Raw genomic sequence first — 62,340 nt, forward strand, 5'->3', positions numbered from 1 at the left:
AGGCTGAGGTGGAGGATTGTTTGAGCCCAGGATTTCAAGATAAGCCTGGACAACATAGTGAGACCCCATTTCTACACATACACACAAAAGAAAAAAATCAGCTGGGTGTGGTGGCATATACCTGTAGTCCTAGCTACTCTGAAGGTTGAGATAGGAGGATCACTTGAACTGGGAGATCAAGGCCACAGTGAGCCATGATTACATGGCTGCACTCTAGTCTGGGCTACAGATTTTGAGACTCTGTCTCAAAAGTCAATATCAGTCTGTAAATAAATAAAAAGCCAGACTTCCTGGATGGATACCAGTGACCACAGGGGTCTTTGATAAAGCCTTTTATTTTTATTTTTTTGCCAGTAGTAACAGCTGTATGTGTTAAACAGCTGCTGTGTTCCAAGAAAAGTAATAGTCACTCTGTGTACATTTTCTGTTTTGATTTTACACTAACCCTATATGTTAAATATTATATCTCCAGTTTTGGGGAAAGAACACCAGAGATTGAAATAACTCAGCCAAGTTGGCCAATATGTGGCAAAACGGGAGCTCAGACATACTCTACATTGTAGTTATTTCATCCTTACCACGGGCCGGTGAATCTTTGTTTCACCACTTACAAGCTGTGTGGCCTTGGAGAGTCACTGATTCTCTCTGGCCTTCGGCTTCCACACCTGGGCAATGGGGAGTCACTATGGATGTCTCTGGGGCAGATGGGAAGCCTGAGACAGGACATGCTTCAATTTCTTCCCTATGCCTCCATCCCCGGTTTTTTCACAATTGCTTATTGTTATTAATGGTAGAAATGCTTGGCTGGAACAAATTAAATCCAGCAGACATTTGGTGAGTCCCTACCATGGACAAGAAACCATGCTGGATATTGAATGCAATCAGAGGAAGAATCCAAATTCTAGGGACCTGAGTGTTTTCTCTTTTGCTAAAATGTATTGTGAGTTGACTACGGCTCCTCTGTTCTAAATGCTTTACACGTATAACCCATTTAATCTTCATCCTAACACTTTGAAGGAGGGACTATTCCCATTACACAGTCAAGGAAACTGAGCTACAAAGGAGAGGGGTTATCAGTCAAATCTTAAAACAAACACAAACTTGTGAATGCTGGAGCTGGGTCTCCAATGCAGCCAAGTTGGCTCCAAAGTCCACACTTTTAATTCACCCTGAGACTCTGAGGGCCCCCATCCTCGTCTTTGCTGGTGAATGTGAGAAAATCACCCTGGAGAGGACAAAGAAACATCCACCACAGGTGCTGTAATAAGCCCTGGGCACTGTCTGGTTACAAAGTGTGCTGCTAGGTGCAAGGGGATACAAAGATGTGTGGGAATCTGGACTGCATCAAAAAGTGTGGTATGTGCATGATTAAGTACAGAGCAGGGAGGGAGTGGTGAGTATTAAATTGCTGAGAAGACGACCTGTCTATGGGAGTCACAGACAGATCAGTTCTGGTTGGGTTATTCAGAAAACTTGCTGATGGGGAAGCTTGAACTGGGACTTGAAAGAAGGAAAAGATTTCAGTGGCTGAAGAGCCTGGCAGACGAGAATGTTGCTGGCAGAGGCAGAGATATGGACCACAGGGTGGAGGTGAGCGGACAAGGTGCTTCTCTGACAGTGATCAGGAGCCTCCCTTTCCAGGACGTTTCCGTATCCATGGAGACCAGTAGGACACTGGTCCTTGAAGCCTTGTGAGGTGGAAGGGGTGCTGGCTCTGGGTCCAAATTCCAGCACAGCCCCTTGGGTGCAAATTTCCTCACCTGTGGCCACAGAGTAGAGAGGCACTATCGCGAGCATCTTCAGTGCGGAGGGGAAAGAGCATAGGCTCTTCCAGTGGGCAGGTGCAGCACTGAGGCAGTATGAGGATCAGAGTGACCTCAGCCACAGTGGAGAGCTGGAGAGAAAAGAAGCAAGGAAAAGAGCTGGAGACCCAGCTGTCTGAGCATAAATTGAGAAGGCAGGAGCAGTGATCAGGGGAAACAAGACACAAAAACTGGGCAGAGGATGAAGGAGAGCAGAAAGTCAAAGGCAAATCCATGGTTTAAAACCTCAGTGGACCAACTATTAATACTGGGAAAGATGGAGTAGGGGTCCCTTCTAGAATACCCCCTCCCCAATCTCCTTGGACACTGCTATCACTGCCAGGGGAATGGGTAAGTTCACCAAAAGGTGGATTGTGAAGAGATGACGAAGACCACCAGCAGAACCTTGAGAATGACCACTCTAGTGGGCGGGACAAGAGGACCCCAGGGGCCTCCCCAAGGCTCATAAGAGAGGAGGGGAGGAAAACACGTGTCTCAAAAGTAATTGAAGGAGGAGCCTTGAGAATGGTGAAGGGTCACAAGCGCAAATGGCACCAAGGCTTCTAGAAAGGTGGCTGAAAACAAGATTTTGGCAACAGTATTTAGGACCAGATGAGTGTTCTTCAAGAGGGGTGTTTCAGGAGTAAAGCAAGTCTGCTGGTGGGCCAGAGTGAGGGTGCTGGTGGGCCAAGGAGTGGGAAGCGGATGTGTTACCTGCAAAGGGGTGGGAGGGAGTGGCCCACCCTGATGTGCAGGGAGCACAGATAGGAAGATAAGGATGGGGCAAGAACAGAGACAGGGGGCCTTCAGTCACCAGAAGGTAGTTTAAAATATGCAAAGCCTCCAAGGTGTAGGCTGGAGAGGAAAAACGAAGTGGCTGAAGGTAGGCACCGGAAGGCGAAGGTATCCTGAGGGCCGGGGGTAAAGCCCTGACAGGTGGGAAAGCCAAGTGGGTCATGTCCACCCATCCTTGTGCAGGGCAACCCAGACACTGTGGTGCCACCCACGGGGCAATGCTCTGCTCCTATCTGTTGTTGCTCTGGTTTCTTTTTAATATAGAAACATCCAACGTCTGCACCTCCTCATATAGGGTTGATCCAAGTTTCACAGGCATCACTGAGTTCTTAGTGGACTCAGTTACTGGGGCTGTTTTCACACTGTTTTTTTTTTTTTTTCTTTCCAAGAATGTGTAATGGGCGCAAGTGGACCTGTATAGGACGTCCAGTGAAACACTGTGGTGGTGAATCAGCTAGAGTCCATCCAAGAATGCAACCAGCCTGGTGTGCGGTGAGATTGATCCTTCAGTGTCCCTCAGTCCCTTTTAGGGCTGGCAGGTTCAGAAGGGCCCTGCTCATCACCCCCCAGGGCCCCACTCCTTGTTTAACGCTTTGCTATCACAGTCTTGAAATCCTTGTAATTGAACAAGGGACCCCACATTTTCACTTTGCACTGGTCTCTGATTCTGTAACTGATTCTGTCCCCTCTCTTGTCTCATTCACTCTGGGAATTGTCCCCACATTCTGAGACCTTTCGGCAGTGCCTCAACGAGGTTCCTGCCCCTGAGGCTCCACCCTTACCCTCATGGCGGCACCCCAGGCAGCCCTGCTTTTGCGTCCTGCTAGGCAAGCTGTGCCCCGGAGTGCACCCCCTGATTCAGCTCAGGCAGCCACCGCTTGCCTGCTCCCGCCGGGGACAGCCTTACTGTCCTATCTGCTGCTCTTCCCTTCCTCTTCCCAGGGAGTCCGCGTCAGGGGAGGTGCAGCTGTGTGCATTCCGGGAGCTTCAGAACCCAGTGTCCAGCAGCTCCTTGGTTTCTGGGACCTGGGGCGCCCTTCCCAGCGCAGAGCTCAGCTCAGCGGGATGTTTTGAGGCTCTCTGCCCCAAGGCGCTGGGGAGTATGGGGCGGGATAGTGGTGCTAGCCCCTTTCACTTTCAGAGTGTCCACGCCCCACCCGTTTGGTCACTGCGAGTCAGTCCAGTCCAGCCGGGTCCACCCCACCGGTGCGTGTCTGTCACACGTGCAGACGCCATACTCTCTGTTCTTGTTTAAAGTCCAGGATCTACGGGGCCCTGGAGGCAAGAGGTGACCGCCGCGGAATCCACGCGGAACTGCCCGGGAACGGAGCTTCCAACCCCAGAGGGAGGCCTATGTGCTCCTACACCTTAACCCTTTTTAGACCTAAACTTCTCCGACTTCGTTGGCTTTGTTTAGAGCTCGACAGCGCCGCCCCCTGGCGCTCGTTGTGAGGACAGTAGAGGAGAGAGGCAAGGGTGTTTTTAAACCGTTTGTCTCTGACCATTATGGGGGCGACCCGAGGGGCAAACACACTCTTCCGTTTTCCCGGTAAGTGTACTACCGGATGAGGTCGAAAGTGACAGATTCCCATCTCCTCCTCCAGGCCTCCCCATCCTGCCCATCCACAGGACCGTGGCTCTTCAGTGCCCTTTGCCGAGCAAGTGGCATTTCTATGCACCTCGGTATCAATTCGGCCTCTGGACAAAATGGAAACCTGCTTAGCTGACCCGGGTGGGATCCGCTGGGATCCCGCAGCGCCACCCCTGGGGCACTGCCAGCCACTGTGCTGAGGTGAGAGAAGCACGTCCCTCGGAAGCTGGACCGAAACCGTCCAGGATGACTTGCTCCCACGCGCCTGCTCCTAGCCGGCGCTGCAGCAATCCACCTGCCACGGCCTCTGAGCGGGGTCCGGACCTCGGCGCCCTGACAGTATCCCCGCGGCTTCCCCACCCGACGAAATGGAGTCTGGCGTTGACTTGTGCGTGCCCAGGGACTCGCGGGTCCCTGGCCAGCCATAGGGCAGAGGGCGTTGGTGTTAGGCCAGTCTTCCCCGCCCTGCCCCGTCACCCCAGCCACACCCACTCTCCTGTGAGGCCAAGCGCTCCGCTGGTTTCCTGAGCCAGGCACCCAGGCCGGGGATGGGGTCCAGCTGCTTCTCCTCGGGATCCTGTCTTTGGGGAAGTCCACGTCCTAGGCAGTTCCTGCCAAATTTCCCTTGGTGCCGATCACCCCTCCCAGCGTCCTGCAGGTCCTGTGCACCATCTCCCCCACGCTCCATTCAAAGCCCTCTTCTCTGAAGTCTCTGGTTCCCAGAGCTCTGCAATCCAGGCTTTCCTTGGAAGTGGCCGTAACATGTATGAAAAGAAAGAAAGGAGGACCAAGAGACGAAAGAGGGTTGCACGCGTGGGGGCCCGAGTGGTGGGGGCGGGGACAGTCGTCTCGCTACGAGGGTGCTGGCCTTCCCTGGCGCCTGCCCCTACCGGCCCCGCCCGAGAACTTCCCTGCGCCAGGGCAGAGTTTACTCATCCCCGCGAGGTGATCCCACGCGCGAGGGCGGGCGCAGGGCGGCCAGAGAACCCAGCAATCCGAGTATGCGGCATCAGCCCTTCCCACTAGGCACTTCCTTCCTTTTCCCGAACGTCCAGGAGGGAGGGCCGCGCACTTATAAACTCGTGCCCCGGCGGATCCTCATGTCAGAGGCTGCCTCGCAGGGGCTGCGCGCCGCGGCCAGAAGTGTCTGGGCTGGGATGGACAGAAGCGGCTGTCGCCATCTGCGTCCTGCGCCCGTCTGCTCCGGCACGGCCCAGTCTCAGTGCCAGCGCTTTCCCCGGCGCCTGCATGCTGCGCGCCTGGGTAACATGCTCGGGGTCCTGCTCCTTGGCGTGCTGACCCTGGCCGGCCTGGGGTTCCCCGCACCCGTAGAACAGCAGCCCGGTGGCAGCCAGTGCGTCGAGCACGACTGCTTCGCGCTCTACCCGGGCCCCGCGACCTTCCTCGATGCCAGTCAGATCTGCGATAGACTGCAGGGCCACCTAATGACAGTGCGCTCCTCAGTGGCTGCCGATGTCATTTCCTTGCTACTGAGCGGCGACCGCGGCGGTAGCCGGCGCCTCTGGATCGGCCTTCAGCTGCCACCCGGCTGCGGCGACCCCAAGCGCCTCGGGCCACTGCGCGGCTTCCAGTGGGTTACGGGAGACAACTGCACCAGCTACAGCAGGTGGGCGCGGCTCGACCTCAATGGGGCTCCCCTCTGCGGCCCGTTGTGCGTCGCTGTCTCAGCTGCTGGGGCCACTGCGCCCGGCGAGCCGGTCTGGGAGGAGCAGCAGTGCGATGTGAAGGCCGATGGCTTCCTCTGCGAGTTCCACTTCCCAGCTACCTGCAGGCCCCTGGCTGTGGAGCCCGGCGCCGCGACTGCTGCCCTCTCGATCACTTACGGCACCCCGTTCGCGGCCCGCGGAGCGGACTTCCAGGCGCTGCCGGTGGGCAGCTCCGCCGCTGTGGCGCCCCTCGGCTTAGAGCTGATGTGCGCCGCGCCGCCTGGAGTGGTTCAGGGGCACTGGGCTAGGGAGGCGCCGGGCGCTTGGGACTGCAGCGTGGAGAACGGCGGGTGCGAGCACGCGTGCAATACAATCGCAGGGGCTCCCCGTTGCCTGTGCCCAGCCGGCGCCGCCCTGCAGGCAGACGGCCGCTCCTGCACGCACTCCTGCAACGACCTCTGTGAGCACTTTTGCGTTCCCAACCCCGACAAGCCGGACTCCTACTCGTGCATGTGCGAGACCGGCTACCGGCTGGCGGCCGACCAACACCGGTGCGAGGACGTGGATGACTGCTTGCTGGTGCCCAGTCCGTGCCCGCAGCGCTGTGTCAACACAGAGGGTGGCTTCGAGTGCCACTGCAAACCTGGCTACGACCTGGTGGACGGCGAGTGTGTGGAGCCCGTGGACCCGTGCTTCGGAGCCAACTGCGAGTACCAGTGCCAGCCCTTGAACCAAACAAGCTACCTCTGTGTCTGCGCGGAGGGCTTCGCGCCCATTCCCCACGAGCCGCACAGGTGCCAGATGTTTTGCAACCAGACTGCCTGTCCAGCCGACTGCGACCCCAACACCTGGGCTAATTGTGAGTGCCCTGACGGCTATATTCTGGACGACGGTTTCATGTGCTCGGACATCGACGAGTGCGAAAACGGCGGCTTCTGCTCCGGGGTGTGCCGCAATCTCCCTGGTACCTTCGAGTGCATCTGCGGGCCCGACTCGGCCCTTGTCCGCCGGATTGGCACTGACTGTGACTCCGGCAAGATGGATGGTGGTGACGACGGCTCTGGGGAGCCCCCCCCAGGCCCGACGCCCGGCTGCACCTCGAGTCCCCCGGTCGTGGGGCGCGTGCATTCGGGCGTGCTCATAGGCATCTCCATCGCGAGCCTGTGCCTGGTGGTGGCGCTTTTGGCGCTCCTCTGCCACCTGCGGAAGAAGCAGGGCGCCGCCAGGGCCAAGATGGAGTACAAGTGCGCGGCCCCTTCCAAGGAGGTAGTGCTGCAGCCCGTGCGGACCGAGCGGAAGCCGCAGAGACTCTGAGCGGCCTCCGTCCAGAAGCCCGGCTTTGGCGTGGCCTTTCTCTCCCTCCTGGGCCTCCTCACCCCCAGCTTTGCTACCCAAAGCACCTTAGTTGGCATTACAGCTGGAGAAGACCCTCCTCGCACCCCCAAGCTGTTTTCTTCGATTCCATGGCTAACTGGGGAGGGAGTGATTAGAGAGAGGAGAATGAGCCTCGGCCTCTTCCTTGACGTCACTGGACCACTGGGCAGAGATGGCAATTTTGCAACGAAGACACAGACTGCGATGTGTCCCAGGTCCTCATCACTGGGCACAGGAGGGTGAGCGTTATTGGTCGAGAGCCTTTTGGGCAGACCTTGACCTCGTGGGCTAGGGATGACCAAAATATTTATTTATTTTTAAGTATCTAGGTTTTTGTTTGTATCCTTTGTTCCTACCTGTATGTCTCCAGTATCCACTTTGCACAGCTCTCCGGTCTCTCTCTCTCTCTCTACAGACTCCCACTTGTCATGTGACAGCTAAACTATCTTGGTGAATTTTTTTTTTTCCTAGCCCTCTCACATTTATGAAGCAAGACCCATTTATTCCCCATTCTTCTTAGTTTTCTCATCCCAGGAACTGGGCCAACTCACCTGAGTCACCCTACCTGTGCCTGACCCTACTTCTTTTGCTCTTAGCTATCTGCTCCGACAGAACCCCTACATGAAACAAACACGAAAACACTAAAAGTAAAAATAGCCATTTGCTTTTTCACCAGATTTGCTAATTTATCCTGAAATTTCAGGTTCCCAGAGCAAAATAATTTTAAACAAAGGTTGAGATGTAAAAGGTATTAAATTGATGTTGCTGGACTGTCATAGAAATTACACCCAAAGAGGTTTTATCTTTATTTTTAAACAGTAAGCCTGAATTTTGTTGCTGTTTTGATTTGTATTGAAAAATGGTCATTGTTGCTAATCTTCTTATGCAGTTTCCTTTTTTGTTATTATTACTTATATTTGACAGTGTTGAAAATGTTGAGAAGGTTGCTCTAGATTGAGAAAAGAGACAAGCACCTCCCAGGAAACAGTTTAAGAAAGTTTTGAACTGCAAGATTCATGTCAGTTAGCAATTGACTCTCACTGTTCTTGTCACTGGTAGACCAAAATAAAACCAGCTCTACTGGTCTTGTGGAATTGGGAGCTTGGGAATGGATACTGGAGGATGCCCAATTAGGGCCTAGCCTTAATCAGGTCCTCAGAGAATTTCTACCATTTCAGAGAGGCCTTTTGGAATGTGGCCCCTGAACAAGAATTGGAAGCTGCCCATGGGAGCTGGTTAGAAATGCAGAATCCTAGGCTCCACCCCATCTAGTTCATGAGAATCTATATTTAACAAGATCAGCAGGGGGTGTGTCTGCTCAGTAATTTGAGGACAACAATTCCAGACTGCTTCCAATTTTTCTGGAACACATTAAATATGGATCAGTTATAAGTAGCAGGCCAAGTCAGGCCCTTATTGTCAAGAAACTGAGGAATTTTCATTGTGTAGCTTTGCTCTTTGGTAGAAAAGACTAGGTACACAGCTCTAGACACTGCCACACAGGATCTGCAAGGTCTTTGGTTCAACTAAGCCAGGAATGAAATCCTGCTTCAGTACATGGAAATAAATGTATCATAGAAATGTATCTTTTGTAAGACAAAGGTTTTCCTTTTCTATTTTGTAAACTCAATATATTTGTACATAGTTATTTATTTATTGGAGAGAAACTAGAACACAGGCAAAATCCTTGCTTATGACATCACTTGTGCAAAATAAACAAATGACAGTGTGCTCTCGGGTTGTGTGTCTGTTCACTTTTCCTCCCCCCAGTGCCCTCATTGTATGTCATTCAATGGGACTCAAAAACCATGCAAATGCTGTGAGAAGCATGGAGGACTGCCCTGCACCCCAGCACTTGTGTTGTCTGGTGATGGCACCATCTCTGATTTTCAAAGCTTTTTCTAGAGGCTATGATTTTCACTGTAGAATGATTTCATGCTATCTCTGTGTGCACAGATATTTATTTATTGTCCTTCTGTAACCATAACAACTTCATATATGAGGACTTGTGTCTCTGTGCTTTTAAATACATTACAGGATCATTTGTTGGAATGAATTAAATAAACCCTTCCTGGGGCATCTGGAGAATCCCAGCTGTGTGTCCTGTGTATGGTTTGGCGTTATCTCCTCTGCGAGATATCCAAATTCACTGTAGTCATGAAGGGTCTCAGTTTGTGGCTCTAATTCAAGTATTCATTTCTAAACGTCTCATCCAGTATGAAATCATTCTCGTCTCTGTTGGAGATTAAAAACTTTGCCTTTTCAATGCACGCATTTCTTGGGCTCGCTTTTCTAGGATGGTAGGGCTGGCCGAATGCAATATGCAGGGCCCAGAAAGATTTTTTTAAAGAAGAAATTAAAAGAAAGTAGAGTCCAGGCAAATATTCAAATGCTTTATATATCTGAATAATGCCAAACTCGTGAGTTTTAGTTTGAGTGGTTATTGTGAAGGCAGGGTTGGAGATTTTGGCATCCATCGCAGATGAATTGATGGCTGTAGTGTGTGTGCTGGGGCAGCTGCCATGCACGGTGCCCTATGGAGATAACAAGCTGAGCCATGCTCTCCCTAAGGAGTAGACTAAATCTTTGTGAAGGAAGAGCTACACAAGTGGGGGCAGGACAGGTGCAGATAAATGGGGCTGGGAGACCAGAGAAGACAGTGATACCTTACAGTTTGCCCCTGTTACCCAGCCTTCTGTTTTTCAAAAGGGTCTGCTCCCAGTCACTGTTAAATCAACTTGTAGGACCTCATTGCGTTAGGATTTCTTGTTATTCCAGAAGAAGGGCATTTTCTTAAGGAACACTGGAAGACCAAAACACACTTTCAAAACCCAGAGGCAAAAACCTTCACGCGGCATCTTGGGCCCCAGGACATTAGTTGTGTGGGGCCCTGAGCTTCCCTGTCCTCCTCACTTCCTGCTGCCCAGGGGATCAGCAGTTCTGTTGACCAGTCTCATCTGAACTTGAGATTCTCAAAACACTAAATAGCCACAGTGCCTCTCAGGGAAAGACACCAGGACCACATAAACAAATCAGTTAGCTTTAAAAACTGTCCCTGAGCATTTAAAATCAGGACAGACCTTATGAAACCAGTGCCATGGGTCAACCTGTGTGGTCTCTGCTTTCTGTTCACATCATTGGACATCCAGGTTGGACAGAGACTCCCAGGGACCAGATGCTGGTGGTATTTCACAGCATGAAAGGCCGGGGCAAGAAAGCCAAGGTGGTATTTCTGGATAAGCCAGCATTCAATTTTTTTTTTCTTAGCCTGCTGTTATAAAGCCAACAGAATTCATTTTTTAAGTCAAATGACTTCGTTATCTTTTTTTCCCCCAGTTCCCACCTCGTTTCTTAGATTAGTTCAGCAATTACCCACTGAGCACTTACTCTGTGCCTTTCATGGTGATAGGTACAATGACTAGTCCCTGCCATATAAGCTAGACTCTGGCAGGGGAGAAAAATATGAAACAACTGATCATCCCCAAATTGTACTTAACTTAGAAACAGTGATAAGTGCAGGGGAAGAAAAGCACAGCACACTCTGAAAAGGCACACAAGGGAGGCAGGATTTAGAGTGGAGAACTAGAGGGAGCATCCTGGACAAGTTGACACTTAACACCAGACCTGAAGGGGAAGGAGGGGCTTGTCAAATGCAAACTGGAGGGGGAGGCAGTCCAGGTGGGAAGAATCACACCACGAAGGCCCTGCACCAGTAAGAGACCTGGTGGAGCCCACTGAGCATAGTGAATGAGGTGAGACGGGCTGCAAGGGAGCTGAAGAGGTGCAAAGAGAGATACAAGCAGCAGGAGATGACTGTAGAGGCTGTAGGTCAAAGACACTGAAAGAAAGACTGAAAGAATGACATTGAAAAATGTTCTAGGTGCAAGTGGGTGTACTCAAGCAGTTTTGATAAGAGTGCACTGGGATTCAATTTATGTACTGCATTGTTTGGGAAGATAACAACTACTTCTAGATGTATTTACATGTCCCCCTTGGGCAGGAACCTGCACAATTTCCACTGTAAGCACCCCGCAGGGCTAATATATGGTGTGAGCAGCATACGCACCTGGGTGTGATCCCAGCCTGACACCTGCTGGTCACATGGCCACGGGCACCACATCACCCTTCAAAGGCTGTAAGACGGGTGCAAGCAGTGCCATCTCACAAGGTTTCCAAGAAGATTAGGTGAGGCAATAAGCTCAGTTTCTGGCCCACCGTAGATGTCCAATAACTGTTTACTTGTGTGCCAGTGAACTGGTAGATGCATAAATGAGTACAGAAAAAAGCTGTGTTGGAATCATGAGTGTCTTAGGTGCAAACTCAAGGTTGCACAAAGTGGAGACTGTTCCATCAAGGGAAGATGCAGTTGCTTGGAGTGATGTTATTAATGCCAGAGGAAGTGTAATGTTGGATTTGCAGGCATCTATCATGGCTTAAACAGGAAGACTTTTGTGCCAGGTAAGAAGTGAGCTCCGACACTCAGTCACTTTAAAATCTAGCTTTGAAGGCTTCAACTTATTTTCCCTTCTCACAAGGCCTAGTCAAGTACAGGGGGCAGAGACTCCCTCTGCTGTTCTCTCAGGGAGGCTCAGAGGATGAAGAACATGCTCCAGAGTGCTCTTCTCCATTTCTCAGGGCCCAAAGGAGAAAGAGACACACAGATTTGGCCCTGGCAGAGCCAGGCCTCCTATCAGAGGTACGGAGGGAGGTTCCTGCAGGTGACATTCCTTCGAGAGACATTATGGTTGTGGATGGGGCCAGGGGACAGCAGATCCCCCACCTCCTACCTTCTGGAGATGCTTGCCGTTCTCTGTTGAATGCAATTCCTTATTATATCATCTATTCAAGGAAAACTGAGGTTGCAAATAATGCATGAAAACACATTTTCTTCATGGTTATAGCTCAGTGGGGGTACCCAAAATACATTGCCTGACCTTTAGAGGCATTTCTTCATAAAACAATGCAGGCAATGCCCAGTTCTTTCTTTCTTTCTTTTCCAGAAAGAATGCCCTGGGTTCAGCGTTATCTCTTTTGTTTTGAGTGTTCCCTTCCTCCTTTTTTTTTTTTTTTTTGGTTAGCAGGTTTAGATGGGGGCAAACAACTTATTTTCTTCTTACAAGAGAAACTAAATATTTTTTTAACATCAGATTCTAATAGAATCGAAATCCTTTTCAGGGTATTTTGAAAGTGTGATTGCAAAAGACAAAAGAACCCTGGGGATGGGTCAACTCAAGGTCACGCCCACTGGGGATGGGGAGCAGACAGCAGAGGGTTCCAGGGATCCAATGAGAAACACCAAGAGTCAAAGCTAGGGTCTGTGACAATTATGCGACCTGGGCCACAGGCCAGATATTTCCTTGAATCTCTGCCTGAAGGAAATCTTCTGTTAAAATAGCAAATTTTATACGGATATTATCCTGAGACAAAACCCACTTATCTTCTGCATATTCAACACTTGGCAATATAACCTCTGTACTTGCCCATCTCAAATCTTCTTTCTGGCTTCTCACCAATGCCGTCCCTAAATGCTAAGTTACCCCACTGTTGTCCAGCAACGCTTTGCTCTACTTGGCAAAGAGGAGAGGGGCTTTTCAACATTCTCCTAATTCCTCCCCTTTTCCCTCTGCCTCCTGCCTTATTTTGATTTAATTCCTTTGAGAACATGGATCCCACCTTCCACAAACTCTTTGGAGATCCTACGCCTTGTTCATTGTCCCCCTCTTTTGATAAATTTGTTCTGAAATGCTCATATAATCCCAAATCACCATTTTCAGTGAGCCGTTGCCAGGGTTTGACTACAGTCTTTCTTCATGTATTTTCCCCTCCTCCAAAAGGTAGTACTGCAGAAACCCAATGGTAGTGCCAAGAGAATGGAAAGTCTGAGAAGGGCATGGGGCAAGTCCCAGTTTCACTGTTTAATTTGTCTATGACTCTCCAGAGCACAGGATACAGCCATGATAAACATGAACTAAAACGAAGAGCAAACTTAACAGCAAGCTGCCTGGAGGCCTGCGACAAATGGAAATGGTGGTTTTTGGATGGGGCTGGGTCTTGAGGAACACTCTGCTCTGTTTGGCTGGAAGGGAGCTTGGAGTGGAATCCATACCCTCTCTCCAGTGCTTGGAGTAAAGGATCACGAAGTCATTACGGAATTAGCAGCTTGCCCAGGGACATATTCAACCCTCTAGTTTCTCCAGGTGGTGTCTGGAGTCCAGGACACTTCTTTTCAGATCCATAAGGTCAAGAGGGCTGTAGCTTCCTATGTAAATTAGTTGAGGTCTCCTAGTCTGGGGGAAGGAGCTTGGGAAATGGTATAACCAGGTGGCCTTCCTGGATTTGGGGATAGCACCATCTCCAATTCTGTACCTCCTCAGATCCTCCCCATGCTATCTGTGTCCTGCTTCCTTGACCACAAATCACAGCCACTAAGAGGGAAGTAGATGTTGACCAAAACAGTCCCAATCTTGACTGGGGCAATAGTTAGTCAAATGTAAAAATTTGCATGTCAAAATTCATAGAACTGTACAACTAAAAAGAGAACACTCTACCATATGTAAATTATACTTCAATTAAAATAGATTAAAAGAAATTACAGCCTCCTCAGAACACTAATGAAAGTCTGATTTTTAAAAAAAATGAAAAAAAAAAAGACACCCAACTCTGCACCAACTCCCTCTTCCTCCTTCTGTGTCATGAAGCAGTCACCATTTGAATGGTAAACCTTCCTCCCCTGGGCCAGGAACACGGACTTTGCGTGTCACTGTGCACCTGCAGGTGGATACTGTCGCTCTGTCCTCTCCACACAGGAATGCAACCTTCCCTGGGCCACTGTGGGCTGGAAGCGGGAGAGCTGGGACTAGGCCCTGGTCTGCATGCCTCTCAATCTGTCCTCTCTCCCCATCTACCACACGTCCGCACTGGGCGAGTTCTGACCTTTGGCAGCCCCACTCTCTAGGCAGATAGAGCCCCAGGAATCCAGTCATTTCAAGTGCTATGTTGCAGCAGGTGGATGCTCATGGTGTCTTTTGACAATAGGAAGCCACATGTTTTTATTTGTAGAAAGTCAATACTCCCATTCTAGGCATTTTTTTACACAAGTTCTCCCTCATTTCAGAAAGTGCCCCCATTGTTAAGCACTAAAGTCCATTCCTTCACAGGATTGAGGACCCTGCCTTTCAGTTGATACAAAGTTGATGAAAGTTGGAAAGAAGGACATGATCAACCCCTCCCTGAAGAGCAGAGGCGTGTGAGCCTCAAATTCACAAGGACCCCAGAGCTTGTGATAGGCTTCTTTTACTAGGCAGAGCCAAGCCCCTCATTAGAGCTTGCCACCACTGACCCCTGGCTCTTAGGGCAAAGTCCTCATCCTTGAGGTGGCATAGAAGGCGTTGGTCTCCTGCTCATGTGCCTGCCAGTGCCTCACATGCCCCTGTGGTCTGTAGGTCACATTGAGCCCTTCAGTGCCTTCCACTGCAGGCCCTTTGCACATGCTGTTCCCTTTGCTTAGTGCTTACAGGAACACCCTGTGTCCCGCCGCTTCCTTTCCTAGTTAATGCCCAGGTACCCTTCAGAGGAGGTCATCTCCAGCCATTTTCCTGGGGGAAGCCTGCTCTGAGTCAAGGGCAGCCTCTTTTGTCATCTCTTAGAAAGCATATTCCTTTTCTGTAGAGTGCTTATTTAGGTTTAGAACTATACTCTCATTTCTGTGCTTATTTGATTAACGCATATCTTTTGCCACTAAACCTCCAAGCTCCATGAAGGCAGAAGCTGCCTTTGTAGACTCATTATTTTGTCTCAAAACCTGTTGTACTGCCTGAAAGAAGCACTCAGCGAACAGTCCGCATGTATACCCCCCTGCATGCTAGTCAGCAAGACAGTTTCCAGGGTGTGCTGCTGGTTGACGGTGTACACCATGGAGGAGCTGTCTCAGAAAACACAGCCCTAGGATTCTAACATTTGTCCTTAAGGAATCTGAGGCTATGCTGTCATCTACTTATGGAATCAGAATGTGGGAGATGGCGGTGATTCACTACCTCCATCTTCTCAGAGAAAAGTGTCAATGCCCACATCTGACAGGATTCATGTCTGGTTTCTGAGGCAGTGCGGCCAGAACATGCTGCATTTAGTTAATCCTTTTCATCCACCTCTAGCACCTAAGGAATGCTAGCTATGACGCCTTTAATGAAAGTGAAGCTAATACTTCACAGACGAGTGTGAAAGTCATATGCATCTTTGCTCACAGATCAGAGCTGACAAACTGGGCAAGTATCCTGTTGAGTGAGAGACTGTTATGTTCAAATACCATCTTCCCTGACCATCTGGGAAAATGGAACACCTGACTTGTCACGGAACGGTAAATTAAAGACAATTTTTAAAAGAAAAAGCAAGATCTCTGATGGATGGAGGGATGAGAAAAGGCTTTTTCCACCTGTGGCAGAAAATGTTTTTATTCACAACGATGTCAATAGCTGTGACTCCTGGCCTTAGCAGGCAGAACAAGATGACCATCGAAGCAAGTCTCCCAGGCAGGTGACGTATGTCAATGGCTTTCAGGATCCTGGCTGTATGACTCATGACTTCAATTCATTGCAATCTTCTGTACACAGACTACAAGGGAGGGTTCATGCAACCAGTTGTTACAAAAGCCTGGGGTTGATGGAACTAAAGCTGGCAGCACTGTTGATGGGCTCTAAACACAGCCCCGACAAGTGTTCAGGGTGCCTTGCTGCTGCCAGGGAATTGAAAAGGACCTGAAGCTGAAGAAGAGAGCAGTGAGTAGGCTCACCCCCCACCTCCACCCCGCCGCCATCCTCATGACTTATGACTGCAGAGTCAAGGGCAGTGTTCACATTCATTTTCCAGTGGTGATGGAAAGAGGACTAAGCAGAGAAGTGTGCTATCTCCCACCCTCCCACCATCCGATTCGCGTGTCTCCCCGGTGTCTCTGCCAGCAGAGTTTACAGCTGGGAAGAGCTCAAAACTCGAAACCTCCCTTGGCGCATATTTCAAGTGGGAAACTGAGGCTTAGAGAAGTTAAATCACTGCTCACGGGGTAGCTGAGGCTGAGGTGTCCTGCCTCTCAGAGACTTTTCTTTCTATCACCTGAAGCTGCCTTTCCTTCAGCCTTCATCAACTAAGTTAAAACATTGACGTTTCTAAATAGAATGTGTCTTATTCCATGCTAATCTGGGCAGCCACACACTAGTGTTGCCAAGACTCCCGATAGGTGCCACGCCTTGCTTATCAGAGAGTTTGCCCAGTCTGATCACTGGGAGACTAAAGAAAGGACTCCTCAACCCCACATACAAGTTGGGAAGAAGCTCTGGTGACCACTGCCAGTGCTGTGAACCCCTCACCTTACTGCTATCAACCTGGATGGTCCTCGGAGTTCCGTTCAACCACATTTATCATGTGCCCATCCTGGCAGGCATTGTCAGACACTGAGGAACAAATAAATAGTGCAGTTTAAAAAACCTCCAAGTAGTTATGGTTACACGAGACCCACAGACATGGAGACTGACTTACTCCAGATGCCCGAGGTATCCCTGGTGGGTACTGACAAATTAGGGATGGTTGATATCTTTGTGTGTGTGCATGTGTGTTTGCAGGATCAGAGGGTTCTGTGACTTAGTTTTGAAACTTCCATTCCACAGTCATGTCTCTAGTATGTAGTACAGACATGGCTACTCATTCTCTCAGAGTGGTCTGTGAGGCTGACCACTCTGAAGGGCACAGGGTGTTGCCCTTTGGCTGTCTCTCCCCCTCCCCACACCATCTTACCCATAGCACCAGAATGATTGTCCAGAATCAGGCTGGCTAAACCCAGAGGTAGTCTCTGAATGCTAAGCCAGGTGGGGCCCCCCAAACTTCATACATGTTCCTATGTTGTCACACCAGATGCTAACATAACTGTTCCAAGTTCTCCTTTGTCCCCTCCCCTGCTTTTATCAGAAAGCAGAATTAAAGCTCCTCTTGAGCTCTTTCCCTGTGGGAAAGATAATTTATCCTTTGGTTAACACATCAGGCAACAAAGATACGGCCTTTTATTGTGTTCAACTTACATGTTAATATCTAATGTGGCTGATGTTTTACTGAACGATGATATTCTAAAATAGGGGGTGATGAAGCTGCCTCCTCTATCCAAAACCTGGGCTGGTTCCCATCCCTCACTGCTCTCTGCTCGGCTTTCCCGCCCATGGCTCCTCTCCCACTCACCACCACAGTATAAATTGCTGCCTTAATGAGTTCTTATGTTCCCTTATCAAAGGATCAGGGACAAAAAATTGACATCATAGGAGCTAGACGAGGTTTTTATCATCTCTGCTTTGTTATTACTGACCTGGCTTTTTGTCTTGCAATAAACCCCATGTCATGTCTCTCCAAACCTTTTCTACTTACAGGAAGACTGCTCCAGGCTCGGAGCAATCCAGGGAGACAGCTGTGACAGCAAGCAGGTATTCCCAAGTGACGGGTAAGGGGGGAGGGAAGCAAGTGCCCCTGGCTGTTAACGTAAGTCTCACTTAACAAGAGCCCAGGAAGAGATATAGAGGGCAGGTGCTTGGGGGCATCTTCCTTCCTCTTCTCTCCTGTACAAGCTGTACTCCCACCACAAGGCAGAGTGTCTGCAGAGAGGAAGGGTGCTACCTTCCTCTACCCTCTTGAGTCCTCTCCCAAGCAGTGGTTGTAACGAGTCACACACAGGGGCCATTCATTTCTCATCACCTCCTGCTTCCCAGTCCTTGAAGAACAGCCAGAGATTCAGGAATGATTAATATCCTAGCCCAGTTCCCATATGGAAGCATCCTTCTGAAAGCCAGAGTGCAGGGGAGAGGAGAGCAGCAGAAGAGTTCTGACACTCTCTGGCAGGTACATGGGCTGCTGGAAGGAACAGGTGGTGGAGCTTAGGTGAGCATCCAGGAGATGCAGTCTTCAGGCTGTAGGAATGGTGCCCATCCCTTGGGAGGTGGCTACCCAGGGCGGGTAGGGGAAGGGCTCTTCAGAAGGTGGTGGTCCTGGTGAGGGGGATGCACTTGCGGCTGGGCTCTGGTTGCAGGGGTTCCTGCTGGCAGGGGAGCGGGGGGCACATCCACCCTGCCCCACCTCTGCTCTTGAGAGCAGTGGCATAGTAGTCCAGGGGCTCCTCCTCAGCACCGCCAGCACCTTCCAGGAGGCAGCAGCGCAGGCAGAGAACCCGCTGGAAGGATCGGCGGAAGTTGTCGGAGAGGAAGCCATAGAGTACCGGGTTGGCGCAGCTGTTGGCATAGCTGAGGATGAGGGACACATGGTTGACGGTGGCATCAAGGCTGGTCACAAAGAGGTTCAGCAGCTGCACTACGTAGAAAGGCATCCAGCAGAGCACAAAGACGGCCACGACCATCAGCACCAGCCTGGTGATTTTCTTCTCCGAGCGCCTGCGCTGCTGCCAGCCAGCGCGCAGGGCCACGGCCCGCATCTTGCCCACGATGAGCAGATAGCACAGGCCGATGGCCAGCACCGGCAGCAGGAAGCCCAGCAGGAAAGTGTAGACCACGAAGACTGCCGACCAGGCCGGGTGTGGCCAGTGCAGGTTGCAGGCCACGGCCTGGCCGCCGCGAGCCGGTCTGGTGTCTGCGAAGATGGCGATGGGGAGAGTGACCAGCAATGACGCTAGCCACACGCCCAAGTTGATGAGCTTGGCCACGCTGGGCCGCCGGTAGGTAGCCGCGCGCAGAGGGTGCACCACCGCCACGTAGCGGTCCACGCTGAGCACGGTGAGGCAGAAGACGCTGGTGAACATGTTGAGGCCGTCGACGCTTAGCACCGCGCGGCATAGCACTGAGCCGAAAGGCCAGTGGTGCAGGGCGGCCGACGAGGCCACGAAGGGCACGCTCAGCATGAAGAGCTCATCGGCGACGGCCAGGTTGAGCAGGTAGATGTTGGTAGCCGTCTTCATCTTGGCGTAGCGAAGGATCACGAAGATGACCAGGGCGTTGCCCACCAGCCCCACCAGGCACACCAGTGCGTAGATACACTGGATGGCGACCATGCCCGCCGCCCCCGCGTCCCAGCGCCCCGCCTCCTCCTCCTCCGCAGTAGCGTTGCTGGCATTGGCTGCGGGTGGCCAGGCCGTCTCTAGCCCTTCTTCGTCCCCGGGGGGCAGCGTCGAGGGGTCGTTCATGCCCAGGGGTGCCGGCGCCGGACGGCGGGGTGCAGCGGAGCTAGCGCTGCGAGAGAGCGCGGGAGCCGGACCCGGGGCGGGGGCTGGCGCGCAGACTCGCGGCTCTTCCCGGCTCCGCTGAAGAGCCGCAGGCACCGCAGAGCGCCCGCCAATCCCCGCACCCCGCGCCCCATGGCTGCGGGCGCCCGCCTGGCTCGCACCGCTGTGGCCAGAGCCCCTAGGCACCCAGCTCCTGGGCGCCTGGCCTCACACAGCGCTGGAGTCCTCTCCGGCCCGGCTCCGTTTTCCCACCTTCGCGGCCCCTTCCCTGCTGCGTACTCTGCCCCAGGTTCCCGGGTATCCAGTCTGGCTCCAGGGCCAATAGTAACCCCCGCCCCGTACGGCCCTCCCGGGGTCCCCCGCCTGGCCTCTTTTCTTCACACCTCTATTCAGATCCCGTCTTCCCCAGCAGCCCTTTGAGGTTCAGTTCCCTGCTTTGTTACACGGGGTCTGCAGCAGCGGGGCTGGGGGTCCCGGAGTCCTCCCTTTGGGTAAAGATGTGTCCGGAATTGGCCAGGGACCACCTGGAACCTCGGAGACACTTGCCTTGCGCTTGACATCCCCTCACCCTGCCCTTTAATCCTCGCGACGACCCATCCTGGCCCATGGCTGGGTCCATTTTACAGAGGCGGAACTTGAGGCTTCCACTGGCGTCTTGGTGAATTTCAGGTCTGTCAGGATGTCGTTTTCCCCACCGCTCACCATTCCTTTCCCTGCTCCCCAACCCACCCCGGACAACTGCAGATGCCGGACCTTTTAACTTCTGTCTCCGAGCAGTTGAGGTGGGGTGGGCACAGGGAATGGAGACAGACAGGTGGAGGCAGAGATGCCACTAAAGAAGGCCAAGCCTGTGCTAGCTCCCTCAGGAACTGGCAGAAGCTACGGGAGCCGGACATCTCGGAAACTTCACCCTGTGACTGGGTCTCCATCCCTGGCCTCTGAAATGTGCCTGGGGAGGACTGTGGTTGAGAGGTCGGGAAAGAAAGGGGTTCCGGCCTGGAATTCCCCTTCTCCAGCTAAGCTCCAGAGATAGTGAGTTCACTCACCCCTGGGCTGGACACCCAGGAGCAGCCGCCAGCTCCAGCCCTAGTCCCTCTAGCTGGCACAGGGCGCAGCCATGTTCCTGAACTGGGGATTGGCCTGGGAAAGTTATTCTTAAAGTAGCGCTGACTTTTAGGAGGCTGGCTGTCTTTGGCCCCATCTCTGTGGGATGGTGGCCCCCTTTAGTCCCCAGCACAGCCCAGAAGGGCTTTTGGTGGGTCTAGAATTGGCTACCTGGGGGATGGGGCCTCAGCTTTCCGCTGGGTAGCTGGCACAGTGATGGAGAGGAGAGAATCGGGATGCAACTGGAGGAGCCCTTTCCAAGGCTGCGGGGGCAGAAGAGCTGCTGTTTGTCCAGGCGTGGGATGGGAGCATGGGCTGATCAGCGACAGTGCAGCTCCATGGTTGACCTCAATCACTGTCCCCGTTCTCTGTCACTCAAATAGATGTATTGGGAGGATTTGGTCTAGCACTCCTCCACTCTGTAGGTTGGTCTGTCCTTTCCTCTTTGTCCCTAAGAGAGAGACTCTTCACATCTTTGTCCTTAAGAGAGAGACCCTTCCCTCAGAAAGAGGAAGGAGATGGCACCTTTGTCATTCTACTTGGCAACATCCTTTGGTGGAAGGGAACAAGGGCAACCTCAGATTTGGGAGGGAAGAAGAGTTTAGGGGCTTTTCCCTTTAACCCTGGTCTTGGGAAAACCCTTATGTGGCTCCTCTGCAGATAGCCTTTCCAGGGCTTAGTGTGGAAGTGCTGGGGGCTATCTTGTCCTCCTGGTCTCCTCTCTTCTGCTGTCCTCTAGGCCCATTGAACACCTGGCCCCTTCCCTTTCCTGAGAAAGTATTTCTTCTTGTCCTGCCTCATGTCTGAGCCCCTGAAATCCTTCCCATGTCTACTTTAGGTTTTTCTCCTAATGCTTCCTGATTCTGCCCTCGTCTCCCCATACACATGTGTATACCTCCAAGCATAGTAAGCTAGCATCTAAGAAGAGAAGCATGCACAACTGTCCCCAGGGTTATTAGCCTTATGTGGCAAAAAACTAGTGCTTCCAGGAATTTACTTCGCTGTGCTCTAGGCTCCCTCTGCAGCATGAGGGCCTCAACCTCAATACAGAGTTTTCCAGTACATGCTGCATGCTGGAATTATCTGAAAGCCTCACACATGCATGCCTGGGCCCTGTCTTCAGAGACTGTAACTGAATTATCTGGAGTGGCGTCCAGGCATCCATATATTTTGAAGGTTCCCTGGTACTTCTAAAGTGCACAGATGCAACATTAGATGGAGAGACAGAGCGGCAACAGCTTGGGGACCAGCTGCGATGTACAGATATTACTGTGCATTTAGGAAGGCTAGCGGAAGAGGTCAGGAGAAATGTCAGGAAAGCCAAAAAGAGAGGCCCCTGCTCACAGGAGTGGGAAGCTGGAGACTGCTGAGGGGCAACCTGGGGGCCCTGGGACAGGAAGAGGCTGGGGAAGCTGGGTGTCCATAGCTGTTCTCTCTCAGGACACTAAAGCAGCACCGGAACAGGAAATAAGCCACTACCTTTCTCCCCCAGGAGAGGACACCTAGAGAAACTTTCACACTGAGTTAAAACACGGGAAAACAAAGTCTGTTTGTGAGATGCTTTTCAGCACACCCATCCCGTCCTTTTGCCCAGTATACACTGGGGCCTGTTCCTTGTCTGTTGATTAAATTCCAACATCAGGCCCAAGTGGCTTCCCTGTACATTGTGAGAGTGGCATGGAACCAAAGATAGGCTGCGTCTAAGGGACTTTCTCCTCCAAGTGCTGAAAGCATGGCCCACAGGCCTAACTGATTCCTGTGGAGCTTCCAGCCCAGTGATAAGACAGTGAATCAGGGGACTCTCAGCCCCTCCTAAAGCCAGAAGCAGCAGCTCCTTTGTTAGAGATGTGAATAACTCTCGTCCCATCTCCATACTTGAAAACTGCTGCTCAAGCTTGGAGGTACCTGCAACCTCAAGCAACCTTCAGAATCTCTGGCCCACAGGTTAGAGAGACACAGCTTTCCCTGCAAGTCACAGTGTACCAAGAGAAGTCTTGGCTGTCAGCAGCAATGACAGCAGGTCCTGAAAGCCACTTCTATCGCCTGCTATTGTGGAAAATAATCTGAAGTGCTCTCAGCAGCTCAGAGTGGCTTTGACCAGTTCTGCCACTGAGCATATTAGAAGCATGATTTACCCATGGCTAAGTGCAGGACATTGTCTGAAGTCACCTGTGTGGAACAGAAAAATGTCTTCAGCTTCCCACCTGAACTCCAGGGACACCCTAGACATTGCAATGATAGAGCCCTCAGCTCTACCCCAAAAACTCAACTGTTACACCAGATATAAAGGTGAGGGCTTCCTTAAGATTTCATTAAATGATTTCCTTTAAAGAAATTGAAACCACAGTCACATGAGATAAAAGAAAAGTCAGCCAGAGAAAGGCACAAGACTGGGATAGGTCACATTGGTCCAATGTTTACAAAGTATCCAAATGAGGTCACTCTGGTGTCACTGACTGGAGGACAGGGGCTGCAGCACATTGGGGTAACTATGAGCAGCACCTTTTTTCTTTGGTAGTTGTTTTCAGACTGTCTTAGCAACCTGGCTTCATGGCTGTGCATATAAAGAGAATGAGATGTAAGATGGAAAGCAAGGATTTCAATTCTGAGCCATCTACTTACTGGGGTGTGAGTGTGGGTGGGGCCCTTGGAGCAATGCTTCTCAAAATGTGACCCCAGACTGGCAGCATCAGCCTCTCCTGTTAGGAATCCACATCCTGGCGCCCGCCCAGACCTGCTGGATGTCAAATGCAGAGGGCAGGGCCCAGTCGTCTGTGAGTTAACCTGCCCTCCAGGGACGCGATGACTCTGGAGTCTGAGAACCACTGGCTGAGCCTTCTGGGCCTTGCTTCCTTATCTGGCCACTTCCCAAGGTAGTGAATGAGGATCAGGCAAGATAATTTTCCATGAATGCTTTCTGAAATCTCTAAACCATGGCCACATGGGCTATGGGGCACTCACAATGTGGTGAGTTCAAAGTCAGGTGCTGTGTCAGATGCACATGGGATCTCAAACACTTATGATGAACAAAGGAATGTAAAATATCTCAATACTTCTTATATTTCTTACATGTTGAGATGACAATATTTTGGAAATAGAGATAAAATAAAGCATATTATGAAATGAATTTTACTTGTTTCTCTCTCTTTTTTTTTTTTTTCTGTGGCTACTTAAAATGTTAAGTTCCATTCGCACCACACATTCTATTTCTACAGCATTATAGACCTACAGGATATGGCTATTCCCATAGCAATGCTGCCCAGGGTGATAAATGATGCCACTAACAAGATAGCCCTGTGCTGTCAATACAGGAGCCGCTAGACCCCTGTGGCTCTTTGAATTTAAGTAAATTGAAATTAAAAATTTAAATGGGCTTTCTTAGCATATTAACTGTATTTCAAGTGCTCAGTGGTCATGTGAGGCTGTGGCTGCCAAGCTGGGCAGTGCAGACCTGAAATGCTTTCATCACAATGGAAAGTGGAACCTTTGAGGTTAAAGGTAGAACCTTTAAAGCCTGGAGTTCCGGCCGGGCGCGGTGGCTCAAGCCTGTAATCCCAGCACTTTGGGAGGCCGAGACGGGCGGATCACGAGGTCAGGAGATCGAGACCATCCTGGCTAACACGGTGAAACCCCGTCTCTACTAAAAAATACAAAAACTAGCCGGGCGCGGTGGCGGGCACCTGTAGTCCCAGCTACTCGGGAGGCTCAGGCGGGAGAATGGCGTGAACCCAGGAGGCAAAGCTTGCAGTGAGCTGAGATCCGGCCACTGCACTCCAGCCTAGGCGACAGAGCGAGACTCCGTCTCAAAAAAAAAAAAAAAAAAAAAAAGCCTGGAGTTCCACCGTGGCTCCTGCAGTCTCAGCCATGGTTGCATACCTTCCAAGCTCCACTGCCTCTTCTTCCTTGTGGACTGATCTCCGATTTTGTTTAAGACTGCACTTCAAATGTACCTGTGTGCTCACATTGGTTTCCTCTCCGGAACCTCGGATCACTTCAGGGCTGGGCACATGGCCCAACCATGACTGATGAGACATGCAGGGAAATTTGCAGAGGCAGCTTCTAGGAAAGGCTGGGCTCTTGCAGCCACCCTGTGACTATGAGGTGAGAAGCTTGTCCAGTGTGATAACCGATCCACTGAAGATGACAGGGAAGACAGCAGAAAGGAACCAGGCTACATGAGCATAGTGAGAGCTGATAAGGCAGCCAACCTGAACTTCTTTCTGCGTAAAACAATTAACATTAGTGTTTTGTTGCATTTTCTATTACTTGCAGCCTAAAATATTCTAACCGCTGTCCTTGGGCAAATTACTGACCTCTTTAAGCCTTGATTTTCTCATCTCTGAGAGATGAACACAAGAGTTTGTATTTCATTGAAGGAGATAATGTAATTATAAGAATAGCAAGCATTTATGCTGCACTTACTATGTGCTCAACTCTGTTCAAAACAGTTTATTCATTTAACATACATAACATGCTTAGCCTAGGATCCTGAACCTTTTACATTCTCAGACTTATCCTTATAATCATTGTGATTGTGGGAATGAGGCTATTAATTCAGACCTTCTGTTTCTAGACATTTTACTAACAGGGAAAGCAACCTTTCACTCCTCCCACCACCCCACAAGGAAAATTACAGGGGCATTTGAAAACATTTTTGAAACCCAAATGCTCTCATAATTGAATGACACAGGAATCAATACTTAGAAAACTGCCTTTTCAGTGTTCAGAGTATAATGCATAGTTTTAAAAATACACTTAATACAAGTTCTTGCAAATACCTGGAAGCTAAACGAGCTTATAAGAATGGTTCTAAATGGATTAGAAACTTCTCAGTTTAGAAATGGATTTTTGTTTTGTTAGTACACCATGCTCTTTACCTGTTATTTCCTGCATAGTTTGAGTCACTCACTAAATAGTCAATTTCTTAATGCTTTGTCAAGGACTATGAAGGGCTGAAGATTTACTTGAGAATGAACCAGGTAGCCTCCCACAATTTCATGGATGCTGGCAAAAGACAGGACACTCCTCGGTTAGAGACCTAGGGCTTCATTACTTAGGGCCCAGCAGTCAGTGTGGGCACCATTTCCCCTTACCCCTCTTCCCACTCCCACAGCTCATGGTACGGGGGTGGGTCCACGTGGACACTGCACAGCACTGAGGAACCCAGCATTTAAGAAGTCTTAATCTTACAAGAGGCTAATAGCAAACTTTCCCAACCCTTATCCCAGAGAAAAATACCGTCTTTATCACCCTGATCTGAATACTAATCTTCTGCTGCAGAAGGAGACAGTATCTCTGTTTCCTGAGGTTCTTGCTGGACAAACATCTTTGAAAGGATAGTTCAGAGGAGATGCTGTCAGTCTCAGCTCACAAGATGTGCAGAAATGGAGAGGCCATGGAGAATTGTCTCCCAACACTGGGAAACCACCCAGTCTCACTCACCTCTACCATGCTTTTTTAGCGTACCCTATTTTTTTTTTCTCAGCAGAGCTGCTTGCTATATTTGCATTTGGCTCTGAGCTGACCCCAACCTCAAGTGTCACCTCTTGGTCTTCCACTACTTTCTGAATAAATTATATTCAGTGTTCCAAGTTCAGATTACCAGGGAAGGGAATCTGATTGATCCAGCTTGGGTCCAGTATCCAGGCCTGGTTCAATTAGTGTCCCCAGGGGTCAGTGTCATTTAACACACTTTGCCAACCCTCTGTGGGTGGGCAGGAGTGAGTCGAGTCCTGTAGGGTAAGGACAGGAAGACAACCTTAGTAAAGGCTCATTTAACAAGCATGGATTGCATAACTGGTTTCATCATTGTTAGTAGCAGTAGTCCTTTTATAAATCTCATAAATCACTTATATTGAAAAAAGTCATCAAGCATGATTCAAATAACTTCAACAGAAAGCAGTCACCCGAATAAATTCATTTAATTATAAACGTCTATGTATTGTGAATATTCAGGGAAGCAGATTATGCCAACCAGCTGAGTGTATCCAGAGTGATGCTTGACAGCTCCTTTGATTGCTAATGGCTCACAGGATTTATGCCCTTTAGGTCGTGCCAGAATCATTAGCACTATCACTGAAATATGCTGTTGATGTAAATTCTACTCAGAAAAATGGAACAGCAAATGCAACACCAGCAACCCGAGAAAGGGCAGCCCAGTGAAGAAAGATCAATGGGAGAAGGGCTTGTTCCTTTCTCCCATTTTCTAGAAATTCGTGACTTTCTAGAAAACGAAGCCTGTCTCAACAGTGCCTCCAAGGACCTGAAGCTTCTCCCAGTGCTGTTTTGAATGGGAATGGAGGAGTCAGAACTGGCCATCCAGGACTGTCTACATGGCCTCTCTCTCTTCTCATCTTCCAAAAAATCCCTCCAGTTTTTCAATCTTGACCTCTCAGAAAAAAGAGGTTCTGGGCCGGGCGCAGTGGCTCAAGCCTGTAATCCCAGCACTCTGGGAGGCCGAGACGGGTGGATCACGAGGTCAGGAGATCGAGACCATCCTGGCTAACATGGTGAAATCCCGTCTCTACTAAAAAATACAAAAAACTAGCCGGCGAGGTGGCGGGCACCTGTAGTCCCAGCTACTCGGGAGGCTGAGGCAGGAGAATGGCGTGAACCCGAGAGGCAGAGCTTGCAGTGAGCTGAGATCTGGCCACTGCACTCCAGCCTGGGCGACAGAGTGAGACTCCATCTCAAAAAAAAAAGAGGTTCTGATCTTGTGAATTGATGCTGCATGTTGAATGAGTTTTCATCCTGCATGATACTTCATGGATTTATTTGCATTTTAGTTATTCTTTTATACAAAAGAGCCATAGAAAAGAAAAGCCTGACCCAAGTTTTGTCAAGATAAAGCAGAGGATGGGAAGTGGGCAACTGTGAGAGCTTGGTCAGAGCCAGCCTCTAGTTTAGTATTTAATGTGGAAGTTTGGGGTTGTGGGAAGTGGGACCTATTTCCTTTGCTCTTGAGGTTATGTTGAGCCATCTGGCTCCCTGCCCTGCAGTTCCCATAACTGAAGAGTTATATATCCAATAACCCCTGCCCACTAGTGAACCTCTTCCTCAGCTCTGGGACTGATTGTCCTCAAGTCCAGCACATACTGAGCACTGCCTTCTTCCTAACACAGGCGACTTCTTGCTTCGTTCTTTAACTTGAATCCCCACCCCACACCCCTGACATGTGGCTTTTCTCTCTCTCCTGCCGTGCTGCTCCTGGGCTGGCACCTTGGCTCCCCGTAGATCTCTGCCTTGGAGAAAAACTCCTTGGAGATTTCTGCCTTGTAATCCCACTGGCTTTCTAGGGCTGGAGTTCATTTATTCATTAATTCATTCATCCATTTAGGTTTTTGCAAGCTCCAGACATTGGATAAAGCATTTTGAGGGATAGGTGAAAACAAAATCCTGTTCTTTACTCTTGAGAACTCAGTCTGCTGTGGGAGGAGAGAAAGGCAGGTAAACAAAGAGCTCTCCCAATGCGATGATAGCTAGACCTGAGCCTGGGTCGGTGACTCAGGGAGCAAGGAAGATGAACCTCCTTCAGCTTGGGGCCTGGGACAGACTTATGATGGGAGAGAATTCGGATAATTACTCAGCCTTCTCCTCTAGATCAGAGAATTCGGGCAGCATGGAACCATGTGCATGGGTGGGTGGGAGACAATCTAAGGACCCATTTTTTTTTTTCTGTGAGGTTGGAGCAGAGGGCCCCTTGCCTTTGCTTCTCTTGACCTCCCCACTCCTGCCTGTTCTGGCTTCCAGTAGTGTCACTTGGAAATAAGAGTTGGATTCTGGGTGGGTGCCTGGATGGGAGAATCTTTGACTGTTGACACTGTTCAAGCAGTTCAATATGACTGGAAAAGTGTGAATGGAGCTATGTTCAGAGTAAAAGAAGGTGTGTTTAAGGTTTACATGTATGTGCTCTCTGCAAACCCCTTGGAAGCTTGGCTACAGGATGGCGAGGGGTTGGCAATCAAAGACAGAATCTGGAGTAGCTCTGGGAGATGTGTTTTCACAGCATTAGATGCAATTACAAGAGCAGGTTTCAACTCTTTTGTTTTAGTAACAAAATTCATGCTAAAAATAAATATTTGCTGAGTGACTGATTTGACACTCACCTTGCAGAGGCCCAAGAATGGCCCAGGTGTTGTTCTTTTAGGCTTCTGTTTCTCAAATTGGGATCCTTAGACCAGGAGCCTCAGCATTCTCTTGAGTCTGCCTAGAAATGCACATTCTGGGCCCTACCCTCCGTGCTCTGAATTATATACTCTTGGGGTACAGGAATCTGCGTCTAGCAAGCCTTCCAGAGGATTCTGCTGGTGCTCCAATTTGAGAACCAGTGCTCCTGACTTCGGTTGGCAGTTGGTGTCTGTCTGAAGAGGGTCTCCACTGCCCCCAGGCATGTTCCTTCTCTCACTGCTGCCCCCTGGGATGGAAACTCGACATCCCCTCTTTCCCTTCCGACTGGCACCAACGGTACCAGAGCAAACCCCACAATCTCCATGCCCACATTTCTTTGACATCCACCTATCACGGTCTTTGGAGGATTCATGTGAAGTTCTTTGTCTTTTATGGGACAGAGAGGTTTTCTAAAGACATAGTAACATTCTCGGTCAATGTAAGATAAAATGACTGGGAATTTCACTTTTAAAAATAGGTATAGCAAAGGGAAAAATAGTAACTGTTCTGGTGGAGAGACCTGGTGAGCAGCACCTTAAATCAAGTGATGGAAGCTGAAATCAGCAACACTGGGACAAACCTGCATCACGTAATAGTGGATGCGATGCCCTGACAGGAGCAGCAGTCCTGTTTGCAGCATCACTGCCCCAGATGCATGCCTGAATCCATTCCTTAGGATACAGAGGGCAAACCCAAGCTGAGGAATGTTCTACTAAACAAATGATCTCTATTCTTCAAAAACATGCGGGTCAAGGAACAGGTGCTGAGGAGCGGGAGAGGGTCTAGGAAGGCCCTAGTTGGAACAATTGGCAGCATTCCAATGTGGCCTGTGGATTTCGTAGTGGTACTGTTCAATGTGAAATTTCCTGATTCTTGTAAGATTCTCCCTGGGGCCTGATAGCTTAAAGGGATGAGTAACTCCTCCCTTCTCAGGCCCAGTCCCAAGGTGCAAGGCCACTTGCATCAGCAGCCTGCGCCAGCAAGACAGCAGAAGCAGGAAGTGAGTCTGCCAGAAAACACGTACCCCTGAAGATGGAGAAAGAGGCCATCTGGGTACAACGTAGCAATTACTTCAGACTAGGACACTTCCTGTTTAAAGGAGACTGTAAAACCTTTGTCCTGTCCTCACATGGGGCTGACGCCATTTTAGGCCTCAGCCCGCGTGCACCCAGGCACTCATTCAAACAGCAGGTTGCTCCACACTGCCTTGTATTGTCTGTTGGTGTGCTCTCGGGATTCGAACTGGTACAAGAACCTTACAATTTTGATTATGTAAGAGAATGTCCTTGTTCTTAAGAAAAGCCAACTGAAATATTTAGAGAGTAAGTTTGCAGGATGTCTACAACTTACTCTCAAGTGTTTTAGACAGGAGAATCACATAATGGAAAATGTAAACAAGTGAATGTGAGAAAGGAGTATATGAAAGTCTTTGAACTATTGTTATTACTTTTCTGTGGAAATTTTCTTTACAAAAGTGTGTATAGACATATAGGAAGAATATTTTAGTTACTAACATAGTTATTTTTTAGTAGTGAGATGATGGATGGCATTTCTTTTAAAAGATCTGCTTTTCCCCAAATATTCTGTAACAAGCATGAACTATACTTGAAATCAGAACAGAAAAAAAAAAATGAAATGATAAAGACAATTGTTTCTTTTCATACAGACTTCAATGTAGCACATGAAACTGAGATCCGAGAGACCAAGACAGATGCCCTTTATCAACTAAGGTGGACTTTAAGGTTAAGGAAACAGAAAAGTTACTTATGGGTGGAGCAACTCCTTAAATTCCTAGGGCTACAAGAAAAGCACAGGCTTGCTAAACTCCCTAACAATAGGAGCTCTCAGGCAAATTCCTACCTCTGATTTACAACCCAGACCACCACAACTCTGATTGGACAGAGGACCTTAGAAGCATTCTCTTCTGATAAGCAACTGAAGAAGTCAAATCAGTTCCAGCAGCTTACAGAGACTGTGCACACATTGTGTTTGTCTCCTACAGTTCACTTTTTGATGGAAAGAGCCACATTCCGCCTTATTTTTATGCTGAAACCATGCCCCAAAGTGAGCACAGAATGCATGTTAATACACCTGTGCCCATTGTGTGTGTGCTCACCTCCCCTCTCCACATGTATAGCTTTTCCCCAAAACCCGCTGAATATATGTAACTCTATTCTGTGATACATGCCTGTGAGACATAAAATCCAGTCCGCCCTTTCCCTCTTCAAAGAGAGAGTGCCAATGGCATATGCTGGAGACAGTCTCTTCCTGGTTTGCAAACTTACATAGCCAATGTAACTGAAATAAGTCCATGAAGGAGGCACAAGGCTAGTCAATCCGCCAAGACACCAATTCACAACAGAGAAGGAGATTGAATCCTAGGGCCCCAATCTAGAAGATGGGAAGGAACCTTAAATCCATTTCCCCAAGAGTAAGATTCTCTCTGGGGCCTGAAAGCTTAAGGAGATGAATAAGTCCTCCCTTCTCACAGGCCCAGTCCCAAGGCACAAGGCCACTTGTGTCAGCAGCGTTCATCAGCAAGTTAGCAGAAGCAGGAAGAGAGCTGGCCGGAAGACACCTACCCTGGTCAGAAGACAGGTACCCCTGAAGATCGAGAAAGAGGCCATCCGGGTACAACGTAGCAATTACGTCAGACTAGGACACTTCCTGTTTAAAGGAGACTATGAAACCTTTGCCCCGTCCTCATTTGGGGCTGATGCCATTTTAGGCCTCAGGCTGCCTGCACCCAGGTGCTCATTAAAACAGCATGTTTCTTCACACCACCTCATGTTGTCTGTTGGCATGCTCTCGGGGTTCGAACCGATACAAGAACCTTACACCAAAGAGTTTGATATTAGGGATGTTAACGATTTTGGAGTGGGCTGAAGTGTGGAGATGGTTGGTTGGTTGAAAAGTGCAGGGTGAAGTAATGGGATGGGGAGATGGTGAAACTGTTTCTCATGCTGATTCTGTTCCTCTATGGGGGTCTTCAAACTGGTGGGTGTTTAGTAGGAATTTGGGATCTGGAAAACACCCTAGGCAGTTCTTAAACAAAAGCCTTATGGTTCTAACATCAGAAATCCTATTCATAGGAACAATAGGGATGCCAGGGGGTCAGTATCAGTGCTGCATGACTTTCAGTTACAAGGAAGTGGGTCAAGGTGCAGGGTGATTAATGCTTAATTATAACTATTTCTGTCCAGAATTCTTGCTAAACCTGTGAGGATGGCTTCACCAATAAAACACGCCTTTCTACTATTTACCCATCTTAGAGGTCTTTTGAATGACAAAAGAAAGGCTGAGAAAGATGGAGTAGGGGCCCGTGGTCCCCCACCCCTCACCCCTCATTCTCTTGCTGGTGCTCCCTTCAGCTCCCTTCAGCTCCTTTCAGCTCCTTTCAGCCTCCTTCAGCCTCCATCGCTGGAGCTAGACGTCCATGAGCCTTCTGCATTTTCTCTTCTTTCTGCTGACTAAAAGGTATCATGTTTTGCTACTTTTTCTTCCATACCTGCTCTTCTAAGGTGTTAGAAATGCTTAGAGACAGAAACACACACAAGAAACAACTGTGAAAGTTGATCATACAAATTGGGTCATTCTTATCATATCCAAGTAAAACCGCCAAAAAGCCAGGAGAGAAAAGTGCTCAGGATGCATAACATTGCTCCAAGAATGTAATTTTCTGCAAGCCTGGTGGCTGTAACCTGAAACCAGTTTTATCTAATAGCTGCTAAAATGACCTACTGCAACTCTAAGACCAATTATACCCATGCCATTACTTACCAACCAAAAGTTGCCGTCTCACCGGAACTGTATTAGTGCGAATGAACTTTCTTAAAGAGCAATACATAATGCTTCCCTTTGTTATAAAACCTCCAACCATCTCTTTGCTCTTTGGACACACTGAAGACCACCCAATATGTGATCTTGCAATTCTTTCTTCCCAAATAAAACGCTAAATTTAGAGATTCATCTCTACGTTTTAATTCTTTGGCACAACCGAACAGGACAAAGTCATGCATTTAACTTGTTCAACTGTTGATGAGATCATTGCTGCCTTTGCCCCCCTTATTCTTGAAAGCTCTAATTTTTTTCAGACCCCAGTCTTCTGAGAGCATGAACAAACAGGGACAGTCTTGAGTGATTATAAGAATGTAATCCCGTTGAACAATCAGCCTGTTTTACAGCCGATTGCCCTGCAGCTTGTGTGGAATGCGGTTGTCTTATTGCATGGAACCAGCTCTTGGTAGATCTCAGCAGCTTATAGAGAAACCCGAGTGAACTTTCCTCATGACCGTGCTAGTGTCTCCATCCTGGGATGAGCCACAGCTTCATCACCATAACATGCAACCTATGTGCTGGTGTGATGACTCGCTGTGTCTGTACCACTGGGGCCCCTCCTCCACATGCCATGACGCATCCTCTCTTCTCTCCATCTCCCCATGAAGCCCTCCTGTCACTTTCCCTCGGAGAGATATTGCTTTGGAGAATACTCCCAACAGGATCCTTACCTGTGCCAAGTAATAAAACTTGATCAAACCTACGCTCTCAAGGAGATTCATTTCTTACTTGCCAAGCAAATGAACCTGGGTTTTTTTTGGGTAACAATAGTGTCTAATCCACATGTACAATTAGCATGTTCCAGTAGAGTTACACCATCAAAAAGATAGTCTTTCTTCTGTCCCGTAGAGTGCTTTCTCCTCTGTCCTGCCATGGGTGAGGCTGTCTGGACTTAAGGGAGGCACTAAATTCCCTTTGCTTTGCCTTGCCTGCCTCACTGAGCAACTCTGAGGTATTACGGAGATGCCTATCTTTCCTGGTAATTTTAGCATTGTTACAATGTGCAGATCTGGACAATACTTTGGAGAGGCCAAATACACAAGATAATGGCTGTTATTTTAAAGCTCTTCCTCCTCTGCAAATACAAGTTACTAAGATAATGCAGAGGGCCTCACTATAATGGGCATGGCTTTGGATGTATAAACAGTGCAATATACCAGAGTCTCTTGATTAGCTTGAAGTGCTGTGGGCTGAAATCAGGACCTTAGATCTCTGCCAGGGGTGGTAAATGTGCTCACTTTTCCTTCCAAACAATGGGTGATGAACCTGAAGGAAATGCCTCCAGAAAAGCTTACACCCTGTCCATGTCTTAAAGGGCCACGGTGGAGGCCCTCCCAGTCCACATTTGACTTCTCCCATGTATACTTTTTTTTGAAAAATGTTTGCAACCTATTTGCCAGTTGTTAGAAATAACACAGCTGTTAGAAATAACATAATTTCTTAAAAAATATCTGTTTGTGTTAAATTTCCAGAACTCTGTGACCGTGTTCAAGAGAAGACTCTCAGTAGCGATAGCTACAAAACACACTCTATTTTCCGAGATCTTTTTGTTATGACAGACTTGGTGTCTAAAACCCTGCTTGGCCCATAGTGTTACTGGAAGGGGGTCCTGATCCAGATCGTAAGAGAGGGTTCCTGGATCTCATGCAAGAAAGAATTCAAGGCAAATCAATAAAGTAAAAGCAAGTTTATTAGGAGAGTAAAGGAATAAAGAATGCCTACTCCATAAGCAGAGCAGCACTGAGGGCTTCTGGTTGGCTGTGTTTATGATTATTTCTCAACTATATGCTAAACAAGGGGTGGATTATTCATGAGTTTTCTGGGAAAGGGTTGGGCAATTCCCAGAACTAAGGGTTCCTCCCTTTTTTAGACCATATGGGGTAACTTTCAGACATTGCCGTGGCATCTGTAAACTGTCATGGCACTGGTGGGAATGTCTTTTAGCATGCAAATGTAGTATAATGAGCATATAATGAGCAGTGAGGGCAATCAAAGGTCATTTTCATCACCATCTTGGTTTTGGTGGGATTTGGCTGGCTTCTTTACCGCATGCTGTTTTATTAGCGAGGCCTTTGTGACCTGCTTCACGTGTCATCCTCCTGTCTCACCCCATGACTACGAATGCCTTAACCTCCTGGGAATGCAGCTCAGTAGGTCTCAGTCTTATTTTACCCAGCCCCTATTCAAGATGGAGTTGCTCTGGTTCAAATGCCTCTGACAACAGCCCATCTGTTCAATAAATAACTGTTTAATTAAGTAAATCCCTGCATGTCTAACTGACTCCTGTGGGTTGTTTTTAGGCCTCATTCCCTTTCGCAGAGCTGGGGTTCTAGGATTCCACGGAGTAGCAGAGACTCTGCAGCCTTCTGGGGAAATGCGCTGTTTCCGCAGGTACTTTCCTCAGCCCCATAAGGCATCAGGACATTCTCCAGGTGCTCCTGGGTAGCAAGCAGGGTGCCGTGAGGGCTGTGGATTGAGTAGATGTGGGCTGTGGGACTGCGGGAACCTGTCTCTGAGCATCTGATTATGTGACTGCCATGGTGCGGGTGGGAGGGAGAAGCTTTAGAGTCTAGTGTTTTACTGCAAGTAAAGTCTAGTGTTTTTTACTGCAAGATATAACAATCCTCTTTAAAAAGAAAAAAGATGTAATTTATTGAAATAAGCCTCCCTCAAAAATCCAACATGAAATGGCAGATATTTTCTCGTCTGTCACAGGCATCTCTCGGCTGGCCATGTTCAGGTCTTGGGCAATATGTTTTTCTGCATATTTCAATAAACCTTAATTTTGTGCTTTTTCTCTTGAATCTGACAACAAAGACGCTAAGTTTTGTCAAAATAACCTGTGCTTATGAATTGCAGGAATTTTAAAAAGATACAGGCAATTTGTCAAGAGCCCTTGAACAGCATAAAGCCCTTTTAGCCAAGTCAGCATTGCCTCAGCCAAATCTCTGCACGCAACGACTGTCTACAGCCAGCCCCTGGCACCGACTGTCCCTGGTGGCACTTAGGCAACAAGGCTCTGCTGCACAGGGCTGTTTCCTCTGCGCAGGCTGCCTCTGTTCACAGGAGAAAGCAGGCTCCAGACTGCAGCTGCTGCATCCTGTCCCAGAAGGTCTTGCTGGGCATTTGCACTGACAGCCACTGAGTGGCACTCATGGCGTGGTGCCTGGCTCCAGAGCTCCCCACGGCTCTGGGGGTGCCTTTGGATGTTACTAGGGTAGATGGGGGAGCCAGCTTGCAGGTATCATGACCCTTCAGACCAAGGAGAGCCACCTTCCCAGAGAGACTCCCCAGCTCCCTGCAATGACTGACATGAATCCACAGCAGGCCCTTTTCTTCTGTCTCCCAGAGAGACCCACTCTGGAGGTCATTCATGCTGTCGTCATGCAGTGGGGCTCATCCTGGCTCAGCTCTGCTCCCCTTCCCCACCCTCTTCCCTTACTCTCCAATGAACAAGAATGCTGCCCAGGTTCTGATTCCAGAAACCCAACCCAGAACGCTGCCCTTGTCAAGATGAGTCCGGAGCGAAGCCTCCTGCCAGCATGTGTGTGTGTGTGTGTGTGTGTGTGTGTGTGTGTGTGTCGAGAACACAAGGCCAAAGGGGTTCAAGGAACAAGTCACCACCTGCTTCCCAAGTACGGTTGTCAAACTATAGGATACTTGGTTGAATTTAAATTTCAGATAAACAATAAATCATGCTCTAGGATAAATAAGCCCCAAATATTGCGTGAGTCAATAGTATGGAGCTTACTTATTTTTAGTTTATTGCATAAACTAAAAAAACACTTCTGATATAAAATTCAAATTTAACTGGGCATTCTGTGTTTGTATTTGCTAAATCTGACAACTGTACCACTGTGCTTTTTGAGTCTGTGTCTATTTTGAATTCATGCAGAGCTTAAGAAAGCATTTGCAGCCACTCAGCTTCTCCTCATGAATAATAATGGTAGTACTGGTAGTAATAGCAATACCAGCAATAGTAATAGTAGTAGTGATAATTATAGCAACAGCAGCAGTAGCAACAGTGATAATTATAATAGCAACAGCAGGAGTAGTAATAGTAGTAGCAATAATAGCAACAGCAGTAGTAGTAATAGCAGTAGCAGGCATATTAATAACAGCAGTGATAGTATTAAGTACTAATAATAGTAGAAGCTAGTATGTGTTTAGTGCATCTTATATTTCAGGCAGTGTTCTGAGAGTGTTACACATATTAACTGATTTGATCTTCCAACTTCTCCCTTCCCCTGTAAGGTGGGGACCATTATGATCCACATTTTACAGATGACATAATAGAGGTCCTAAGAGGTGAAGTGATTTTTCCAAGGCCACACAGCTGAAAGACAGTGGAGTGGACTTCAAACTCAGACAACCCAGGGTTCATGCAGTCTCTTAGAAGAGTCAGATCGCATGAGTTTTCCAGAAAAGTCAAATCATTTTCTGACCAAGGCCTAGGAAGCTTTTTGGAGTGAGTAGGGATGGACAGGGAGTTGACCCCTTCTCTCTGCCATGTGGCCAGTTTCTCTTCCTGATCCTGTCCCATATATAATGCAGGCATGTCCTCCTCTCTATTGTCTCTTGGGAAATTAATCTAAGCTTGTCATGAGCACCAGTACAGCCAGCTTCTTCTCTGGCTCCCTGTCTGGCCCACTCCCTGGCTCTGGGTTTGTGGCAGGTACTACTTGTTTCCCCTCTGGTGCTGGAAGAGGCTCGTTCTGGCCAGGGCAGTGCAGTCGTCTCTAGTACCCAGGTTTCTTCAGCACTGATCAGTTAAGGAGGTTTGCATTCTTCCTCCCAGCGCTCTGAAGAATGTTCTCTGTTCCTGCTTTCTGCAAGTCTAGAAAGGTCACAGGTGGCCTGGGCAGCCCTCCCAGTCCTCTCAGCCCCTGTGAAGGGTCTCTGCCTTGCTCTCCAGTTAGAACTAAAAGAGGGGAGCTGCAGCCTTGATCCCTTCTGAGAGAAGGGTGGAGAGGGGGTTGTGTTCCCTTCAGAGCCTTCTGAGCACCTGCCCCCAACCCATGTCTCAGCACCTCTCTTAACTTTGCAGTCCAGAGCACAGCTTCTGTTGATGACTTATTCAAAACCACTCCTGAACAAAGGCAACTATGATAGCAGCTAAGGGTGGCTTCACAGCAGAAAGAATGAGAACGTGGGCATGTGAGTCCAGCTGACCCAGGTCTGATTCCTGGCTAACATTTGCCAGCTGTTATCTTGATCTTACAGTCATAACTTCTCTTCTCTGAGCTATGTTTCCCCTTCAGTAAAATGGGTATGATCTTTAAGGCATCCCCCTCCTTGCAGGGCAGCAATGAGACTGAAATGAGGGGGACATTTAAGTGGTCAGCAGGGGCCTGCAGAAAGGTCTCGAAATGAGCTTTTCGGTACTGGAAGAGACAACACTTGGAATGGCCTGCTGTGAGCTGCTGAATTTTTTCAGGCTTTCAGCCAAGGGCAGGCCCCGGTCTGTGCCACTCTGGGAAGCTAACACCTTGATCAATAATTTGCCTCTTTACTGACCTGAAGAACCAGAGGTCAAAGTTGAGAGGACTGTAGCTGCTAGGGAGTGAGAATACTGAGAAGAGGAGTTCGGAGAGGGGATGCATAAACTCTGCTTGCTTCCCTGACCAACCCCTGAGCCATGCAGGTGCAGAGCAGGCGCCAGGCACCCAGCTGAGGATCAGGGAGCTGACTGCATTTGCTCTCTTCCCTGAAAAACAGGGTTTCCAGTTTGAGCCCAGCTAAATTATTTTCCAGTTAAAACAAACAAGCAAGCAAATAACCAACCATTAGCATTCTTCTTAGAGGATAATTCACTTCACAGCATTCTGACCAAAATGCCAGAAGACAATATGGAATTACTCAGTACATGAAGCACCAGGAATACAACAACAGAAGAGAGAGGACCCAGACATTGGAATCAGCAGGTGAGGATTTTAAGGTGACTATTGGCTGTATGCTCAATGAATAAAGGAAGACATGCTTGTAATAAACAAAAAGATGGGCCTGGTGTGGTGGCTTATGCCTATAATCCCAGCATTTTGGGAGGCCGAGACAGGTGAATCAAGAGGTCAGGAGATCGAGACCATCCTGGCTAACACGGTGAAATCCTGACCCTACTAAAAATACAAAAATTGGCTGGGCATGGTGGCACGCACTTGTAGTCCCAGCTACTCAGGAGGCTGAGGCAGGAGAATCACTTGAACTCAGGAGGCAGAGGTTGCAGTGAGCCGAGATTGTGCCACTGCACTGCAGTCTGGGCAACTGAGCAAGACTCCACCTTAATAATAATAATAATAATAATAATAATAGTAAACAAAAAGATGGAAATTCTGAGTGGAGAGAGAGAAATGATTAAAAATGAAAATTGGAGAACTTTAAAAATACAATGTCTGGAGTAAAGTTATTAGAATAATGTCCGGCACTCAACAAATAGGTAGATGTCAAAGCAACGTGGAATGGAAGACATACTCAGTTTTATCAGAAAGGAACTACAGCAGAATAGAGTGTTCTTTTAGCTAAAAATGTTATTCAGACATCATTGATTATGAAGAAGCCTGTCTTTGTGAAACTGAATTCCTCCTGAACTATTTTTGACAGAACTCCCTTTCAGCAATGGGGCCATATTGAGCTGCACTTGAAGCCTGCTGCCTTACTGAATAGTGGGGTCTTGGTGGGGGTAGGTGGAGGGGGGTTGCAATTCATCTAAAAGCTTGTGGGTTTTGTGGCAGCATGGTAGAGAGAAAGAATACAGACTTTGGAAAGAGATGCTCATTCAAATCCCAGATGTCTTTACCAGCTCTGTGACCCTGGCCCAGACAGTGTATATATTTGTGCCTATGATTGTATTGTTGCTGTTGTTTGTTTTAGTCTAGAAAGTAGATATTTTAGAAGCTGTGCTTATACACTTCTTATGAGGATTTACTATGAACATTCATTCTAGTATGAGCCTGGCATATCATATCACCCCCTCTGTGTCTGTCAAATTTAACACTTTCTGAGATGTCTCAGGTCCCTGGGAATTTTGTAGTGAGCCCCTGGCTGAGCTTTAGCTGAGTCTCCACAGGAACTTAGAAGCTCCACACACAGATTGATGGCAGGAGGGACATTTAGGCCTCCATTTGCAGGAACTACTTCTCTTGGGCACCAAGATCAGCCCAGGATCGGGCAGGAGCCTGCCATGGGCAACCTCAGCTTGAGGGCCACACACCTGAGGCCTGGGGAAAGGAAGCCCAAGAGCAGGTTCTGAAGAGGCCACTTTTAGGATGGGTCCTGTCAGATAAAGGGGAGGGAACTAGTCACACATCACATCTTTGAGGCCCTGGATAATAAAGTGTGCCTCAGTGATGCAGGAGGCGAAACTCGATTCTGGAGATAGGTCTCAGATGCCAGACCACATTGAGGACTAGTTAAGACAGGGATGGAGCGGAAGCAGCTTTCCCTAAGATACATCCACCAGTGTGCCATGTCAGTTTACCATTGCCATGGCAACATCCAGAGTTTACCGCCCTTTTCCATGGCAGTGACCAGATGATCCAAAATTTACCATCCTTTTTCTGGAAATGTCTGCATACTCTGTTCTTTAATTTGCATGTAATTAAAAGTGGGTATGAATGTGAGTGCAGACCTGCCTCTGAGCTGCTGCTCTGGGCACACTGCCTAAGGGTAGCCTACTCCATGAGGAGCAGAGCCTCTGATGCTGCTGTGCGTGTCTGCTTCAAGAGAATCTGCTGTTTAACATCACAGGCTGGCCCTTTAATTCATTCCTGCATGAAGCCAAGAGCCTTCTAAGGCTAAGCCCCAATTTGGGGCCTTGCCTGCCTTGTATCACCATGGCAGGCTGTGGACCTTTTCTGTGTTCTGAGAGCAGCCCAGATGGCCTCCCCTGGGTGGCTGTGCCTCCCTGCCACCCCCAGGCTCTGCAGTTTTAGGAGCACCTGCCATGCTCACGGTCTTCCCCACCCTGAGAGTGAATGCTGCGCCACGTGGCTAGTGGGGCCACACTGCAGTGAAGTGAACATTCACTCCCTTTCTATTTCTTCACTGTTTTCCAGGCCCTGGCAAGAGAGCTGGAAACTGGGGTTAGCAATGGATGCAAGGCAAGCATATTTTAAAAATATTTTTGCTATACCTTTAGAAGAATTAGAAATAAAGATTGAAATCAAAATATTCAGGTGGTAACATTTCAGGTTTTAGAAGAGACTAGGGGTCAGGCGTGGTGGCTTAGGCCTGCAATCCCAGCACTTTGGGAGGCTGAGGCGGGTGGATTACCTGAGGTCAGGAGTTTGAAACCAGCTTGGCCAACACGGTGAAACCCTGTCTCTACTAAAAATACAAAAATTAGCTGGGCGTGGTGGCAGGCGCCTGTAGTCCCAGCTATTCCGGAGGCTGAGCAGGAGAATCGCTTGAACTTGGGAGGTGGAGGCTGTAAGTGAGCCGAGATCTTGCCATTGCACTCCAGCCTGGACAAGAGTGAAATTCTGTCTCAAAAAAATAAATGAATAAAAATAAAAGAGAGTAGAGATGCCACTCTTTAGCTCAGGGCTTCAGGGTTCTCCAAGGCTGAGGGATCATCATTTTGACTCTTCACCTTGACCTGTGAGACCTTGCTTAGTTCTTTACCCTTATCTTTTGCCTATTGAACCTTTGTTAGCCCTGTCTCAGGCTCACTGATAAACTGCAGTTTCTGCTAAACAATCCAGCACAATTCCTACTCCAGGACCTTTGCACACACTCTTTCCTATACCTGGTGCTTTCTTTTCTTTTTTTGAGATGGGGTTTCACTCTGCCGCTCAGGCTGGAGTGCAATAGCTCACTGCAACCTCTGCCTCCTGGGTTCAAGCGATTCTCCTGCCTCAATCTCCCAAGTTGCTGAGATTACAGATGCCTGCCACCACACCCAGATAAGTTTTGTATTTCTAGTAGAGACAGGGTTTCACCATGTTGGTCAAGCTGGTTTCAAACTCCTGACCTCAGGTGATAGACCCACCTCGGGCTCCCAAAGTGCTGGAATTACAGGCGTGAGCCACCGCACCCGGCCCCTAGTCTCTTCTAAAAGCTAAAATGTTACCACCTGAATATTTGTTAGTAGAGATGGGGTTTCGCCATGTTGGCCAGGCTGGTCTCAAATTCCTGATCTCAGGTGATATGCCCGCCTTGGCCTCTTAAAGTGCCAGGATTACAGATGTGAGCCACTGTGGCTGGCTTATGCTTTCTTTAACTCACATCTGGTTGTTACTCCCAATTCTTAATTTTTACCTGCCAATTTCTACTGATTTGACAAGCCATCAGTCCTTTTCTTTGTCTGACCATGTTTCCTACCTTTCAGACTAGGCTGGAGCCAACATTTGATCATTTTATTAGGATGACTCAGCACTATATTATTAGCTGTGCAATTATGTATCTACTGACCTTTTTTTGTCTCTGGCTCTGGAACAGCAGAAACTTCCTGTACTTGTGCACTGCTGTGTCCCCAGGGATGAACATAAACTGGATTGTCAAATATGTGTTCAGCGAGGGAGCAGCTACTTGCTTTCAAAGTTCTAGTTATTTTCCTAATTCCTCCCTCCTTCTCTAAAACCATTCCTAGGAAGAAGCTAATGATCCTAGATATATAAAATGAGGGCCAAATGAATCTTGTTTCACTAACTCGTTTTGGAATTTTAAACAAACGATACATTTGTGAAATTCAGGTTTTGTTTATATACAGTTTGTATACATGTTTATATAGGGTACATTTATACCCCGCAGTCTGGAATTTTCTATTAATTATACGCTGTACCACTTCAAGAGCAGCACTGTTAAGTCCAAATGGGAGTGGTCTAGGCATCAGCTATAGTATACCTTCTTACCAGCAACAAAAGCCATGCCACTAACTAGCGGGACCTAGTAGCTTCACTGACAGTGTCAGCCCAGCTGCCACAATCAGCCGTCATTTCACTCCCAGCTTCTGCTGACTTTTGTCCTGGACCTGAATGGGAGTTGGAAAGGGCTTGAGGGGAGGGCTGTTGTACATTTATTTTGTAAGGTGTTGATTTGTGATGACGAAATGGAGGGTTAGACAGAGCTTGGTGTAGCTAACGTGAGTGTGAGAGGCAGACAGCTGTCTCAAGTGGAGATGTTTGCCAGCCTCAACTACTCTCAGAACATCATTGGCCTGTCTTTGGAAATCTAGATCCTTTCAAAGTAAGCTTCAGAATTGTCCTTTGAGAAAAAAGTAATTGGAAAGCTTTCTCAGAATCCAGGTGTGTGCTAGGCTGGTCTTCAGAGTTTCACATAAAAGGGTCATAGTTTGTGAACTCAAATAGCAAAGGAAGTTATCCATTTCATACTCAGCAGACTTCAAATGAGCACCTTGAATTCTCTGAGCAGAGACCATTGGCATAAAGGCCTGTGAGGGAGGTGACTGACCTGGATGTGTCCCAGGCCACCCTGTGTGTGGACCTGGAGGAATAGGACAGCATTTTCATCAGAAGAAAGTGCCCTAAGGCCACATCCACAGGGACACTTAATCGAAGGTGGCAAAAGGTGCTTGCCCCCCTACTTCAAGAATAAACTTGTTTGTAATCTTCAAAAACCGTTTCAAGCCCATCCTAGTTAGTGTCACTACTGCCTTGTGAGGTATCAGCAGGAGATATCACAGCTGTTGTTAGAGCTGAGAAGCCTACAGTTGATGGTTAAATGCTTGCTGGAGACTCATCCTGCCACACCACGACAGAGCTGGGTCTTGAAAGGTTTTCTGCTTCCAGGACCCTAGAGGTCACAGTCCCAAATGCCTACAGGGGTCAGGGAATAATATAAGTTAACAAAGTGGACCAAGGTTTTCGGGCAATAGGGAGTGTGGGGACCATGGCCAGGTGGGGTGCTATTCCTCATCTAAAAGCAGAGCTGCATTTCAGCCCTATCTGATCGTGGCCGTGTAGTATTATGGGGCCTATTCTGCTACATCTAGTAATTTTACCAAAATTCACATTTGATGAGAAATTACTTGCAATTGCTCTTTTTAAAAAGGTTGCAGGCTAAAGAAACAAATTTTCCGTTGACATTTAGCCCACAGGTGGTGGTGTTTGTTTTTCCATCAGGAGCCTCTGCAGAAGAGGGTTGGATGGGGCAAAGTGTTGCCCAGGGAGGGGCATTGGCAGTGGTGTGTGCCCTGTATTCTCAGTAGCCAGCCTGTCCCATTGGTTTTGCAGAGGCTGGGTTATAGAGCTGGAGAACAGTTTTCCAGTCAAATTTCCCTTGAAGAGAAAGTTAAAAATGATGACAGTTAATCCCATTAACCGGGCAGATAGATGCATAAAGTTCCAACCTCCCTCCCACAACCCAGCTCCCACCAGAATCTCGCCTACGGTATCCACTTCTGCAAAGTTGTTTGTGGGTTTCATGGCAAAATGTCTGTGTTTTTTAGTGGGAAATGCAGTTAGTGTCTAATCTCGTCTTTTCTCAGCCAGCCTGCTTTTTGTCACGTCATTTCTGTAGACAGAAGGGCAGTGAGGAGCCTCAGTCGTATCTCCAGCTGTCATCTTTGAGCAGTTTATCCCATGTATTGGCAGGCTTCTTGAGAACGAACAGTTCAGGGCTGTGAATGGGACATTTCCAGTCCCAGCAAGTCATTCTCTGGGACCTCACCCACCCCTATGATGAGCCCCAGGGGGCGGAGGTGCAGACGGTGTCTGTTACCTACGGCTGTTTCTCACCAGGAACTCTGGGGTTCCCCTTCATAAAGGGCACTGCACAGGCCCCCAGTGTGTCCTCCGCTCTCTAGGACAGTTGGATTTGTCTGGAAGACTTGCTGTTTCTTCCAGGAGGGTTGATGTAGTCTCACAGATAAAACACGTAGGCAGGAAGCCAAAAAGCACAACCTCCTCTATCCTGCAAATCCACCATACCGGCAGAGCCCGCTCTCCTCTGAGCCTGGGTCAAACTTGGGGACCCAGAGGGTGAGGCCTGGACCCTGCCCTTCGGGTGCTCACAGGCTCTCATTTGACCTCTCTGGGCTCTGCCTGAAGTGTCTCCTATTTATTTATTTTGTTTTATGTTATTTTTTGAGACAGGGTCTGGCTCTATTGCCCAGGCTGGAGTGCAATGGTGTGATCTCAGCTCACAGCAACCTCTGCCTTGCTTGTTCAGGGGATTCTCCTGCCTCAGCCTCCTGAGTAGCTGGGATTACAGGCATGTGGCACTATGCCCGGCTAATTTTTGTATTTTTTATACAGTTGGGGTTTCACCACGTTGACCAGGCTGGTCTTGAACTCCTGGCCTCAAGCAATTCACTGGCCTTAGCCTCCCAAAATACTGGGATTATACCTGGCCAAGCCTCTTCTATTTAAAAATAGAAATAAAAAAACAGATCAAAGCAAAAAGTTATAGTGGGAGTGGACAAGCCCTGGAAAACAGCAGGCATGAGGGCTTAGAAAAGAGTATGCCTCTGCCCCATTTACGTCTTCCCACTGGGAAACATGCGGAGAGGCTAAAGAGGACTCACTTCCAAAATCTCTCTCTTTTCTCTAGTTCTACTTTGTGAGAATAAGTATACAAGAGGATATCAGATTTGTTCTGAAACAGTTGTTGAGAAGTTATGAGTGGCTGGCCAGTACTTACAGTCCACATACTCAGGTATGCAAGAAATAAATTTATCTCTGCATCCTTAAATCAACGTCATTCTGACCCATAACCCCCTCCCCGCAACTAAATTCCTGCGAACTGCCATCTTCGGCATTAGGAGAGGTGCCTCCCTTTAGGGTCTCATGGAGAAGGGCGTGTGATCTCTGTTAGCCTTGAGCTCCCTGGGCAAACCACAGGCCTTGCTGCCCCTCTGGGTGCTGCACAGTTGAGCGTGTAGCCGGGCTTCTACCCCAGGACTCACACTCCCCATCACTTTCCCAGCCACCCAGGGCACTGTCCTGATGGCTCCTCCCATCCTCTTCCAGCCGCCAGATGCAATCTCCAACATGAGCGAGCTTTGGGAAAACACAATCGGACAAGTGAAGTTTGTTGCAGACAAGTTCTTCTTTCTCTCTGCCACACCGTCCTCCAAGGTAAGGAAGCGTGCAGCTTGTCTATCTGCTTAAACAGGGAGAGTAAAGGGAGAAGGTCCAGGGGAAAATATAGAAATCAGTGTTCCCAGAGTGATCGTGACAGAGGACCGGCAGAACAGACTCGAGAGAGATGTGGGAATTTGTTTAGATGGCATGATTCAAGGGTCCCTGCTGGAAGGTTCTATAGTTTAGAATCATTCAGAGTGCCATTCTGCCTAACAAGTATGTTCAGCGTTAGAACATACTTTGTCTCCAGGAAATAGCTCTTACATCAAAGTACTGTTTGTCGTTACCACCATGTAGGCCCATGACCAAAGAGGAAGGAGTCTATTATGGCAGACACTGGAGGAGGTGGAAATCCCGGCCGGCCTGTTTGGGTGTGGACTTTGCTCTAAGACAGTGTGCCCACTGGAACTGGGCAGTGCCCAGAGACGGCACCTTGAAGACTCACATTCCTAGTGTGAAGGAGAAAGCGTTCCAGTGTCTAGGGGTGCAGAGAAGAATGCTGCCACTCACAAATTGTGCAGTTTCTGAGTGGCCCAGACACGGGGCTGGGAACGTTATCCCCGAGTGTTCATTTCAGGTGGCTTTTCCTGACTTCAGCTACTCCTTTCCCATCGTTTTCTTCATAGGCCAGGAAGGAAATGTTTAGATGATTTATTCATGACCCTAAGGTCTCTAGGTTACTTGAGTTTTTTCTCTTTTTAGTCTTGAATTTCTACTTTTCTAAAAATTATATATACCTCTTTTAAACGATAGTCCTAGTGTTATTTTTATTCAAGAAATTGGAGATTATATATATGCACACATATACATACATATGTGTATAGGTGTACATATATGCCTATCTATATACACACACATCTGTGTATATACACATATATGTATACATATATACATCCATGTACGTATACATATGTGTATATATACACACACACACTTACACATACACAAGGGATATATCACGAATGTCAGCTCGTTCCCATCTCTGCCCAGCCTGGCTCCCTCCCTGGAGGCCTCCGCTTCTGCTGGGGGTCTCTTCTCCCGAGGGTGGCAGCAGGGTGAAGGCTATGGCCTGAACGTGCATTGTCTTCATTTGCCTTGGAGATGATTTTATGTCATTACATAAGCCACCTCATTTTTCATGACTGCATAGTATAGACATCTCATAATATATTTAATCGAATCCCCTTTAATACATATTTAGATATTATTTTCTTTGGTTCTAAGCATCTACAAGTAACACTTCATGATTCATTCAGTATCTCTGTCTATATATTTTTTCTTTTTATCCTTAAAAACATTTTCTCTGTTTCTGATTCCTCATTTTTATTTTATTATATTGTCTTTCCTAAAATTACTGTGTGTAAACCTCACATCTCTGTGTGTGTCTTAGTTGTAGGCCAACTCAATTTTTGGTTGACTGGGGAGAAGTAAAAAAAAAAAAATGTTATTTTCTGTCCCTGTGCCATCCTTGTGGTGTGGGATAGAATTGAATTCCTTTTATATGACTCTTACTGTTCCTGTGACTTTGTTGCCAAAAACTTTATATCTGGTATAAATTTACCCTGTAAATGTATGGGCTTTTCTAGGCAACTGATAGTTCAGCCATTCTCCTAAGAAGATGCAGATGAACGTTTTCTTTCTGACTCACCTGTGACAGAGCTATGGCATGCTGTGCAGGAGTGAAAACACAGATCCGAATAAGTCATCGCAAGTTCCATCCTAAGTGACTGCGGGCCACAGGCTCACCCTTTGTTGGGATGTCTGGGCCTTCCCGGCTTCACCTTTAATTAGGGGAGCTCAGAGTAGCTCAGTGTTCTCACCCTTTGTTGGCATCAGAATCACCTGGAGAATTTATAAACAGCATGGTGCCTGGTCGCAGGCGTGTTCCTTGGGTATATATCCCAGGCTGACAAGCCCTGGGACTGCATGACTATTGAACCCATGCGATGGAATGACAATTGCGAGGTTGCCAATTGAACAAGAGGGCTTGTGAAACTTGACCTCCTCAAATGTAGTTTACCGCAGCATTTTTAGGCTCACAGTTTTTGATTTGTTGTAAAATATTTTCTCTCTCAAATTTCATCTCTAAGTTTTCTATTTCTTGAAGTAGAAAGGACAAAATATGAATTTAAATTTATTCTTGGGGAAATAGTAAGCTGGAAGCCACCTTTCCCAGTGTTCGAGATCAGGGAGGAAGACAGCTGAGGAACTGGAAGTGCATAACCCTCCTGTGACGCAGGAGAGGAGGAGAGGAGGGGCGGTGGCTGGGGCACCAACCTGAGAGTGGAGTCAGGTTCCTCGCCCCGCCACGGACATCTTCCCACCCATGGACTCGGCTGGGCCAGGAGGGATTCTAGGTGCCAAAGCTCTGAGGGTGTCTCAGGTTCAGAGTCGCCCTTTCTTGGGGCCCCTAATGGGGACCTGTTCAGTGGCTGGTGGGCAGTCACTCCGTGTGTGTTAGCCCCCTGCACAGTCCTTCCCATAGGAGAAGGACATTCATCACTTTTATGAGTATCTTCTCCTTATTGATGGAAATCCAGCTGACTTTTATCTGTCTTTTTAAAAATTTTTTGAGATAGGGTCTGGATCTGTCACCCAGGCTGGAGCGAATGGCGTGGTCACCAGTCACTGCAGCCTTGACTTTCCAGGCTCAAGAAATCCTCCCACCTGAGCCTCCTGAGTAGCTGGGACCACAAGTGTGAGTCAGCATGTCTGGTTAATTTATTTTTATATTATGTAGAGACCAGGTTTTCCTCTGTTGCCCAGGCAGGTCTCACATCCCTGGGCTCAAGATGATTCTCCTTCCTCGGCCTCCCAAAATGCTGGGATTACTGGTGTGAGCCACCACACCGGCCCAGCTCACCTCTCTTAAGCCTTCACTGCTGCCTTGCCAGAATGTTGCGTACCTTCCCTGCAGTCCTGTCATCTTTGCATTGTTGAGTGTGTCAGATACCTTAAATCTGTATGTGTAGAGGTGATATTGTCATGGTACATTTAAACAAAACATCAGTTTAAAAGTGTAAGTAAAACTGTAGGCATTATCACACTGTGCAGGGCCACACAGCGGGGTGCACTTGGGAACAAAGTGAATAATCAGAGGCTGTGGGAGGTAGACTTTGTAGTGTCAGGAGGGGAGAATGACCGGACGCAGTGGCTCACACCTGTAATTCCAGCACTTTGGGAGGCTGAGGAGGGCAGATCACTTGAGCCCAAGAGTTAGAGACCAGCCCGGTTTGGGCAACATGGTAAAACCCTATCTCCACAAAATACCAAAAAAAAAAAAAAAAAAAAGCTGGGTGTGGTTGTGTACACCTATAGTCTCAGCTACTCAGGAAGCTGAGATGGGAGGATTGCTTTAGCCTAGAGAGGTCAGCCTGGGGAACAGAGTGAGACTCTGTATCAAGAAAAAAAAAAAAAAAAGAGAGAGAGAGAGTAGAGTATCCTCTAGTTCCTGCAGGAGGATTTGATTGGCTTATGTAAATATTTCTGTGGGCTGGCAGAGAACTGAAACCTGTTACTCAGGGATAAGCAGGAACTGCCCCTGGACCCCTTGAGAAGTAGCGTTATTTGGTTAGGGGGCCTCATCCTGGCAACAGAGTAGGGAGGGAAACGGAATTAGGCCATTTGAGGTCCTCCCAATTCCACCAGGTGTCAAGGCAGTATATAATAGCAGATGTAAATTTAAGTCCTTGCATCACAATGGATGAATGAAAGGAAAAAAGGAAGAAAGGAATAATGAGTAGACGGATAGAAGGATGAATGGAAGGAAAGATACACAGATGGAAAGATGGAAGAAAAGATGGTTGGCTGGATGCACTGGTTAAGAGCTCAGTCTCTGAAATTATACAGGAGCTGTGGGATATAGTTTAACTCCTGACTGCCATTTGTTATCTTTGTGGGCTTGGGTAAGTTACTTAACCTGTCTAAGCACAACTCCCTGCACCATCACCACTGACCCCTCATCTTGTGAAATATGGATTTAGCAACAACCGCCATTGAGGATTTTCATGAGGATTAAATTAGATAACAGTGGATGAAGCACTTTGCACACTGCTGAATACACAGTAAGTGCCCAATCAATGCCAGTTATTCTTTGTTTTACTCCATTTTATTCCAAAGCAGTTTTGAGCTAGCTTGGAAATCATACATGATATATGTATTGCAAATTTCTTATCTAAGTCTACATATTGTGTTTTCACTATCTTAATGATATATTTTAAAAAGGCATTCTAAGTTTTCAGATAATGTGTTTTCTCAATACTAATTGGGTATACCTAATTATAAAAACCACAAATCGGAAATGCTACAAAATCTGCAACTTTTTGAGCATTTACATGATGCTCAAAGGAAATGCTCATTGGCGCATTTCCAATTTTAAAATTTTGGGTTAGGGATGCTCAACCGTAAGTACAGTGTATAATGCAAATATTCTAATATCCCACCGCCACTCCCCAAATTCGAAGGCTGAGATACTTCTGGTCCTAAGCATTTTGGATAGGGATATTCCATCTGGTTTTGTGTTGTTGTTGTTGTTGTTGTTGTTTTGAGGTTGCTGCTTTTTGAATACTGTCATAACAATATTCTGTTTTCTTCTAAAAGGTTTACTATTTTACTTTTCACATTTTCACTCACTATTTATCTGCTAATAATTTTTGCATAAGGAGTAGGGTCCAAGTTCATTTTATCCAACATGGAGGCCCAGTGGACACAACACTTTATTGAAAAGACCGCAATTTCCCCACTGCCTTTCAGTGGTTTCTGTGCCTTAAATCAGGTGGGCCTGCTTCTAGACCCCCTAATCTTTCTCATTGTTCTTGCCTATCTTTGCACCACTACCACATTATTTTAAGAACACATATCCAGAATACCTAAAAAAAAAACTCTTACAGAAGATGAGACAGCTAGCAAATATGGGATAATAAATTTTACAGACACTCACATTCATATGAATTTTTGACTTTTATTCACAGATTTAACCTGCCTTTATTGAGTGCCTAAAATGCACCATGCTGAGTGAGCAAAACTTATTGCATTAATTTACTTATTACCCTTTACCTATGTGTTTTTCGCTTTCCTTGGTAATATTATGTGAGTGACCAGTCAGAGAGGCAGATGTCCAAGGACTTTGGAAGTTCAGGGTGGAATAATGGCAGAGATGCCAACAGCAGCCATGGTGAAGGCAATGGGCTGAGTGTGGACAGGAAAGGCTGGGGCATGTGGAGAAAATGGAGATGGTGCTACCCTAGGTGACATGGCTTACTCCTGTTACAAATTTGAAAACTGGAGTGCCCGTTAATTCTTATGTTCAGGAACAAAATGTTCAAGGCATTTAAAAACTTTGGAGCTCTCCTGGGAAGAATAGGAGATGTCAAGCCATGGCAAACTGGGAAAACAGATGAAAATTAAAGGGGCAAATGACTAACAGTTGACTCCCCATTGCAATGAAAGATTTAGGAATGATAACTCATGCAACACTCATTCCACAGTAAACACCCCAGGTGTTCAAGAAAAGTGATGTACTTCATATCAGTATTTTCATGGTAACCATTTACTAAAGACATTTGTAATCCTTTGTCATAAATCTTAATATCAGGGAAATCATGCAATTATGTCTAAGTTTAGGATTGCATGTGGTGCATTCAATAGCCAGAAAATAAAAGTCGTAAACACAGAGTGGGTGGAAAGGAAATAACGGAGAGTTTGGGGTTTATTGGCCTATTGGGGAAATAAAAGCATTCAAAAGAGCCATTGAAATAATTTCTCAAAGCGTCTCACTTCAGAGCTAAACAGTGCCTGTTATTATTGTGATGTGACATTTAGTAAGTTTAACAGGAAAACTTGACTTTGATCACAAGACTCATGTTTATATAAACCAAGTTTCTGGCAAGATCTTCAAATAGAATCTAATGACCCTGAGGAATGGGTTCTCTCTCCCTCTACATGGAGATAGGCTTCCCTCTTCCTTTTCACATTGAATATGAATCCCCAAGAACTTGGGCAACACAGAATTTTCTGAAGGGTGGCAATTTGAGCATCTCTTGAGTAAAATGGAGGTGGCAGGTGTGGCTGCTGTGGATGTTGCGTATGCCAAATAATCAATGAGTCTAGATATTTGCAAGAGGCCTGTTAATGGAACTAGTTCCTCAGTGAATGAAATTGGCATGTATCCTAAAACAATAATTTGCCTGCATGAAACAGAAACAACTTGAGTTGAAACAGCATCTCCCCACACATAGAAAGGAACTTTCCCCACAGTTTCTGGGGTGGCTCAGGGCAGTGAATCTCTGTGATAGGAATGTTATCAAATCTCGGAAAAGGACAGAAACTAGCAGATGAAAAGCTGTGGGAGTCCAAGCAGCAATATCTCCATCTCTTGGGCCTCCCTCTCTGTTTCTGTTTCCTTTTTTATGCGTCACAGACTCACTTCTCTGCTTATTACATGGAGGGAGGATGACAGCACTCCCACCAGCAACCAAATCTGCATGTGACATCCTGCTGCACAAAAACACCTAGTTCCAGAGTTCCAGGGGATGGCTTGCTGGGGTCAGTTGTCCTCTTCGAGGAGGAGCTAACTGCTATCAGATTTTACTCTTATACAGACAGACTAAGCAACATCTCACAACACTTTTAGTGGTTTCTGTGTTGATTGATTGATTGATTGGGCTTGAAGGACTATCAGACCAAATGTATCATTCTCTGTCAAGAGGATGGTCCTTTCCAATGTGAGTGGGCACCATCCAATCTGTTGAGAGTCTGAATAGAACAAAAAGGTGGAGGAAGTTTGCTTTAGCTCTGCCTGACTGCTTGAACTGGAACATCAGCCCTCTCCTATTCTCAGAGTTCCTGGTTTTCAGGCTTTCAGGCCTGGACCAGATTCTACACCATCGTTTTTCCAGCTCTTATGTCTTTAAGACACACCATCAGCTTTCCTACCAGCTTCTCCAGGTCTACAGCTTGCAGATGGAAGATCATGGCACTTCTCAGCCTCCGTGATTACAGTAGACATTTATTCTTATAATGAATCTCATTATATAATTTTTTATAATAAATCTCTCTGTTGATTCTGTTTTTCTGAAGAATCCTAGATAATACAGACACAATGCACTCCAAAGTTTAATATAACATCTGGCATAAGTAGGTGTTCAAATATGACAGTGGAGAAGAACGACATTTAGCATGCTCTGATTTCTGCTCATAATTTATTTACTAATTCTCTAAACTGTAGGAGAATAACTCTACTGGCATCCTGGTGACCTCGTATGTATCCACATAGGCCACACAGGCAAAGACATTAACCGGACTGACTAGGAGTCTTGGCAGAACGCTTTGTGATCTACCAGAACACCAAGGTTTTGGAAGTCCTTTGAGGACCTCGAATATGTCTTGCCTCATCCCCCTGAGAGGCTGTCAAGAGATGGTTTCTCATCGCCTCCTGAGTTCTGCTGTGATTTGAGGCTTCCTGCCTCACTCACTCCAGGTGCAGATTCTTCTGCTCAGCTCAGCACGGAATTGGCCCGGCAATGCCTGTAGCAGTCATCGGCCCCTTTTGTTTTGAGGTTGTTCGGTTTGGTGTGTGAGATGAAGACCTGGGTTCTGGTACCTTTGGCTGTTTACTCCTTTCTGCATGTAAGTTAACAAAACTGAATCTGAAAATGGTTCATTTTATCTTGAGCAGCCAAATCAGTCCTGCTGCAGCTGTGGCCTTGCTTTCTCCGGCGTGCTTAACACAGACTGCTTTGAGCATCTTCTCTGTGTAGCGCTGGGAACCCCGTGATGAGCAAGGTGGTCTTGGTCCCTGGTCCTGGGCCCAGATCTCTTTGTGCCAGTGATGATGACAGCCTTATTAGAGGTGGCACAGGATGACACATCTCTGACGAGCAAAGCCACTCCATTGGCCCTTCTCATTCTCTCAATTTGCCCTTAAACTCCCCCTTAGTACAGAGACTGCAGGGCGAGCCATCGTGCTTTCACTCCGCCCTCCATGTGCCCAGAGGCCATGCTCTGGGATTAACAGTGAGCCTCAATGAACCTTCTGAGTCCGTTTTCAGATGGAGCTAAGAGTGGTCACCACAAGAGGATTCTTATGGAGGCTTCTGGGTCCAGGTCACCAATGGTGATTTAAGGGGCAGAAGGCCCCTAAAGCAAGATAACTTTGTATCTTTAATTGTAGGAGAGAAAACAGCTTCAGCAGTTACTTCTTATCCCCAAAACTTTGTTTCTGTCTTGTTGAGAGAACTTTAGAAGCCGTCTTGAAACAAGGATTTGAAGGAAGTGCTTTTTCCAAAGGTGGGCCCAGGATGCATCGTCAGGGAAGTGGGAAAGTGAGACACGGAAGGGGTCAAGCCAACACGGGGTGCCGGTGAGCAGGCTTCCAGTGCAGATGCCTGGGATGCCGGTGAGCAAGTTTCCGCTGCAGGCGACTGGGGCTGAATCCCATGGGAGGGCTCTAGGAAACAGTGTGCAACATGCTGCAGGGTTAGCTGTGCCTGCTCCTGGACTGAGGAGGCTGACGTGACTACTCACCCACCAAGTCCTGTCTCTCATTGTCCACAGGCAGTTCCTGGGAGTGTTGGCTCCCTGGCATTTCTAGCCTGTCTCCATGGGCAGGGAGGAGGCTCTTTTGGGGAGGTGCATGTCCTCGATTATGGGGATGAGAATGGTGAGGGCCTTGGGGACATGGGCAGGGAACCAACCCCATCAGCTCCCACCTTCTGCCTCCTACAAGTGTTTGCCTGTTGTGGAGCCAGCCTAAAGCAAACCTGATCAATGCAATCAGCTGGGAAAGCTAAATGCCCGAATGCCAGGATGTAGTGCTGACCAGAGCGGATGCTGGCTTTAGACACCCTGCGTGGGTTCTCAGAAGTAGGACTTGTCAGGAGCCACTCTAAGGACACCTCTCACCTCAAAGAATGTCCAGTTTCCTATCAATGGTTTATTGAAAAAATATGTGGGGAGAAAACATTTGAGGGCAGCACAGAGACTTGGAACCTATCACAAAGAGACACAGTCTCCACTTCACAGTATCTTTATGGAGTGCCTGACTGGTATCTTCAGAGTGTTTGTAAATCTGCCTTTGATTTTGATGTATTACTAGGCAGCACTTAAGATAAAATTGCTTGGGTCTGGTCTGTGGATGGAACAGAGGAGAGGCTGGCCTGGCTGGTCCCATCTTAAGTAGTGCTTTTACATGCCTTGTTGGAACAATTTGTGGTCATCTTGGATCTGAGGCAAAGGAAAGGAAATGTTAAATACTCACAATGTCCTGCACAGCTTTGTGGACAGTTCTGCAACTCAGCTTGCCTTTGTGGAAAAGACCAGCAATTCCTTCCATGAGCATGCCTTTTACGGTTTGCTGAGATCTTCAAGAACCATTTGCATTTGATTCTCAAAATAGGCAAAGGGTGTTCTATGAGCTAAATGTTTGCACCCCCAGAACTGATATGTTGAAACGCTGGCCCTCAAGGTGATAGTGTTAGGGGGCGGGGCCCTTGGGAGATGAGGTCTTGAGTGGAGTGTTCATGAAGGGGATTTGTAACCTTCTCACAGAAACCATGAAAGCTGTTTTCCCTTTCTGCCATGTGAGGTGACAGGGAGAGGACCCTGTGAGTGAAGAAGCAGGTTCTCATCTGATACCAAATCTGCTGGCACCCTGATCTTGGACGTCCCAGCATCCAGGACTGTGAGCAACACATTTCTGTTGCTTACAAGCTGCTCAGAAGGTGGTAAATTGTGATAGCAGGCCAAATGGACCGTGACAGGGTGTAAGTTGTTTTATCCCCATTTTACAGAAGAGGTAAACAGGCTCCGGATGGGGACAGGCCAAAACTGCCTCATGAATATTAGCAACCAGATACTTACTGCCTGGCAGACAGTCCACACCAAGTAAATGTCTGAGCGGCTGTTGAGCTGAATCATTGTTTAGTTTTTGTCTTTCCGCCACAGGAAGATCATGGATTGGCATTAGCAGGAAAACTTGCCAGGCAGCAGGAGGTTCCATTTGAAAACTCACCAGATGCCCTTAAGGCCTTTTTCCTGGTTATTGAGGACATCTTAGGAAACACTTCTGGTGACAATTAGTCAGGCAAAAATAGATCCAGTTGTTCTGAAGATCAAGCTTAACATCTGTGCCATGCTTTAAAATGTCTTTCCAGGCACTCTCTCCTGCCCACGGATCTTGCTTGGGAAAGGAATGGGACAAGTGGAAATGGCCATTTCTTAGATGAACACATCAGTGGCTGCTCCAGTCTGAGGTCTATATAGACCTAGGCTTTGAATCCAGTCACGTAAATCTAAGTCTCTTTAGGTGTTTAACACTTTTGCCTACATCTCTGTCTGTCCTGGGCCAGCCAAGCAGCCCCTTTGCCTTTGTGGAGTTAAGGGGCTGAGGCGTCACTTCACCTATCTTGTGTCTGCACTCACACTTGCTCTCTCTCCTGCTCAGTCTCTCTTGACTATTGGGGTTCATTGACCTCAACACGATGCATGCCACTTAGTTCACATCTCTTTCAGCAAGTGTGTATTCAGAGCTTGATGGATTACCACCAGGCTGGGCCAACAGGGTCGTTTTCAACTCAGCTAGCCCTAAAGGGCCAAAAAATTGTTGCAATGCTCCCAGAGGTAACTCTGACCTGGTATGGTTCAGGGACAAGGCCACTCACCCACACTTGGGCAATTGCTCTTCTCGTGACCAGGCTCTTTCTGTGGGAATCACTCCATGGAGCTACCGTCTCTCCTAAGCTACAATGTTCTACAATGGTGCAAGTGAGGGAAAAAATAACAGCAACATTTTGGATATCAGCTGCTTTGAGAAGGCACGATTTATAATGATTTATTATAAAATGACGGTGTTTTAATGCTCTTTTTATTGGTTTTCTAACAGTCGTGGAAACTCTCTCAGGAGGATATGGTTAGAGTCTGGGGGAAACTTCCACACATATAGTGCTTAATCTACCTTCTCACTGGCTCTACATCTGTAGATTTCATAGGGGGTCTTCCTATGGTTTCTTGGGAATGGGCTGAAGGTCATCTTCTATGCTTAATATTTGATAATTTAAAAAACCGTAACATTTAATTGTGTTTCAAGGTATCAAGATATCAAGATCTGAGAATAACCAAATCAAAATGGCCCCATGAAAACATTGCATGCCCTTCTCAGTCCCATCTCTGAGTAGTCAGAGCCTCTGTCCACTTGTCCTGGATCGCAGGGCAACTCTGCAGCCAGACAGAACTTGTTCACACTCAGCTGCTCTTTAGAAGAACACCCCAAGGGCATTCAGAAAAAACAGAAACTTTGAGGAGTTTTGCGTAATATCACATTGCCCCTCACATCTGAGCTCCACACACTTTCTAGAAGGTTTCAGTCCTATGCTTACGAGTTTTTTTTTTTTTTTTAATTTTCCTATAGTCAATGGAATTTTATGGAGGAAAACTATTAGAGGATTTAATTTAAAACTATTATTTTTGCACAAACCCACATCAGCTTATAAAGGTGGAGAGGCACCCCTTGAATTTTTGAGCATAGAAAGCCATTAGGTCCCATGACTCTCTGGAGGGATGCTGGTTTACAGGTATTACCTGTGTTATAAAAAGCAAATGACCTTCTTCTGTATCTCCTCCCATACTCGAATCCATTCTTTATATCCCAGGAAACTTCTCACTGCAGAATGAGCATGGGATCAGACCCTCCCGGTCTCAGGGAAACTTTTTTTCAGTTCAGTGATCTTAGGGAGGACCACTTAGCTATAGTGAGTGCACCATTCAGCTGGCCCCCACACCACATGTATCCACCCCTTGAGTCAAAGATTGTTTATAATTGTAAAGGTCCTGATATCTTGCATGATGCATCTCATAGAACAGGCACACGCTTGTTATTGGTTAAATGAAACAAACTCTATTATCCTAAATCATAGTGCACATTGCTGAAAACTTCCAGGCAGACGCCATTCAGTCCATTCAGTGCTGGCTTGGGACTGAGCCTCAGTCCAGGGAGCTTCTGCAGTGACTTATTCATGAGTAGCAGAACGTGTACCCCTCCTGGATCCAGGCTTCTAGTACTGCCATTACACTGCAAGGCTGGGAATCTGCAGTGCTAGGTTATAAACACTGAGGATATTGTTGGTTACAACAGGGGGGAATTCACAATTTTCCCTGTAAACCTTAAACCTCCACCCTTCTCTCTGCCTCTCTCTCTCTCTCTCTCTCTCTCTCTCTCTCTCTCTCTCTCTCTCACACACACACACACACACACACACACCATCAATATAGACACATTTTTTACAATTATCAAATTGTAGCTCTTTGAGGGGAGAAATAATAAAAAAAAATCGAAACCATTGGTTCTCAAATTTGAGACGGCATCAGGATCCCCTTGAAGACTCCTTAGCAGATAGATGAGTGGGCCAGGCCCAGATGGCTCTTGGGCAGCCCCAGGACCTTCATTTCTAGTGTGTTCCCAGATGATGCTGACACGGTTGTCCTGGGCACCACAGCGGAGGCCCACTGGAGTCAACCCACACAGCAGCATGAGGCTGCAAAACCTCAGCATCCCTTCCCACTGCACCAAAGGACTTGTTTGAGAAAGGCCAGCTCCTTAGAGTTTCTCAGATAGGAACAATTTGAATATCACCCGTGGGTTACAGATGAGAATTCACATAAAATTGTTATTTTTCCACAGGCATAGCAGCAAATCAGCCTTTCAGAATATTGCAGGGTCAGCAGCAGAAGTCCCTTTGTCAGAGAAATGGACAAACAGAAGGAAGGAAAGATGGAATGAGGGGAGCAACAACGGAGGATGGTGGAAGTGTTCTTCAGGTCTAAGTTTGGGTTCCAGAAACATCTGGCCAAATAACGTCTTTCATAACTAAAATGGAATATAAAGAAGCCATTTGACCTGCCTCAGTTGTCATGGTCATCATGACAAGCCACAGCAGGACAAATCAGCTTAACAATTTTGGAAACTGCCAGAAATGCTATTTGGACTAATTTTTATTTGAGAGTTGGCTAAAACTGGTCACACCCCGAAATACCTCAAGATAAACAATGTAGCATTATCATATAAACCTACATTCACCAAATTAGGCTAAAATAGGCTGTTTTGATTTTTTTTATGAGGATTATTCCCAAAATATGTTTAGATACAAGCTGTTCAACTTTTCTTTTTTCCATGTTTGATGGCAATCAAACTAAATTTTTATGTGTTTGGAATTGCATTAATTGTATTCTTCAGTTACCTATAACATTTAATTCTCATGTCTTTATGGAAATTTTAATATCAGATATAGATTAAAGAATGGTATATTTAAAATGACATTTTAATACTTTATAAGAAACAACAGAAATTTGACTTCCAAAACACCTCTCAGTACTACCATTGGAGTATATCTATATTTTTCTGTCAGAATATGTTCCAAAGCAAACATAAGTAATCCTTATTTTCGTGATACATTGACGCTCAAAAGTTGTGTGTTCAGTATGTCTACAAAGTAAATTACCATATATTTGAAACAGCAGACTAAAACTGAAGTAACATCTGGAAAACATTGCTCTAATTGCTAGGCCCTAAATTCATCTGACCTTGACACTCTCATCTGAATTTAAAAGTGTTTTAAATTCGTAGCCAATCAATTCAAGCGAGAACTGAATTCATGTGTTTTCAGAAAATGCTAAGCTAGAACAATGTAACTAGAATAGATTCCTGGTCAAACTTTGGTTTTGTTCAGGTATCCACTCATTTCCTAGGTGACCCAGAGGCCACAACTCACAATTGCACCCCTTCCTGTGGCTAGTCCAGGCTGTGCCGATCTTGTAGTCTTGAAGTCCTGGCAATAGGCGGGAGTGGGAGCTGACCCACTGCTGACCAACATGTCAAAAATAGATGGCTGTAGAGCCCTCTGGAAAAGCTTCCCTCATTCTTAAGGAATCTTGTGAAGGGATGGTCTGTTGCTGTCTTGTTCCCTGGATGTCAAATGTCTGGGTTTGAGACTCAGAACTCCTGAGGCCATCTCACGGCTACAAGGGGAGCAGATGTAGCCACTGAGTATGGCCAAGCAGAGGGAGGGAGGACTGTTCCTGCCAGCATCGCCAGTGGCTGAATCACTCAGCCCAGAGCCCCACGGCACCCTCAACGTCCTCTTAACAGATGGAATACGTTGCCTTACTGTTTGTGCCTGTGAGAAAAGTCCCCTTTGCTTGCAGTGAAGGCATCCTAGTTGATCCAAACGAAATTTGAAAACTGGAGATTTCATGGAACCAATGTTTCCTTTGTTTCAGTTCATTTTCATGGCTCATCTTTTCAATAAACCCTCTACTGAATTGTTTTCTAGAAGATATGCTGTATTAAAAATTACTCCCAAACTATTACTTTTTCTAGATGGAAGCCTATTCAAGTATCAGGTTTTCCTAAAATGGGTCACATGAGTATTTGGCTATTCAACCCGGGCCACATTTCTTTACAATTGATCTCATGTTTCCCTTAGTGTCATTGAAAGTGTCAAGTGAAAAAGGCAGTAAAGTATGTGTCTTGGTGTTTACTCCTACAGATCGCTGGACTAAAGTATTTGTGGTAATTGAGGCCTAATGGGTTATAGGTTTTGTTAAAATCTGTGACATAATCATGTTACCACTCTGTCAGAATTCCCTGGTTTTGAACTTGGGGACTTAGATTACTCTTTAACTGGACACATATCCCACATCTTTCCTTTTGCTCACTGTGTCTCCTCTTTCTCTGTTTACATGCAGCATGAAGCACGAATTTATTTTACCTCCAGATATCTTACCATGACTTGCTTGCATCATAGCAACCCTATCTGGAGTGAGTGTGGAGTAACCAACCCCACAGGAGTATGGAGAAGTTTCTCCTAAGTGTGGAACTTTTTGAGACTCTCATAGATTTCAAATCTGTTGTCTCATTGTTAAACCACATGCTCCCAATTTTGTTTAGAAACTATGGTCACAACAGCCTTGGGGGAGGAACACTCACCTAGTCTCATATTTAAACTTGAGAGGGGTGGAGCAAGGTGGCAGAATAGAAGCCTACACCATTCATCCCCTCTGCTGAAATATCAGATTTTAACAACTATCTGCACACAAAAGAGCACCATCACAAGAATCAAAAATCAGGTGAGCAATCACAGCTCCTGGTTTTAACCTCATATCATTAAAAGAGGTATTAAGGAGGATGGAACAGTCTTGAATTGCTGATGCCACACCTCTCCCATCCCCTGGCAGCGGAGATAATCTTTGCACTTTGGGGAGGGAGAGTGCAGTGACTGAGGGACTTCACATTGAACTCCATGCTGCCCTGTCATAGCTGAGAATAAAGCCATGCTGGGCTCCACCAGCACCCATGCATGGAGGGAGCATTTGGACCAGCCCTGGCCAGAGGGGAATCATCCATCCCTGCTATTGAAACTTGAGTTTCTCAGCAAGCCTCACCACTGTGAGCTGAAGTGCATTGGGGTCCTGGATAAACTTGAAAGGCAGCTCCTAGTGCTAAGCTGAGCTTACAGCCAGTGAACTAGGGTGGCATGTGACCTAGGAAGACACCAGCTGACATGGCTCAGGGGATATTGAAATCATCCCTCCCCAAACCCCAGGCAGTGCAGCCTGCAGCAACAGAAGTGTTTTTTGTTTGTTTGTTTTTGTTTTTCTATCTGATTGAGGAGAGGAGAGAGAAGAGTAAAGAAGACTTTGTCTTGTATCTTGACTACCACCTCAGCCACAGTAGGATATGGCACAGGGCAGAATCATGAGGACCCCATTCCAGGTCCTAGCTCCTGGACATTTCAAGACACACCCTGAGCCAAAAGGGAGTCCACTGCCTTGAAGGGAAGAACTCAGCCGCTGCAGGATTCGTCATCTGCTGACTAAAGAGAGCCTGGGGCCCTGAATAACCACCAGTGGTACCCAGGGATTATGCCATGGGCCTTGAACTCTGATATGTGCTGGCTTCAGGCGAGACCCAGCACTTTCGCAGTCATGGTGGCTATGGTGAAAGACTGCTTTTGTTTGAGAAAAGCAGAGAAAAAAGTAAAGGGGATTTTGTCTTGCACCTTAGATACCAGCTTGGCCATGGTAGGGTACAGCAACAAGCAAGCACTTGGGGCCCCCAAGTCCAGGCCTAGGCTCTTGGACAGCATTTCTAGATCTGCCCTGGGCCAGAGAGGAGCCCACTGCCCTGAAGTTTGAGTCCCAGGCCTGGAAGCATTCACCACAAGCTGACAGAAGAGCCCTTGGGCTTTAAATGAATATAGGTGGTGGCCTAGAAGAACCCCCAAGGACCAGAGGTGTTGGTGGTCACAGGGAGAGGTTCCTCTGCCTGTGGAAAGGGGAGGGAATAGCAGGAGGGACTTTGTACTGTGGTATAAGTGCCAGTTTAGCTGCAATATAATAGAATGTCAGGTTACTGCTGAGGTTTTTGACTCCAATCTCTGGCTCCCAAACATCATTGGTGAACATGCCCGGGGCCTGGGGAAACTTGTTGTTCTGAAGGGAAGAGCCTTGGATAAGACCCAGTGCTGCACTGGCTTCAGGTCTGACCCAGAGCAGTCTCAGTGAGCCAGTGAACTAGAGATTCTTGCATTACCACACCCCTAGTTTCAGGTGACTCAGCACAGAGATAGAGATGCTACTGGCTTGGGAGAAAGTAAGGGAAAAGAACAAGAGTCTCTGCCTGGTAACACAGAGAATTCCTCCAGATCTTATCCAAAACCAACAAGGCTATACCTCTCCTACTTTGCAAAAAAAAAAAAAAAAAAAAAAAAAAAAAAAA

General features: G+C 47.4%; 2 protein-coding genes and 1 long non-coding RNA gene across 6 annotated transcripts; 2 read left to right on the forward strand and 1 right to left on the reverse strand.

The window, feature by feature from the left end:
• Positions 1-5,121: 5,121 nt before the first annotated feature.
• On the forward strand, positions 5,122-9,322 carry THBD (thrombomodulin). The gene has a single exon (XM_017860105.1). It carries the CDS (start codon positions 5,190-5,192, stop codon positions 7,167-7,169), a length of 1,980 nt encoding a protein of 659 aa, XP_017715594.1. The 5' UTR covers positions 5,122-5,189; the 3' UTR covers positions 7,170-9,322.
• An 8,882-nt stretch (positions 9,323-18,204) lies between these two features.
• SSTR4 (somatostatin receptor 4) lies at positions 18,205-19,442 on the reverse strand. The gene has a single exon (XM_017860091.1). The coding sequence runs from the start codon at positions 19,384-19,386 to the stop codon at positions 18,226-18,228; it is 1,161 nt and encodes a 386-aa protein (XP_017715580.1). The 5' UTR covers positions 19,387-19,442; the 3' UTR covers positions 18,205-18,225.
• Positions 19,443-34,841: 15,399 nt separating this feature from the next.
• LOC108520654 (uncharacterized) lies at positions 34,842-58,523 on the forward strand. Of its 4 annotated transcripts, none has more exons than XR_001882961.1 (6): positions 36,890-37,000; positions 37,580-37,708; positions 38,354-38,456; positions 45,040-45,144; positions 45,459-45,566; positions 58,246-58,523. It is a non-coding gene; the product is annotated as an uncharacterized LOC108520654 (long non-coding RNA). The 4 variants fall into 4 exon arrangements; XR_001882958.1 differs by lacking the exon at positions 58,246-58,523 and adding an exon at positions 47,159-47,428; XR_001882960.1 differs by lacking the exons at positions 36,890-37,000; positions 37,580-37,708; positions 58,246-58,523 and adding exons at positions 34,842-34,923; positions 47,159-47,428.
• Positions 58,524-62,340: the final 3,817 nt, after the last annotated feature.

The sequence above is a fragment of the Rhinopithecus bieti genome, unplaced genomic scaffold, assembly GCF_001698545.2.
Source record: "Rhinopithecus bieti isolate Rb0 unplaced genomic scaffold, ASM169854v2 scaffold_49371, whole genome shotgun sequence".
Classification (NCBI taxonomy): domain Eukaryota; kingdom Metazoa; phylum Chordata; class Mammalia; order Primates; family Cercopithecidae; genus Rhinopithecus; species Rhinopithecus bieti.

Excerpts from the sequence above, each read along its gene's own strand:
- THBD (XM_017860105.1), top strand. The coding sequence starts at position 5,190 with ATGCGGCATCAGCCCTTCCCACTAGGCACTTCCTTCCTTTTCCCGAAC.
- SSTR4 (XM_017860091.1), bottom strand. The coding sequence starts at position 19,386 with ATGAACGACCCCTCGACGCTGCCCCCCGGGGACGAAGAAGGGCTAGAG.